We start from the raw sequence: 59,749 nt of genomic DNA, 5'->3' as shown, positions 1-59,749 counted from the left end.
TTTCAAAACGTCTATAAATTATTAGAAATTTGAAGATCTCCACTCTTAAAATTTTGTGATCAATAGATTATTTTTTTTTGTCATAATAAGTTACAAATGATCATAAAATTGTATTAATATGAACTTTTATTTAATATTATAAGAAGACACACATGATTTTAAAACCATATGAGTAAAAAATATCATTTAATAATAAAACATATATATATATATAGATTAAACTATATACCATAAGATTACATAAATATTTTAATATTAAAACTTTCAATGAATTTTCAAAAACATTTATAAATTATAAACTTATTAAAGATTTCACGTTGAAAATTTTGTTATCGATGATTTAAATATTCAGTTATAAAACGATATGAATGATCATAGAACTGTATGATTATAAATTCTCATTTAATAAATGACTATATAAAATATAGTATTCTTAAAAAAATAGGCTGGTCCATCTTAACTTACATTATATTTTTTATTAAACTAACTATCGAATATTCGAATTGATAAATAATCTACCAAATTTTGTTTTTGCACTTTCCTTAATTAGAAGCTACGAAATTACCTAATATGATTAACGTATATATGAAAATTAATTATTATGAATAATAAATATTTGATAACAATTTTGGTATCTTAGTTCTTTTTTTAAATTTTATATTATTAAAAGATATTAAAAAATCACATTAAATATATAATAAAAACATTTATATTTTTTCTTATATGTTATATTTTGAATTTTTCAAAACGTCTATATATTATTAGAAATTTGAAGATTCTCACTCTGAAAATTTTGTGATCAATAGATTTTTTTTTTGTTATAATAAGTTACAAATGATCATAAAATATAACGCATATGAATTTTTATTTAGTAAATATTCAAACTAAATAATATATATATATATATACTAATGATTTAAAGCAACAAGATTGACTGATCAATTTAGTTGTCGAGTTGAAATCTTTCAAAAGTATGTGAAAGATTAAAGTCAAAGTAAATATGGATTTAGAATAGTAGTTATATTTTACTAACCAAAATACCGAAAAAAACCGAACCGAACCGAAACCAATCCGATATCTGGATTGAACACCCCTAATCCAAATGAAGCCAAACTATTGTTTCATTCTCCAAAATATAATAAAAATAATAACTTAATTCCGCGCAAGGCGCGGGTCTTATCCTAGTATATCTATATACTGTTTGAGTAAAATTTACCTTCCAACACCTAGGTCCGGTCCGTAATGTCTGGGCTCCTAAAGTAACTGATAAGGATTTTTAAAGGATCCAAGATTCAAATCAATGTAGTATTTTAGATGTCAATCCATTTCTAAGTGTTTCAATTCAAAGAGAATACATGTTCAAACTTAATCTAAGTACATTCAGTGTAATGTAGTGATTTGATTAAACTAACAAGACTCAAACACAGTTAACTAGAAACTTTCAAGCAAATGGATAAAAGATGAATCATAGGTATATGAATTTGATTTCAGATGACTAAGATTTAATCTAAAATGACAAGATTTCAATCAACACATTTTCCTAAATCTAGATAACAATTCTAAGTAAGTTTTTTGTCAAGACAAATGCTCATGTACTCTCATTGATCAAACATCAAATGCCTTTAGTTTGTGTCAATCAAACAATCATTAAGAGCAGATAATTCAACTTTCTAAACTCCTCTAACATCAAATGCCTTTGGTATGGTAAGCTAAGAGCATGTTGAGTTGGCTGAGACATTTCATCGAACACCTTCCGGACAATGAAATGTCTAGATTTCTAATCTAAAATGGTCAACTCTAGATTAGCATTAAGATCACTCAATCAAGCAAGGAAACATATTAATCTACTCTAAACATTCTAGATCATCACTTAATCATCTTAATCATCCTAACCCATGAATCCAAAGATGACTACTCACTCATTATCATGGTAGACACTAAATCATTAGTTGATCTAAGTCTAAACATGATTAATGATCAAAGCAATCAAACAAAAACAAAAGACAATGATCAAGATTAGATCTTTCACTCCAAAAATGGTTTTTGATTTGATAGATAATAAGATAATTGCTAAGATTAGGATTACAAGTATTTATAGTAGCTTTAAAACTCATGGGTAAAATGGTAAAAAGCTTTAATTCGGACAACGGCCGCAACCTCCTCTCGGCCGCAACCTCATTCCGCGATCGTCGATCTTCCACCGCGGCCAACTCTTCCTGTGAACGTCACCCGCGAAATGGCCTGGTCGGATGGGCGTGACAGGGCCGCGGCTTGCCTTAGCCCGCGAAAGCCACCCGCGATCTACCACATCACTTCGCGGCCTTTACTTCCCGCGATGAGAACCAGCGAAACGCCCTGGTGATATTCGTCGACACACGGCCGCGACCAGCTCTCCTCTGTGAAGGTCCCTGCGAAATGCGCTGTCTGTTTCGTCGACACACGGCCGCGGCTAGCATCCTCTCACGACCATTTGCTTGCGGTGACACCGCTTCACACCATGACCTCGTCTCAAGCTTTACTCATCGGCGTTAAGTCTCCATCTTCTGTTGGGTTCGAGCTCGAGCTCGTGCTCCACCGTCGTCTCTCCTACATCACCATAGTTTCACCGGACCAAGCTCCCAAGTCGAGCCCCTCCACCAATGTCGCACTCTTCTTCCTCGTCGTTCAAACCCGAGATTGAATCGAAGCCATTCACTGGATTCTCTCTTCCAGGCCGTCTACTCCGTGGCCGTGCTCGTCGTCGCCGTCAAGCTCCGGCGAGAAGAACAATCGATCTCTCCAATGGTGGGTTTTAGGGATTTTGCACTTCTGGTCCTCATAGTTTTGGTTCTTTTCGCATTGGCCCCAAGTCTTTTGAATTTGCACAAAGGACGTCACGAATTGACCCATAATCTTTTGATTGAACATTTCAGACCCCTATATTTGCATAATGGTCCCCCGCCTCTTGATAATTCTCAGTCCGGCCACAAACTTTGTGAATTGCACGATTAACCTCACGATTTCACCCCAAACTTCTCAAATGTGCAATCCAAACTCTAGAATATGCAAATGAACACTCCAATGCAATATACACATCTAAATGCATCGTAAAATGACTTTTATGAACTCAAATGAGATAGTAAAAACTTATAAAAACATGAGATATCAACTCCCCCAAACTAGACCTTTACATGTCCACAAGTAAATTTTCAAGATCAAAAGGGAGAGAAGTTTGAAAATGAGAACTCATAACCAAAAGAACACTTTCTAACCTTCAACTTAATATCCTAAGCAAAACATAGCAAATAGCATGAGCAACTCTCTTAGTGCACTCTAGTTTCTCAAGGCCTATTAAGACTATTTTATCTCTACACAAGTTGTGATGCCATTCAACCAACAAGTTCTTTAGCCAACCCTCACATTCATTCAAACACACACACAAGTGAATTTTTGCAAATGGATATTTGATCTCAATCATTTGGCTTGGTGAGAGAAGATGGTCTAATGTGAAGAAAAATGGGTTTCAAATGCATTTTTTTATAGTGACTCACACTCAAGAATATGAGCAAGATCATTGTGCAAAATTTATCTAAGAAAATGAGCAATTCATGCATACAATGACTTGTTCTCATCATTATACCCCTTTTCTAAATGATTTCAAGTTCTACCCTTCTTTTCATCATCCCAAAATTCAAAGATACACCCACTTTCATCTCTCACCCAATGAACACTTTCTTTTCTCTTCTTTGATTCAACCAACTAGGGACAATCTTTTTGATTTTTACTTAGCCCAACTCTTTTCTTTTTCTTTTCCCCACTCATTTATTTTTATTTTATTTTTATTTCTAAAGGGGTTCTATTGATACTCTAGAGCTTTTTATTTTCTAACTTTCTTTGTCCCTAGGGGTTTCTTTCTTTGAGAACTCTTTTTGATTCATTTTCTTTCACTCAATCTCTTTCATTCCCAAGATCAAAAGAATTTAAACTCTCAAACCCAACAACCATCCTAGAGGCTAGCCTACATAAAGTCCTAATGCTAGCCAAAGATGAGAACAACCCATTATCGCTCCTAATACTCTCAATATTTTGCGCATGATATGCTATCAATAAAAGACCTCACTCAAGCAAATTAATGTTGGTTTCAAAGAATGGTGAGAGTTAATGGGTATGAGAGTGTCATTTGGGTTAACAAAGATTGGTACAAAGAGAGAAAGATAACCCAAATGTGTATAATATCCATGATCAAGTATGCAAATGCCCATATGCAAGAGAAAGTAAGTTCATTAAGCCTTAGTTCATTTGGAGTTGGTTTCAAGAACAATGTCAATCATCAATCAAGCAACATGTTTCAAGAAGAGTTTTCAAGGCTCGAAGCGTACAAGCTTTTTCAAGAGATGCTTAAGCTACTTGATATGTTTAGCTAGGATGCCAAATTGAGTTCTAGACATGTGTTCTTTACAAGGTTTCTCCCAATGCATGAATGCAATTTAAATGCTTCTAGACTCAATCTTAAAGATGCAAATGATGCAACTAAATGTTTCTTTTGTGATTTTCGAAATTTTTCAATTTTTGTGGATTTTCTATGCAAATAATTATTCACAATGCAATGCATGAGACTTAATGACAAGTAGACAAAACAAAACACAATGTGAGATAGTAGACTCTCCCCCCAAACTTACTTCACACAGTCCCTTGTGTGAGAATAAGCTCAAAGAAGAGATCTAAGGGAAAGACATAAACATGATAACTAATTATTTACAAAGGTAGAATGCACTTACTTGAAGTTGGCTGTCATGAGAGAAGGGAAATGAGGAGGTAGGACTTGTTGTCACCTTGGAATTTTCTACATGACCTTTGAGAATTTTTGAGAATTTCCTCAAACTTGTCCCTAAGCTTATTCAAACACACTAAAGCAAGAAAAAAATATATAGAAATATATACAAAGGATACCATGGGACTTCCTCCCAAGTGAGCTTGTTTTAAGTCTCTAGCTTGACTTTCCTTCCGATTGGCTAGTGAAGAGGAGGATCTTTCCCACCTTCAAGGGTGATGGTGAGGACTTGAGAGAGAAGCTCTTGAAGCTTGACTGGATCATCTTGGAGCTGAGGAGTTATGATGGCCCTTGCACTTGAGAATGGTGTAGACTCTTCCTTGCACTTGATCTTGTACTCAATCACTCCATCTTTGATCTTCATTGGATAAAGAGTGAGAATGTGTGAAGATTTCTTAATAGGAGTGGGATGAGGTTCTTTGATCATCTTCTTCTTGTCATGAGTAGCCTTTGTGGCTCTACCCACCTCCTCCATTTTAGCACTTGCCAAGTGCTCATCACACATCTCATGAGATGACTCTCCATCAAGAATTTGTTTTTCACTAGCCATCACTTCATCTTTGATCTTCTCAATGGGAGGTTCTCCACAAGTGATGGTTTCACAATACTCCACATTCATCAAAGGAGACTTAATTGGGTAGGAGATAGCTTTGTTCAAATTTAGAAGTGTGACCTTTTCGTTGGCAAAGTCAATGCAAGCTCCTACAGTTGTGAGAAATAGTGTGCCAAGGATCAATGGGACTCTTTTCTCAGTTGCCATCTTCAAAACAGTGAGGTCAATAGGAATGGTGCAAGCTCCAATCTTCAAAGGAAAATCCTTGATGAGACCAATTGGGGTTGTAGAAGAGGAGTCCCCAAACATTAGTAAAGATGTGTTTGGCTCCATGTTTTCAATCCCAAGACTCTTCACCATCTCTATTGAGATCACATTCACACTTGCACCAGAATCAACAAGAGCATCATCAAGTGTGAACTTACCAAGAGAGCAAGACAATGTGAACTTCCCTTGGATTTCTAGTTTGGAAGGGACTTTGGTGTGACTGGTGGATCAAGCTGCATAGTAGAGATGTCTAGGAGCTCTCCTACTTCTTCTTTGTGAGCTAGAATGTCCTTGATGAGCATCATTTGGACATGAGCATCATGCATATTCGATATCTGTGGAAGCTTGACTCCTACATCTCCCATGTCTTTTCTGAACTTGGAGATCACCTTCTTTTGAGCCTTAGTGAGGAACCTTTGTGGAAATAGGAGCTTGTCATAAGGTGATTGCTCAACCACATGAGCTTCTCCTAGCCGAACCTCCTTCAATTGCGTGACAGCTTTCCCAATAACCGGTTTCTCAGCCTTGTGTCTAACTGGTTGCAAAACCTTTCCCTCAACATTCTTTACGGTTTGTATCTCAACCCTTTCCACAATCTTGTGTTCAACCTTCTCCACAATTTGTGCTTCAGCCTTGGCAACAACTTTTGTTCCATACATGAGTCTTTCAAGCTCATTTACTTCTTTCCTATGATCACTCAACTCCATCTCAGAAGTAGTAGAGAGGATAGCATTGCAATACTCTTTAGGGTGTTGCTCTGATTTCCCTTGTAGAGATCCCATTGGGCGCTTGGAGGTTGAAGTCATAGAGGTAAACTGATTCTCCAAAGCCTTGAAGTTAGAAGCAAGGCTTGAGAATTTGTTGTTGAGATCATTGTAGCTTCCATCAACTTTAGTGTGAAGGTTCTTCAACTCATATCCAATGTGCTTCTCACTTCTAGTTTGAGACTCCAAGATCTGTTTCAACATTGCATCAATGCTACTTTCTTATGGAGCAGGAGTAGAAGATCCGGCTTGGTCTTATGTAGACTGATTTCCTTTGGAGGAGAAACCTTGAGAGTAGTTTTGGCTAGCTTGGTAACTTCATTGTTGGTTGTTGTTGAAAGGCTTTTGCTGGTAGTTGTTTTGGCATTGAAAGTGAAGCTCCTTCTTGTACCATGTCCCATTAGCATTAACGAAACATAGCTCTTCTTGACCTTCTAGACCATCAACTTCATTAACGACAACCATTTCCTCTTGTTTATGATCACCAACAAAGTTTACTTTCTTTTTTTTGGCTCTATCTGAAAGAAGCAAGTCCATCTTATCTTGTAGAGCCTTCAGCTCTCTCTTTGTGTCTTGATAATCTCTTTCACTGCCTCTGTTGCTCTTATCAAGCTCATCACTGTAGGCTGAGTCACTCTGAACCATGTTTTCTATAAGCTCCTCAGCATCTACTTCATTTCTCCCCAAGAAGAAACCATTGCTAGCAGTATCAAGCCGGCTTCTATACTTAAGCAAAATACCTCTGTAGAAAGTACTAAGAAAGCTCTCTTTGGTGAAGCCATGGTGTGGACATTGGTTTAAGTAGCCTCTGAACCTCTCATATGCTTCTCCAAAGCCTTCAAGATTCTTTTGTTGAAACCCAGAGATCTCATTCCTAAGCTTGGTAGTCCTTGAAGAACTTGTTGAGGAAAGCTTTCTTGCATTCATCCCAAGTGGTGATAGAGTCACTTGGGATGTTCTTCTCCCATGTGTGAGATTTGTCTCCTAAGGAGAATGTAAACAATCTCAGCTTGAAAGCATCTTCAGAGACACCATTGGTCTTGGACAAACCATAATGCTTGTCAAACATGTCCAAATGATCAAGTGGATCCTCCAAAGCAAGACCATGGTACTTGTTATTCTCTATCATGTTGATCAAACTGGATTTGATCTCAAAGTTGTTGTTCTCCACAGCTGGTGCTCTAATGCCCATCCTATTCCCATGGATATGAGGCTGATCATAGGTGCCAATAGCTCTAGCGTGGCGCTGATTCTCCTCCATCTCAAGCTCAACTCTGTCCAAATGAGCTTTCCTTTCTTCTTCTCTTCTTTGCAATCTCCCTTTCAAAAGCTCTAATGTCTTCAACTCCTCAAGTTCATGTACCTGACATTCAAAAGAGCTAGAAGAGAGAATCAGTAACTAGATATAAGAAAATAAGACTTAGTCTCAAGAAAAGACCAAATCTCAATGTCAAAATCAACTTAGAATTGACAACGGCGCCAAATTTGATATGGACTTTTCAAGGGTCCAAGATTCAAATCAATGTAGTATTTTAGATGTCAATCCATTTCTAAGTGTTTCAATTCAAAGAGAATACATGTTCAAACTTAATCTAAGTGCATTCAGTGTAATGTAGTGATTTGATTAAACTAACAAAACTCTAACACAATTAACTAGCAACTTTCAAGCAAATGGATAAATGAGGAATCATGGGTATAAGAATTTGATTTCAGATGACTAAGATTTAATCTAAAATGGCAAGGTTTCAATCAACACATTTCCCTAAGTCAATATAACAATTCAAGACAAATGCTCATATACTCTCATTGATCAAACATCAAATGCCTTTGGTTTGTGTCAATCAAGCAATCATTAAGAGCAGATCATTCAACTTTCTAAACTCCCCTAACATCAAATGCCTTTGGTAGAGTAAGCTAAGAGCATGTTGAGTTGGCTCAGACATTTCATCGAACACCTTCCGGGCAATGAAATGTCTAGATTTCTAATCTAAAATGGCCAACTCTAGATTAGAATTAAGATCACTCAATCAAGCAAGGAAACATATTAATCTACTCTAAACATTCTAGATCATCACTTAATCATCCTAACCCATGAATCCAAAGATAACAACTCACTCGTTATCATGGTAGACACTAAATCATTAGTTGATCTAATTCTAAACATGATTAATGATCAAAGCAATCAAACAAACACAAAAGACAATGATCAAGATTAGATCTTTCACTCCAAAAATGGTTTTTGATTTGATAGATAATAAGATAATTCCTAAGATTAGGATTACAAGTATTTATAATAGCTTAAAAACTCAGGGGTAAAATGGTAAAAAGCTTTAATTCGGACAACGGCCGCAACCTCCTCTCGGCCGCGACCACAGCCCGCGATCGTCGATCTTCCACCGCGGCCAACTCTTCCTGCGAACGTCACCCGCGAAATGGCCTGGTCGGATTGGCGTGACAGGGCCGCGGCTTGCCCTAGCCCGCGAAAGCCACCCGCGATCTACCACATCACTTCGCGGCCTTTACTTCCCGCGATGAGAACCTGCGAAACGCCCTGGTGATATTCGTCGACACACGGCCGCGACCAGCTCTCCTCTGCGAAGGGTCCCTGCGAAATGCGCTGTCTGTTTCGTCGACACACGGCCGCGGCTAGCATCCTCTCACGACCGTTTGCTTGCGGTGACACCGCTTCACACCACGACCTCGTCTAAAGCTTTACTCATCGGCGTTATGTCTCCATCTTCTGTTCGAGCTCGAGCTCGAGCTCGTGCTCCACCGTCGTCTCTCCTCCATCACCATAGTTTCACCAGACCAAGAGATTAAATCGAAGCCATTCACTGGATTCTCTCTTCCAGGCCGTCTACTCCGTGGCCGTGCTCAGCTCCACCATGGCCGTGCTCGTCGTCGCCGTCAAGCTCCGGCGAGAAGAACAATCGATCTCTCCAATGGTGGGTTTTGAGGATTTTGCACATCTGGTCCTCATAGTTTTGGTTCCTTTCGCATTGGCCCCAAGTCTTTTGAATTTACACAAAGGACGTCACGAATTGACCCAGAATCTTTTGATTGAACATTTCAGACCCCTTATATTTGCATAATGGTCCCCCGCCTCTTGATAATTCTCAGTCCGACCACAAACTTTATGAATTGCACGATTAACCTCACGATTCCACCCCAAACTTCTCAAGTGTGCAATCCAAACCCTAGAATATGCAAATGAACACTCCAATGCAATATACACATCTAAATGCATCCTAAAATGATTTGTATGAACTCAAATGAGATAGTAAAAACTTATAAAAACATGAGATATCAGTAACAAAGAAACTTGTCCATTTACACAAAACAAATTAATATAATGTACATGAAAATTTTGAACTCAGAACGAGAAAGATTGCGAAGTTAGTTTAGAACCAATAAACCACATTTGGGTTTTCTGCACTAACTGCCCCTAAATCTCTCTTTATTTTGTGGCGCCTAAAGCTGGTGCTTTACTAGCTTTAACCTAGATTCGGCACTGCTAACGCCCACTATTATCTTCTACTCCCTCCAGTCATAAATATAAGATATTTTAGGTTAAATACACATATTAAAAATATTACTTTTTTATTAAAAATATCATAAAATCTATAAATTAAAATCACTCTATTAATTATGAAATAGATTATAAAATATGATTAGTTGAATATTTTTTAATAAAGTTAGAATTTACCTAAAAATACGAAAATATTTTGTATATTGAAACATCAAAGTTTCTTAAAAACATCTTATATACATACTCAAACAATCACTGTGATGTACATTGTGAAAAAGCAAAAAAAAAACTTGATTTTTCAAGAGACACTACAAGAAAACATCAAGGATTCTGAGGGAAAAAATCGTCGGAATTTCGTCGGAATATCGTTATTCCGACGAAATTCCGACGAAACACGTCGTCGGAAATAATTCCTCGGAATTTCTTTTTTCCTCGGAAATTCCTCGGAATTTTCCGACGGAATTCCGAGGAAATAAATTTCCGAGGAAATTCCGAGGATCCCTTGTTTGTCGGAAAAGTCCTCGGAATATACCGAGGGAGAACTTCGTCGGTATAATTCCTCGGAAGTTCATCGATCGATGCGTGTTCGGACATATATACATCGATCGATAGGAGTATACCGACGGACTTTTTCCTCGGTTTATTCCGAGGAACTGTTCCCTCGGTATATTCCGAGGGATCCGTTCCTCGGAATTTTCCGAGGGAGTTGTCCCTCGGAAAATTCCGAGGGAAATGTCCCTCGCTATATTTTTTTAAAAAAACGGATCGATCGATGCGTTTTTGTTCAAAAACGCATCGATCGATCTAGTGAAAAATATAATTAATTTCCTCGGAATGTAAAAAATATTAATTTTTTTGAAAAAATAAAATTTCTGAAATTTAAATTCGAAAATATGAAATTAAAAGTAAAATTGAAATCATATTAATTAATATTCAAAGTTTCACAAATAAAAATAAAACATTCCGAGATTGGGGGAAAAAAAAACTACGGGTCTGGCACGTCCGGGAACACCTCGTTCGGGTACATCCTCTGCATCATCTCCATCATTTGCTGGTTCAGCCTCCTCTGTGCCTCATAGCCCGCCTGTTGAGCCGCCATCTGGGTCTCCAACAAAGATATACGATCATCTTTGTCCTTCAACTGAGCCGTAAGTACTTCTGGATCAACAAAGGGCGGTGGTGCAGAAGAAGGAGGAACCGACCGGGTGCGACGACCCAAACCGACCAAACGTCCCTTCTTCTTTGGAACCGACTGAATAGAAAAAAGCCAAATTTAGAAATTTAAACCAAGAAATAAATGAATTGAACTTTAAAAAAAAAGAACTTACGGATTCAACGATTTCGTTGATTCGAAACCGGGACAAGTTGGTCGAAGCCGTCGAAGCGTCATCCTCGGTTTGAAGCTGAGACACTTCGTCTACCACCTGAGTTTGGACCAGGTCGACCACGTCCCTCACAAGACCGTCATCAATCTGGCCGGTCTTCTTGTTGGTATACGCCCTCCTCATTAGGGCGAGATCATCAACCGGCTCGCCATCATTTTCTTCCGCCTTGAAAAAAACATAAAATTAAAGAAACATTAGAAATTAGAAGAAATGCACAATAAATTTAAATTCTGAAACTCAAATAATTGAAGAAAAAGCGGTTGAACTTACCATGCGATCTCCGAGAGTGGCAATAGATTGAGCACCCAAGTTATGCTTGTAGATGCCCTTCCCTTTACGGTCGCTCCTGCGGTTGGTGGAGTTGGTGGAAGAAGTTTCTTTCGTCTCCTCCTTATCCCAATGCGCACACAACTCCTTCCAGACCGTGTCGTTCATCGACTTTGGGACCTTTTAATTAAAAAAAAAGAAAAAGTTTAATAAATTAAAAAATAGTTTAATAAATTAAATCGAACCTTATTGATTTCCCACTTCTTCTTCCACTCGTGGATCTGCTTCCCATAGTTGTCCATTACTTTATGGACGAAGTGGTGATAGATAAAGAGCGTCTCATCGGAATTCCAGTTGAACTCTTGCTGAAAAAAAAACACAATTAGTAGAAAATTTATATTAAAGATTAAAAATATAAGTAAAAAATTAGAATACTTACCGCAAACTGACGAAACCACAGAACCTGCTTGTCGGTTGGGAAGTGAGTGAAAGTCGGATGTCCACTGTCGAGGGCCGAGTACATCATACGGTTGATCCATGCGCTGATCCCGTTCCCGGATCGGTTGAACCTTATTAAAAGAACAAACGGTTAATAATGAATCCAAATTTAAAGAAAAAAAAATGTTTAATTACCATGTTTGACCCCGTCCATGTGGATACGGAGTGAGATACGGAAGATGGTCACGACCGGGCTGTTGAACCAACTCCGCAACCCTCATCACTCCCGGAGGACCCGGAGGAACAGGAGCGGATGCAGCAGCGGGAGCGAGAGGAGCATGAGCGGGTGCAGCAGAGGGAGATGTATGGTTGGAGCTGTGGGGCGAAGGGGAATCCTGAAAATGGCTGGAATCCCGAGACTGGCTCCCCGTACCACCACGACCACGACGCTGTCGAGGCCGGGTCTGATCATCATGAGACCTGTAAATTAAAAAAATATATTTAATAAATACAGAAATATATAAATTAATTTTTTTATTAAAAAAAATCCCAAATAATTTAATCACAGAAAAAAGATTTATATATATTAAATTTTTTTAATAAATATATAAAAATAGTTCTAATAAACAAAAAATAGTTTTAATAAATAAAAATTGTTTAATAATTACAAAAAAATAGTTTTAATAATATATATATATGAAAATATTTTTAAATCCCAAATAATAGTATTTAATCACAAAAAAAGTATTATAGATATTTAAAATGTTTTGTAAAATCCAAAAAATCGAATTTATATAGAAATTTTTTTTGTAAAATCCAAAAAAACGAATTTATATAGAAAAATCGTTTTGTAAAATACAAAAATCGATTTTATATACAAAAATCGATTTTATAAATACAAAAAATAAAAAAATTATAAAAAAATTCTAAATCAATTCAACAAAACAAATTATTCAACCAAATCACAATTCTAAACCTATTATACAACCAAATCACAATCCTAACCAATCACCCTAACAAAAATCTATCAAAACTACACAAAAACCTAACAAATAGAACCTAAGAGAGTGGGATAGGGTCCTTACATGATTTGTGTAAGAGAAGAGGGAGATCGCCGGAGATATCGTCGGATTTCAGGGGGAAATCGCCGGAGAGAAAGAGAGGAGTCGCGCAGAGGAAGAAGAGAGAAATGGGGAAGAAGAAGGGGCTCGTGGTTATAAAACCTAGGGTCCGACGGACATTATCCGTCGGAATTCCGTCGGAATTCTAATTTCAATTTTCGCGAAATATTTGCCCGGTAAAATGAAAATATTCCGAGGAAATTCCGACAGATAGTAAAATATCCGTCGGAATTTCCTCGGAATATTCCGAGGAAATACCGAGGAACTAGTGTTTGGGGTTTCAAAACATCAATTTTTTTTGCCGTATTTCATTTCTTATACAATTGTAATGCATACCATTGAGGATTCTTTGTATACATGAGCATAAACCATGAAATAACAAATTTCAAAACTAATTGAAAGTATTCCCTTTACCGTTCATTAAAAGGTATAAGTGTTTCTCTTATGTTGCGAGATTTCGTTCATACAATCGGAAAAGTGTTAATTATACGGTAAGGAACAAATTTTTGACTTCATAATGAACGTAAGACACTTAATAAGGGTTATATAGGTGTTATTCAAACGGCAAAACGTTGTTTTCGGTTTAAAAACCCTATTTCCTCGGAATTTCCTCGGATTATTCCGAGGGAACTCCGAGGAAACCCTCTTCTTCCTCGGAATTTCCTCGGAATATTCCGAGGAAATTCCGACGAACTAGTGTTTGGGGTTTCAAAACGTAATTTTTTTTAAAAAAACGCATCGATCGATGCGTTTTTGAACAAAAACAAATCGATCGATTACTAAGATGGACCGGGCCGTAAGATTGTGATCGATCGATGAGAGTATCCCATCGATCGATCGAGAATCTGAATTGTTCCTCGGAATTCCCTCGGAAAATCTTGTATGTTTTTTTAAAAACGCATCGATCGATGCTTTTTTGAACAAAAACAAATCGATCGATTACTAAGATGGACCGGGCCGTAAGATTGTGATCGATCGATGAGAGTATCCCATCGATCGATCGACAATCTGAATTGTTCCTCGGAATTTCCTCGGAAAATCTTGTATGTTTTTTTAAAAACGCATCGATCGATGCGTTTTTGAACAAAAACAAATCGATCGATTACTAAGATGGACCGGGCCGTAAGATTGTGATCGATCGATGAGAGTATCCCATCGATCGATCGAGAATCTGAATTGTTCCTCGGAATGCCCTCGGAAAATCTTGTATGTTTTTTTAAAAACGCATCGATCGATGCGTTTTTGAACAAAAACAATCGATCGATTACTAAGATGGACCGGGCCGTAAGATTGTGATCGATCGATGAGAGTATCCCATCGATCGATCGACAATCTGAATTGTTCCTCGGAATTTCCTCGGAAAATCTTGTATGTTTTTTTAAAAACGCATCGATCGATGCGTTATAGAACAAAAACGCATCGATCGATTACCAAGATGGCCCGGGCCGTAAGAATGTGATCGATCGATGCGTTATAGAACAAAAACGCATCGATCGATGCGTGTTCGGAAAACAGAATTATAAGGCAAAACCCGACCTTTTTTGGATCTAAACCTTAGAACTCTCATCCCCTCCGATTTCCCCTATAATTCGCCCCCCCCCTTTCTCTCTCTATAATCATCCGATTTGAACAATTTTGGGCTCTATTCCACTTGATTTTTCGAGCTCTACCTGATTCCTACACTCGTCTTCACCCTAAGACAGGTATACTCCGCGAATCTCCACATTCTGAAATCGTGTTCTTGAGCAATTTTTTGGGTTTTGTGAATTTCTTATTTCCGTGTTGATTCCTTGATCAAATATGCATGAAACAGATGTTTAAACATGGAATAGAACACAATTGTCTGTGATCAACGAGTTTGGAACATGATTTGAGATGATTTAGGGATTGAGAATTTTTTTCAATTTGGTTTTTTTTTATCACAACTCGATTTCGCTTTTCATTTTCATGTTGCTTTGAGTTCTTAATTGATTATAACCATGTTGAGAGCAATGATTCTATTTTGTAGAGAATGAAGCGCACGAAAACATCAGCAAAGAAAAACACACAAGAAGAGGGTTCGTCTCAGCTGGAGAAGCAAAGGCCAAAGAAGTGGGATAAGTCTGATACCACCCACTACAACAACATGAAGAAGGTAGCCGTTCCGGCTACACAACTAGCATGTCCTGAGACGATGACAATATTGGGAATCAAAGCAGACATTGAAGGACTGTTCCAGAACATGGGTCTAGGCCAACTATGCAACCTCAACGAACCCACTTATCCGGAGTTGGTACGCCAGTTCATAGCATCCGCATACGTCACCCGTCCCGATGATAGCCATCAGGAAGGTTTTCTGGCATTCGTAGTGCAGAAAGTATACTATGAGGTATCTTTCACAGACCTCTGCGGACTATTTGGATTGAGTGCAGGGGAGAGGACATCTGGTCTTTATTGGACTTCAGAGCTGTTGAACTTCTGGGAAACGATTGGCACAGGGGTTTATAGATCTTCTCAGGCAAAGGAGTCACTTATCCGGAGCCCAGTACTGAGATATGCCACACGCCTCATTGGCTCATTGCTATACGGGACAACCACAGCCGCATCAGTCACGCAATGGGAGTTGTGCCTCCTGTACCAAGGTGTGAGGCATTTGCTACCGGCATTTGGAAACTCTACATTCCCACCTGCTACTGCCTTCAACATGGGAGCGGTGCTGGCCGCAAACTTAGCAGGATACAAGGGGAAAGTAACCAAATCCAAGAGCAATGCATGTGGATTTGGTGCAGTGATTACTCGGATCCTTAGACATGTGGGTGTAGACTGCGAGAACCAGCAGGTAGCACTGGACAGATCGAACAACATTGCTTGGAACTACCTGGATGTCATTTCTCTAGTAAGTAAGGAGTTCATAGCTGGTCCCCACTCGAGGATCCATCGGGATGGTCCTTACGTCTACGTATTCCAGGACCGAGCGAAGAAAACACTCTACTGCCACCTGCCTCAGATCGGCCTGACTGCTCTACTTTCAGAGGCTGCAGTTGAGTTCCTACCCCCTGCTACCGCACTAGTAGACAAGCCATCCTTCTTCACGCCAAAATCAGACCAAAGGCAAGGGCGTGGTTGATGAAGAAGGACAAGATGAGGCTGCACAAGCCATTCCAGATGATTCACAACCCCATCAGACTCCAGCCAGTACAAGCTGCAAGAGCTTCCACCGAACGCCACTTCGCGCCAGCAACAACATTGGAGAGATCAGAGCATAAAGACAAACAACGACATGCTACACAAGATCTGGGCTGCCATTTCACGTATCAGGCCGTGTCGTTGCCAAAAGGATGATGTAGTTCATCGGGACAACTCTCCATCCAGCTCTGGTTCGGGTTCGAGTGGTACACACAGGTAAGAAAGAGGTCCAAGAGACCCAACGATGCAGGAACATCTGGAGCAGGAGACGAGGAGTAGGAGCTATCACCGGCTATTTTATTTTCTTTTCTATTCTAACGTTTTATGGTCTTATTTTCTGTTAATTTTGAACTGAGTTTTTTTTTAGGTTTCTTAATTATGAGTTCGTATTTCTTTTACATGGTTTCTTCGTTTTATTTGGTTGTGTTTTGAGTAGCTTTTAATTCGTATTCAGCTTTGCCTTGATAGATAAACCAAATAACTATTATCCGAGGAAAGAGGTTATATCAAGTGTTCCTCGGAATTTCCTCGGTATTTCTTAAAAAAAAAAAATAATAAGTTCAATGGTAGTCTGTTTCCGAGTCATCATCACCAGATGAATCTGAATCTGGATCTTGGTGAAACTCTCCAATCACTGGTTCATCCTCTACGTGAACGACGGCTTCCTCTCCAAAGTCGGTTAAATCGACTACAAGGCCAACTCCAGCTAAATCTTCTGCTGCACTACAGTTGCCGGATGTGCTTGGTTGTAGTGGGTCTTCCAGCTCAGAACTTCCCTGAACTCGGCCTCTCGGGTTGAGTCTTGTAACAGTAACCCATGGATCATCTCTGTTCCTTACCCGGGGGTACTTGATATAACAAACCTGTAACATTTAGAAAAATTATAAATTAATACACATGATGATGAATCATTCTGAATAATTAACATTTAATTACCTGATCGGCCTGGGAAGCAAGAATGAAAGGATCATAATATTGCAGCTTTCGCCTCGAATTTACTGATGTAACACCAAATGCATCTGTTCTCACACCTCGATCTGGGGTGTTGTCGTGCCAATCACAATAGAAAACAGTACAGCGCAATCCAACCATGCCCAAATACTTGATTTCCAAAATCTCATGTATGTGTCCGTAGTATACATCATCTCCTGATGCAGAACAAACGCCAGCATCATAAGTCGTACTCGAACGTCTCCTCTTCTGAGTTGTGAATGCATATCCTCGAGTACAAAATCTCGGATATGACTTCACAACAAAGTTTGGTCCAACGACCATCTCACGTATCCAATCGTCAAATGTTTCACCTCTGGCCAAACCAGCAGACACCTATTAATAGCACATATATATATATTATATCAATAAATGTGAATTAGTATAAATATGTGATAAAATATATTTTAATTTGTTTAAAGCACTCACATAAGTAAACATCCATCCAGTAAATTCTCTCTGCTTCATTTCTTCTAGTTCGTCCTCTGTGGCGTATCTATACTCGAACCGCTTTTCTGCCATGAAAATCCTGTATATGATGACAATAATGTAATTAATTAAGATTTAAATTTCAACTTGTTAAAATAAAAATTTGTAAGCTCATTTATTTACCTCTCATATTGAAGAACGTCTTCGCAGTTGGTGAGCAAATATGTTTGCAAATGACTGCGCTCCTGCTCAGTAAGTCGACGGTCCTTTGGTTTTCCGCTAAGTCGTCCAACGTCTGTGAAAATGTCTGGAACCGTAACATGATATGTTGCCCGTTCGCCTCTATCATCATGCCGAGCAGGTCTTCTGTTTTTGGTCTGAACTTCTGCTGGAAAGTAGTACTCGGCAAAGTTTGAAGTTTCTTCATTGATCATCTGTGCGACTATAGAACCTTCCACCCTACTTAAATTTTTCACCATCTTCTTCAAATGGAACATATACCGCTCATACAGATACATCCATCTATACTGCACAGGACCACCAAGTTCCAATTCTCTTGCCAGGTGAATAACAAGATGCTCCATAACATCAAAAAATGAGGGAGGAAATATCTTCTCAAGGTTGCACTGAATCACGGCTATGTTAGTCTTCAAATTTTCAATACCTTCAAGAGTCACTGATCTCGTGCATAAATCGCGGAAGAAACCACTTATCCCTGCAATTGCTTCATGAACATTTCGTGGTAATAGTTCCTTGAAGGCGAACGGAAGGAGGCGCTGCATCATTACATGGCAATCGTGGCTTTTCAAGCCAGTAAACTTTCCTTCCTTTCTGTCGATACAGTTACGCAAATTTGATGCGTAACCGTCTGGAAATTCCACATCGTTTGAAATCCAATCAAAGAACGCATCTTTTCCCGCTGCATCAAGTCGGTATATGGGAAAAGGAGCCCTACCATTCTCATCAACATGAAGTTCTGAACGAGCACATATATCGACTAAATCCAGTCTTGACTTCAAATTATCCTTTGTTTTACCTTGAACATTAAGGATCGTGTTCATGAGATTGTCAAAAAAGTTCTTCTCAATATGCATGACATCTAAATTATGCCTTAGCAGATGATCCTCCCAGTATGGCAGATCCCAGAAAATACTTTTTTTGTGCCAGTTATGTAGTTCTCCAACAGCATCTACCGGAAAACGCTCATGTCCACCGACTTCTGGCGTCCTTTCTGCACCAAAATCTCTTAGTTGTATCTTCAAATCTTTCCCACAAATTTCCGGAGGTGGACTGTCAAACACCCTCTTGTTCTTCGTAAACAAATTCCTACTCCTACGATATGGATGATCAGGTGGTAGGAATCTCCTGTGACAGTCAAACCAACACGTTTTCCTTCCGTGCTTTAGTTGGAAAGCATCAGTGTTATCTTGACAATATGGACATGATAGCCTTCCATGCGTTGTCCATCCAGACAACATACCATATGCTGGAAAATCACTTATTGTCCACATTAGTACTGCCCGCATTTGAAAGTTTTCTTTACACGAAACATCGTATGTTTCAGCACCTTGAGCCCATAGTTGTTGCAACTCATATATTAGTGGCTGAAGAAACACATCAAGTGATCTCTTAGGATGCTCTGGTCCGGGAACGAGAATCGAGAGAAACAAAAACTCTCGTCGCAAGCACAAGTTTGGGGGGAGGTTGTATGGTGTAAGAATGACGGGCCATAGAGAATACTGTCTTCCACTCTTGCCAAACGGACTGAAACCATCAGTACATAATCCAAGGTAGACATTTCTTCTCTCATACGCAAAGTCGGGATACTTTGATTGGAAATGCTTCCACGCTTTTGCATCTGAAGGATGTCTGATCTCACCATCTGTTGAGTGCTCCGCATGCCATCTCATTGGTTGCGCTGTGCGTTCAGACAGATACAACCTCTGCAACCTTTCCGTCAAAGGTAAATACCACATCCTTTTATATGGCACTGGAACTCTTCCACTCGTATCTTTATAACGAGGCTTTCCACAAAATTTGCATGTAACCCGCTGTTCATCCGCCCTCCAATAAATCATGCAGTTGTCGCTGCATACATCTATTACCTGATACGATAAACCAAGACCAGCTACGAGTTTCTGAACCTCGTAGTATGAACCAGGAGCTACATTATCCTCGGGTAGAATACCTTTTACAAAATCAGCAATCGCATCCACACAGTCTTCAGCCAAATTATAATCTGTTTTAATGCCCATCAATCTTGTAGCAGATGATAAAGCTGAATGACCATCTCTGCAACCTTCGTACAATGGTTGCTTTCCAGCATCCAACATATCATAAAATCTCCTAGCTTCTGCATTGGGTAAATCTTCCCCTCTAAAATGATCATTTACCATCTGCTCAGTACCTACACCATAATCTACATCCGTTCTAATTGGTTCTTCTAATCTAACCGCTGGCTGAGGTTCACTAGTACTACCATGTTCATAATCAGTTTCCCCATGATGATACCAAATTTTGTAACTTCGTGTAAACCCACTCAAATATAGATGAGTCCAAACATCCCACTCTTTAATAACCTTTCTATTTTTACAATTAGAGCAAGGACATCTTAACATACCTGTTTTTGCTTCCGGTTGTCGGTGAACTAACCCCATGAATTCGGTTATACCTCGTTGGTATTCTTCCGTAAGCAATCTCGTGTTCGGATCCAAATGAGGTCGATCGATCCAAGAACGAAAATAATTTGAAGAAGACATATTTTTTATGAATCAAATTCGTGTGTAAATAGAGTAAGAGGGAGGATGAAGATATGAAGTGAATGAAGAGGAAGAGGAGTGCTTGTATTTATAGTTTAAATCCTGCCGACATACCGAGGAACTTCCGACGGAATCCCCGACGGACAAAACTAGTTCGTCGGAATTTCCTCGGAATTTTGTAAAATCCCCCAACGGCTCTCCAACGGCTATAATATTTCCTCGGAATTCATCGGTTTTTTCCGAGGAAACCCAATTTTGTGTTTCCTCGGAATTTCCTCGGAAATTCCTCGGTATATTCCGAGGATTTCATTTTCCGTCGGAATGTCCGTCAGAATATCGCTGTTTTCTTGTAGTGAGATGGGACACTTTGCTTCGTATAATACTCGATATAGTGAATGTAGTCGTAGATAAGTAACGAGATTATGCTATTGAAACCCAGAGTGACTCAAGAAGATACTACGGTGTGGGGATTTGAAGAAGTGGTGTGTACTCAACCAAGAGTGGCTACAAACTTCTCCACTCTATAATTAAGACTCAGCATCCACAAGCAAGTTCTTTGTCTGCAGGAGAAGAAACTATGGCAGAATATCTGGAAGGTTAAATTAAGCACCAAAAATTAAGCACTTTCTATGGAGAGCTCTCTCTGGTGCTTTAGCTGTCAAAGAAAGACTTCAGACCCGAGGCTTCAACTGGATACCAACTGTCAACAATGTGGACGTGCGGTAGAGAGTATTTGTCATGTTCTCTTCACCTGCGAAAAAGCACAAGAGGTATGGAAGATCACGAACCTCCAGCTACCTACAGAAGGCTTTTCCAGCTCATCAGTCTTCCTTAACCTTCTGCATCTAGTATCTGTGTTCTGAAACTCTGCAGTGGAAGAAAGCTCAAGAATGGTGTTTCCTTGGGTCTTGTGGCATTTGTGGAAGGCAAGAAATGAGTTGGGTTTTGAGAACCGTGTGGAAGATCCCCTCTCAATTGCAAGAAGAGCCTTTGAGGAAGCTGTTGGATCAATTAAATTCCTTTGGGCTTTAATTAAAAGGTGAATGTAAATGACATGGGCTTTAGATATAATAAACCCAAGGAAATATCAATTAAATGAATAAGAGGTCATGGGGAAGTATCCCACATCGGCCAAGAGAAGAAAATTGCAGTGATATAAATATGTCTTCTCACTATGAGAGCTTAAACAGCTTGGAGAGAGAGGAAGACTCCCCACGCGCGCGCCGCCGTCGCCATCCGGCCGGCTCGGCTCGGCGTGGGCGTGGGCTTGGGCTTGGGCTTGGGTCTTGGGTCTTGGTGGAGGGCCTCCGGCCCAATAAGATTCTTTTTGGACCAAGTTAAGCTCAACGTTTTTGCCATTTCATTTCTAAAAAACAGTATGACATTTGTGTATAAACGATATATAATTTGTTTAAAAACGACACGAAGTTTATCTGTTCGAAATGGATCAGAACCGAGTCAACAAGAGAGAAACTTGCAGAGAAAGTTGCTCAACGTTCCACTACGAGATCCTTGAGAGATTTTCGGAAAACGTTGGCAACAGTTTTGAAAAACCGCTCCTCGTCTCCTCTTTATATATCGACTCTCTTCTCTCTTCATTTCTTAATTTTTTTCCGTATCAAAAACCAACAGCAAAAATCCCTTAGCGTAAGTCTATAATTCGAGAGTGTTTCGTAGATTTATAGTTCGATAGGGCGATTCACGAGTGAAGCGTGATCGTCTGCCATGGTTGTATCCTGGGACTCGATATTCGTACAGTACCGTCTCACTAACGGAGCGAATATTTAGAGTTAAGGAAAGAGATTATATCTTGACTCCATGTTCATTTGCGAATACGATTTCTTATCGTTCTTGAATTCGCTCTTTACGATCGTTTATTTCCTTAACATATCGCTTTTATTATTTCGTTTATTCAGTCGGGTTATCCGGCTTCTACAATCTTAACTCTAAATTCGCTTTCTATTTAAAGCGTTTAATCGGATTAAAAAATGGTTCAACAAAGATTTGTTAACAGTTTTTAGAACGCTGTTTGCGATTTTCTCTGTAGCATTTCCGCGGAACGTTATGTTTATTGATATACGATGCATATAAACCTTTTCTGGTTTCATTCAAAACGATGTTTCCGATTTGCTCTTTGCTTATCCGCGAAACGTTTCTTTGTTCTTTTGTAATCGTGTTTGCGAATTGCTTTATAGCTCTTCCGCGAAACGTTTCCTATGTATTTCATAACGATTTGCGGATTGCTTTCTAGCATTATCGCGAAAAGTTTTTTGATATACGATTCTTAAAACAAAGTATATGAATCATTTTCATAACCGCTTCCTTAAGCGAGATTATGAAACATTCTAAGTCTATACAAAACGGTTTCTGCAAACGCTTCTCTAAGCGAGTTTGCGAAACGATTTTTCCAGACTAATATCGATATGATTTGGTTCAAACACCAAAAATGACCATCATTTTTAAACTATTATTTTTCTTTAAAATAATATATTATTTGTTGAATGGAGTACTGATTCGCCTTCATGGTTTTCTCTACAGGAAAAACAATGACGAACGATAACAACACCCCCATTGACACCACAAATGTCAATCAGACTCCACTCAACGTTGCAGCAACTGATGCCACCTTGAAAAATGTTGGAAACATCACAGCGTCAACAACAAGCACTATCCTCCCTGCGGGAAATGCTGCTGATGAAACCACTCGCCGTAGCCTATTTTGTGCTGGTCTTTATCAGACGGGTTCAGTTTCAGCAACTGCAAGTGGTCCGGTGGCAGTTCAAACTCCTCCGGCTGTCCCTAGTGTGTTCACTCAAGGACTGATGCCAGACAAGTTTGATGGCAAAGGCTTCAAAACGTGGCAGAAGAAGATGATGTTCTTCCTGACAACGATGAAGCTGGACAAGTTCACCCAGGAGGACAAGCCCCTTATGCCTTACTGGATTGATGATGTTCACAGTCTCGCAACTGTTGACATATGGGTGCATTCCGACTTCATCTGCAAAGGTTACATTTTGGGTCGTCTCATTGACCCATTGTACCGGGTCTACTGTGAGATCCCCACGGCGAAAGAGCTATGGAGATCACTGGACAAGAAGTACAGAGGTGAGGACGCTGGCTGTCAGAAGTATGTGGTCTCAAAATTCCACGACTTCAAAATGGTGGATTCAAAACCCATCATGGATCAGGTGGAAGCGCTTCAGCTCATTTGCCATGAAATCGCTGCTGAAAGAATGTCCATCTGCGAGACATTCACAACTCTCAGCTTCATTGAATAGCTTCCTCCAAGCTATGCGTATTTCAAGAACTACTTGAAGCACAAGAAGAAGAATATGGGGCTCGAGGAGCTCATCATGAGGCTTCAGATGGAATCCAGAAACCGAACTGCTGACAAGGTCACTGCTAAGGAGCACAGTGTCAACATGGCTGAGCACAAAGGCAAAGGAAAGGCACACGCTAATTCTCCTGCCAAGCCTTCTAAAACTGCTGCAGCCTTGAAGGCTTCTGGAAAAAACTTCAAGAACAAAGGTATTGAGATCAATGCAAATGTGGAGAAGTTCAAGGGAAAATGTCACTACTGCCACAAAGTGGGGCACAAGACTGTTGAGTGTCGCAAAAAGATCAAGGATGAGAAGGCTCAGGCAAATCTCACTGAGGAGGATCTCGTTGCTGTGGTGACTGAGGCCAACATGGTTGAAAGCAACAACCCCAAGGAATGGTGGTATGACACTGGTGCAACCACCCACATTTGCACCGATAGGGCGATGTTCAGCACCTATCAGAAAAGCGAGACTCATGAGAAGCTCAGGATGGGAAACACTGCAGTCTCCAAGATTGAAGGACACGGCAATGTGATTTTGAAGATGACATCTGGACGTGAGGTCACTCTGACGAATGTGAAGCATGTGCCTGACATGAGGAAGAACCTGGTCTCGGGAACCTTGCTCAGCAAGAATGGATTCGCCATAAGTTTTGAGGTGGACAAGCTCGTGATTAGGAAGAATGGGATGTATTTGGGAAAGGGGTATGTTAAGGGTGGACTTGTCAAGTTGAATGTAATGACAGTCCTTCCAAAAGTTGTAGCTCCAAAAGTTTCAATGAATAAGAAAGAGTCAGTTGCTTATTTGGTTGAGTCTTTTAATATATGGCATGAAAGATTAGGCCATGTAAACTACAAATCTATACAAAGATTAATGAATTTAAATCTAATTCCTAAATGCAAAACAAGTAAACAAAAATGTGAAGTATGCGTACAAGCTAAGCTCACAAAAACGCCATCACCTCGTGTTGAAAGAACTAATAAACCTCTAGATTTAATTCACACCGATTTATGTGATTTAAAATACATACAAACTAGAGGTGGGAAAAAATATTTTGTGACCTTCATAGATGACTGCACAAAATATTGTTATGTATATTTATCACATAGCAAAGACGAAACCTTAGAAAAATTTAAAGAAATTAAACTCGAGGTCGAAAATCAGCTTAAAACAACTATTAAAGTAGTTAGAAGCGACAGAGGAGGCGAGTATGATGGTCCATTCAATGCATTATGTAAAGAACATGGAATAATCCATCAAACTAGAGCTCCTTACTCACCAGAATCTAATGGAGTTTCTGAACGCAAGAATCGAACTCTAAAAGAGATAATGAATGCAATGTTGCAGGAATCTGGGTTACCCCAGAACATATGGGGGGAAGCGTTGCTTACCACTAATTATATCCTCAACAAAATTCCACACAAAGTAACTGGCAAAACTCCATATGAATTATGGAAAGGTAATTTACCTTCGTATAAATACCTCAAAGTGTGGGGGTGCTTAGCAAAAGTTGCGGTACCGCCACCAAAAATGGTCACTATTGGACCTAAAACAGTGGATTGCATCTTCATCAGATATGCACATAACAGTAATGCTTATCGATTTCTGGTACATAAATCTGCAATATCAGACATTCATGAAAATACAGTCATGGAATCAAGAAATGCATCTTTCTTCGAAAATATTTTTCCATATAAGGAAAAACAAGGTTCAAAACGAACTCAAGAAGAAAGAGACAATGTCAAAAACTCAGAAACTGAGACAAACGTCGAGATTTCTACAAATGATATTTCAGAAAATGAAGAAAAAGATGAACCTCGAAGAAGCAAAAGAGCTCGAAAGGAAAAATCTTTTGGTGAAGATTTCCTAATGGCATTTTTAGTAGAAAATGTTCCAAAAACTTTGGCAGAAGCCATGGCTTCACCTGAAGCTCTATTTTGGAACGAAGCTGTCAGGAGTGAATGTGATTCTATCATGCAAAATTATACATGGTACATAACAGATTTACCACCTGGTTGCAAAGCATTAGGAAATAAATGGATAATGACACGAAAACCTGGTGGAAAATACAAATCTAGGCTTGTAGTTCAAGGATTCCGACAAAAGGAAGGTTTGGACTATTTTGATACATATTCTCCAGTAACGAGAATAACATCAATAAGACTGATGATAGCAATCGCAGCCTTAAGAGACCTAGAAATCCATCAAATGGATGTAAAAACCGCTTTTCTAAATGGTGATTTAGAAGAGGAAATTTACATGAAACAACCTGAAGGTTTTGTCGTTCCCGGACAGAAAGACAAAGTATGCCAACTTGTAAAGTCACTTTATGGACTTAAGAAGGCTCCTAAACAATGGCATCAAAAATTTGACAATACAATGATGTCAAATGGTTTCAAAATAAATGAATGTGACAAATGCATATACTACAAAACTACAAAAAATGCGTATGTTTTGCTATGTCTATATGTAGATGATATGCTCATTATTGGAAGCAATAAAGACTTGGGATTGGTAGATGTAATTCTCGGGGTTAAAGTTATAAGAAACTCAAACGGAATTATCTTAACCCAATCTCATTATGCTAAAACTATATTAGAGAGATTTAAAAATTACTCTAAAAGTACGGTAAAAACTCCTTTAGATCCCCAAATGCACTTGACAAAGAATTCAGGTGAAGCGGTGTCACAAAACGAGTATGCATGTGTGATCAGAAGTCTCATGTACTTGACTAATTGTACGAGACCAGATCTAGCGCATGCAGTAAATGTACTTAGTCGATATACAAGTAATCCAGGTCATACACACTCGAAAGCTATAACGAGAGTACTTAATTACTTGCGCTACACCAAAGATTTTGGGCTTCACTATGGTAAAGAACCAGCAGTTTTAAAATGATACAGTGATGCTAACTGGATATCAGATTCTAAAAAATCAAAATCCACAAGTGGATATGTCTTTACACTAGGAGGAGTAGCAATATCATGGAAATCTACCAAACAAACAGTGTTAGCCAGATCTACCATGGAATCTGAGTTCATAGCCTTAGACAAAGCAGCAGAAGAAGCTGAATGGCTTAGAAATTTTTCGGAAGATATTCCTATGTGGGAGAAACCTGTGCCAGCTATACGCATACACTGTGATAGTCAATCAGCTATAGCTCGGGCTCAGAATAATCTCGACAATGGTAAATCTCGTCACATCAGAAGACGACATAAAACCATTAGACAACTTATCTCAACTGGTGTAATCACAATAGACTACATCAAATCGGCTGACAACCTAGCGGATCCATTTACTAAAGGTTTGCCACGAGATGTTGTTGCTAAATCATCAAAAGGAATGGGTTTAAAGCCTATAACGAATGAGGATGCTTGACTGCAACCCTACCTATCATGACTGGAGATCCCATGACGTAGGTTCAAAGGGAAAACAAAATCAAACATAATCTAACCAAAGCACTTGAGACAAAGTAGTCTCTTCCCAGCTCCTAAGATGATAAAAGTGCTAAAGAATGTGAGAAGGATAAGCATAAGCTTTTAATGATTCCATAGCTTCTAAAGCGGAGTATTACTCAATACTTTTCATGGTCAATCACCTAATGAGTGTGAAATGGGGCCGTTTCTAGGAGAATGAATGCAAGGCTATATTCTTTAAGTTCACTCATGAAAACCAGGAATAGTTCAGGGCCAAAATGAACACAATAGAGAACTAAGTTCTACGAGAAAATGAAGCTGCGTTATGTCTGTTGTCTCGGTCTAAAAACTTGATTTAATCAAAAGTCACAAAAATAGCACTTAATGTTTTATCAAAAGTCACAAACTTAGGGTTTAGAGTTAAAGAGTGGAGTTTAGGATTTAGAGTTTAGGGTTTAAGGTTTAGAGTTTAGGGTTTAGGGTTTAGAGTTTAGGGTTTAGGGTTTAGGGTTTAGGGTTTAAAGTTTAGGGTTTAAGGTTTAGAGTTTAGGGTTTAGGGTTTAGGGTTTAAGATTTAGAGTTTAGGGTTTAGGGTTTAGAGTTTAAGGTTTAGGGTTTAGAGTTGAGAAATGAGGTTTTGGGGATAAGATTTCAAATTTTGAAAAATAAAAAAATTAAAATTTTCAAAGGATAAACTTAGAAATGTGCTATTTTGGTCGTTTTAGTTTTTGAGTGCTATTTTTGTGATATAAACTTAGAAAGGTGCTATTTTGGAGATTTGCCCTTTTTTTATTTGTATCTGTTATGAAATTAGGTTTTTTTGCAAGATTGACTCAAAACTCAAAGTCAAATCTAAAACTAACCCATGTTTTTTTTGGATTTTTCTTTTGTTCTATTTACCCCACAAGTTCATAATATTCACGAAAATGCCATTAAATTTTTTTTATTTTTTTTTTCCGAAAATGACATTTTTACTCTCTCACCCTCATTATCTTCAAGTAATTACAAGATTGCCATTGTCATCAATACCCCAACCACCATGAACAACCAATTTGAAGCTCTTAATGCACCTAAAATCGATTTACACTCTCTTTCTCACTTGTTATGAACTAAAAACAACACCTCTTTCACTTTGCCTCCATATTCATCCAAAAAACTCAAGCTTTTGATTCAAATTTTTTAATGGTTGATAGAGCCATTCAAGCATACTATTCTTGGTGGGTTACTTTTGTTTGAGATTTTGGGTGGTTGGAGAAGACTCTGTGTGCTAAGGAAGTCATCTCACTAGTTTAAGGTATGAAATTGAAATTTTTTCAAGATCTATTCGTGTAGAAGACTTACCCGTAAGTCTTCTGGTCAAACGGACGACTTACTTTTAAGTCGTCATCTTTGTTTGTTAAAAAAAAAATCTAGAGAATATCCTAGACGACTTACTGATAAGTCGTCTAGGATAAATGAGTTAGTTTTGCATTTGACCGAATTGTGTCAGGTATTTGACTTTTTCTGGACGACTTACCAGTAAGTCGTCACCGGGAAAACAAAAATTTCAATATTTTATTAAATCTGGACGACTTATCTGTAAGTCGTCTCAGGTTACTTTTGCAATTGGAAAATAAAACTTAAATATTTAACTTTTCCCAGACGACTTAAGCAGAAGTCGTCAAGTAAGACGACTTACTTGAAAGTCGTCCAGGATAAGCAAAGTCGTCCAGGATAAGCAAAGTTGTCCAGATTTATTTCCTAGATTATGGTCAAACCTTGCTTATCTCAGACGACTTTCTCGTACGTCGTCTGCCTGGACGACTTTCAAGTAAGTCGTCTGGGTAAAGTTAAATATTTAAGTTTCTTTTTCGAATTGCAAACTAACCTGAGAAGACTTACAACTAAGTCGTCTAGCTTTAATAAAATATTAAAATTTTTGTTTTCCCGGAGACGACTTACTGGTAAGTCATCCAGAAAAAGTCAAATATCTGACACAATTCGGTCAAATGCAAAACTAACTCGTTTATCCTAGACGACTTACTGGTAAGTCGTCTAGTTTTTTTTTTAACAAACAAAGCTGGACGACTTACTTGTAATTCGTCCTATTTAAAATTCAATTGCAAAAATGACCTGTTTGGACGACTTACTGGTAAGTCTTCCAGACGACTTACTGGTATGTCGTCTGCGTCAATGTTTAGTAAACATTCATTTTCTCTATGTTTACTAATGTGTTTTATTTTGAATTTTTGTAGATGATGCGTCAGTTACATGCAGTGTATGGAGAATGGTTGCTGAAAGATTGTCGTTGGGATTTTGTGGTTGATAATGTCAAAGGTACGAGAATCATTTTTTTGGGGAAAGGTTCGACACATGCTGAACTTCTTGCATTGGCTCAAGAAGATTATAACCTGGACATGAGCACATAATCTGTGGAGATAACCTACTCATTACCAGCAGAAATGATGCAGGCTCCAGACACCCCTCCTAATTTTGTTACAAGTGATAGACAAGTTCGAAACGTGCTCGAGATAACCAAAATGCATGGAGTACGGCTTTGTGTATCAAGTCGTAGCAAGGTGGAAACGGTTTCAGAGTTCAGGGAAGAAGATGATGAAGCTGATGAATGTTGTAAAGATGATGATGATGATTTGGTTGACGATGAAAATCATGATGGGGAGGAGAATGGGGAGGAGGACGATGGGGAGGAGGATGCCGGTATCTCTATTGTTGCTAAAGCGGACGAGAATGGTGAGGATTACAGTGTTTATGGAAAGTTGAAGATGAGGATGAGGAAGATGATGATATGTATTTTGAAGATATCAAAAAAATTGAAGGACGAAGATCGAATGGTAACAGTATCTATGTCAACCAGAGTTTTGTTAGCAAGGATGCACTGCTTTCAGAGCTGCGGTTGACAGCAGTGAGGTTTAGGTTCTCCTTCAGAATATACAAGTCAACGAAAACTCTCCTTGTGACAACATGTCCGGTTAGTGGTTGTCAATGGAAGGTCAGAGCGAATGTGAAACATGGGACAAACACGTTTTGGGTAACAAAGTATGTAGAAAAACATACATGCTCAGTGGGAGACCGACTCGCTCAGCGGAGACACTGTACTCCGAAGTATGTTGGTAGGCTTTTCATTGATCGTGTTGGAATCATTGATGGGTTGAATCCGCAACATATCACTGATGCAATGAAGAACATGTTTGGCATGACGCTTGATTACACCACTTCATACAGAGCACTTTTACATGCACAAACATTGGTGAGAGGATCAGCAGAAGATGGGTATACGCGTCTGCCATCATATCTCGAGCAAATCTCCTTAGCAAATCCCGATTCTATCACGGCTATAGAACTTGATTCTATCAATAGATTTAAGTATCTATTTCTCTCTTTTGGAGCTTCTATCAAAGGTTTTAAGTAATAGAAGGGTCATTGTGGTGGATGGGACTCACCTAAATGGGAACTATGGAGGTGTTATGTTAGTTGCAGCCGCACAAGATGAGAATTTTCAGATATTTCCATTGGCTTTTGGGATCGTAGATGCTGAAGATGAACCTTCTTGGGAATGGTTTTTCACAAAATTGAGTAGTTATGTATCTGATGAGCAGCCTCTGGTGATAGTCTCTGACCGGCACGCGGCCATTAAAGTGCGTGTGATAAGGTGTCTCCTTGGGCAACTCGAGGTATATGTTATTATCACCTTCAAGATAACAATGTCAAAAAGTATAAAGGGAAATATCTCTTGTACTTGGTGAAAGGTGCTGCTTATGCTCATACGGTTTCAGATTTTGACCGGTACATGGCTGAGATACGGAGTGCAAACCCGGACCTTGCAACGTATTTGGAGAATGCCGACGTCAGCCTGTGGTCAAGGGTTTATTGTCAGGGGGAGAGGTACAACATAAAGACAAGCAACATCGCTGAATCTATTAATTCCGCTCTGAAGCGAGCTAGAGGATTTTCGGTTCAGTTCCTGTTAGAGTTCATAAGGGAGAAGCTAGGAAAGTGGTTTTGGAAAAGGAGAGAAGATGCTTTGAGTCTCCCAACTCAACATAGTCGAGGTGTTGAATACTTGCTTGCTGCTCGATCGGAGATAGCTGCTGGAACATCTGTTGTTTTGCATATCTCCACACTTGTATGTCCAGTGTACTCAAAGGATTTTCTGTTTGCAGGATACTCAGAGAATATATATCCTTGTGTTGGACAACAAGTTGAGGAACGCACATGCTTTCCTCCGGATGTAAAGCGTGGTCCGGGAAGACAGAAGAAATCAAGATGGCAATCTTGGTTGGAGCTATCCAGGATGAGAGGACGCAAACCCCGGAAGCAACACAGGGTTTATAGATGCTCAAAATGCAAGGAAACTGGCCATACGAAACCACAATGTAAGTCGTCCGATGATTAGTCTTCCAGAAGTCCTTCCATTAAGTCGTCCAGTTAGTCGTCCAGGGTTTTTTCTTCCAGAAGACCTTCAAGTTAGTCGTCCAGTGATTAGTCTTCCAGAAGACCTTCAATTAAGTCGTCCAGAAGGTCGTCCAGTTAGTCGTCCAGGGTTTTTTCTTCCAGAAGACCTTCAAGTTAGTCGTCCAGTGTTCAGTCTATATACTAAAAATTTGTGTTATGAACTTATCTGTGTCAACTTCTTTGTCAAATTGCACTACCAAACAAATTTGAGATGGTCTTGCCCTTTATATTATTCGAAATATAGTTACAAAAGGTCACTTCTCAGAAGACTTTCCAGACTACTTATAGTTAAGTCGTCCGACATTCCAGACGACTTAACTGTAAGCCTTCTGCGCAGAATATAGTTACAAAATAGGGATCAAGTTCAAATACACACATCAGCCTAATCTATCATACAAAATAATCTAACGTGGCATGTTAATCACCCGTCATACGCACCCAGGTTGTTATCCATGTCCTTGTTTTCGAACTCATGTGCGTCAGGAAGCTCTTGAAATATATCCACCGCCATCTTATCCCTCATACTCTTCCCGTTGGCCATAGCAAAGTCTTTTTTACTAAACTCTATCCCAAGAGCATGACATCCAATGTACTTTAGAGTGTACACGCCACAATCACCAGCTCGGGCCGGAGGTATATTGGCCGGTCTCTCATATGTGAATGGCTCCAGGCTGTATTGGGCATGTTGTTCGTCTGAGGAAGCGCACTCAACAAGCAGATAAGGGACCATGTAGAGAAAAGGCTCTGTTACCACAACGAGTTCTTCTGGGGAGATACTGGAACAAATGCTGTCAAAGACGACTATGTGCCTCTTAGGGATCGATATCCACATAGCAATCCAATGAGTGTCGGCGAAGTTCACTGGCGCATAGATATCATCAATATCCGTCCCCCAAACCTTGTTTGATTGGCAAAATGATGGCATAATGCCTGCATAATAATTCCACGCCCCACCAGGGAGTCTTCTTCCTAAACCGTTCTGATCGGGCTCTGAGTCCTTAAAATCCTTGAAGTTGAATCTCCATTGCTGAGCAAAGAGATGATCAAGGAAGCACATTATATCGCTCCTGAAATGTTGTGGGTTAGCGTCGTACCTCTTCCTCAGCACATTAATCCAAACATCAATATGCTGCATATAAAATAGAGTACAAGTCAGAAGATATCAGACGACTTACTGGTAAGTCTTCTACGTAGACGACTTACCAGACGACTTACAAGTAATTCGTAGACGAATTAAGTCGTCTGATAAGCCGTCTACGTAGACGACTTATCAGTAAGTCATCTAAGTCATAGCAGAAGACTTACACAGTCCTCCAACCACTCTAAGGAGGTTCGGAGGATTTGATACCACCAAGTTCTATTTTTACGTGGTTTTTTATCGAGAGCTGTTCTATAATGACTGCAAACACAAAATGTTGAAAAGCAATCAGTTTTTGTAGACTAAAGCAAGCTATTATAGGAAAAGCAAACACTTACGGACAAGTTTTCAACCAATCAGCGAGCTCCTTCAACTTCTTCTTGTCAATTGGTGCAAAAGGATTATAGCCTGGATAAAGCTTTCTATTTGAAATGATCACTCTAGCCGTGCTGTTTGCCGTATAAGGAGATTGCTGTGAGGCAGAAGGTTTCCTTGTTCGATCACTCTTTGCACGGAAAAGTGCCAAAGCAGCATCCTTCTTTTCCTGATATCTAGCATCCTCCTTCTGTAAATCCGAAACAGTGGGTTGATTTTTGTCCAATAGAACAAGGCTCGGTTCTGGAGTTTTATCTTTCGAGGAACTAGCATCTGCGGGCACAGCTGCGGGCACATCTGGACCTTTATCCTCCGCCAAGCTCTTCCTTCCCGCGTTCGTCCCATTAACACTTTCACTCTGCAATATACAAGATGGGTTTATACAATAATAACCAAAGATTCATTTCAAACAATAATAACCAATGAGTGTCTTCAAACATGAAACAAAATACATATATAAAATCTATACACTATAAACAAAGCACACATGTTCTGACATACAAAAAACAAAGCAAATGCAACTTTTCAGTTCTTATTCTTAAGACTTTGTCTAGTCAATCTCTTGTTGGGAGAGAATTCGTTACTAACCCCGGGTTCGAGCGTCGGTTTAGGTGGAGAGGTAGTGTTTTGAGATGATGTCCCTTTCCGTTTTGTGGAGATACCAACCTTCTTCTCCACAGCTTCCACCCTTTCCGACAGATACTTGATCTCCTTAAGGCACGTCTCAAACCCTGCCCTCATGGCATCAGCTATGTCCTTGAACATGGTTTTAATATCCTCTTTGGCCAACCCACCAACAGTCGTAGTCACCTCTTCACTAGCCTCTGCAGCTACCTCTTCACTAGCCTCTGAAGCTGCCTCTTTACGAGCTTTCTTCCGAGGTCTTGGACTGTCTTCCTTCACTACCTTTTTCTTCGCTGGACTCACAACCGCCGGCTTTGTATTGACCCAAGTACCGGTGACTTCCCATCAATCCATGGTCCACTTCCACGGTTTCTTCACAAACATGAGTTTAATTATGTTCTCCGCGAGCGTGTCCTCAACATTAAACTCCCATTTTGGAAACATTTCACCAATGTCCTTCTGAACAAAGTTGATCACCCTAGTCTGCAGTAAATAGAAGATATGAACTTAGATATTTGACGGATTAAGAAAGATGGAAAGAAAAGACTTCACAGACGACTTATAATTAAGTCGTCTGGAAAGTCTTCCAGAAGACTTATAATTAAGTAGTCTAGATAGTCTTCCTAGACGACTTAATTATAAGGCTTCTACTAAGTCATCCAGCTGGAAGACTTTCCAGACGACTTAATTATAAGTCTTCTTCTAAGTCGTCTAATTGGAAGACTTATCAGACGACTTAATTATAAGTTTTCTGCGAAGTCGTCAAGATTGAAGTAAATACCTGACTGAGGATAGCCTCTTTAAACTGTCTGCGTCCTTTGCAATCCTTGTAAGCTTGTATCGGTGGAGACGGATTGTTTGGGAGAGGATTACCAAAAGTAGCAACCAATTCCGGAAGAGTTGTGTACACCCAGACCTGGAGAGCTTTCGCAAACCCATTAATAGTGTAACAACCCGAAATATCTCTGCCCTTCACAGAGTCCATCAACACCTTAAACGCGACTCTCCCCCATGGACAATTCTCAAACCGTTTTAGCTCCATCACTAGCCTTGCCAGACTAACCCGTGTAGGGGTTGAATATTTTCTCCCTTCAATGTATCCAGTGAAGATGGCAAGGTAAGCGAGCCACTTGCGATCATCCCGAGACTACCCTTCGCATCTCTCAAGTGCTGCTATTATCTCCTGAGCAGATGGCCCAACTTCGACATGAACTCCCAGCATCTCCCAAAAAGAAGTCAACTCCTTTGTAACAACAGAGTGAGGTCTCTCAAGGTCCTCGATGCACTCGCAGTTTAGACCAGTGAGGTTTTCAAACTCTAACAGTGAAAACCTCACAGGTTCTGGACCAACGAGACTCCACAGCTCATACTTCTTCTTTATGTCCAGCTGGAAACCGAGCATGTAGTGAACCAGCCTTGTAGCCCAATCAAATCCTAGCTCTTGGAACCTGATGAAAACTCCCAACTTCGACTCCTTCAGCTCTTCATATTTGTCATCATGAAGAGCTTTCTTTAAAGCAGCATGCAACGTCCAACAAGTATGATACGAAATGCTATGCACTGCGGGGGGCTCTTCCCCTAATGTATATCTCATACGGGGGAGTTCTGGCATCTCCATTTTTTTTGCCTGCAAAACAATCAAAGACAACCATCTCAAACAATTAAAGACTTATAATTAAGTCTTCTGGCAAGTTTTCCAGCTGAAAGACTTATATTTAAGTCGTCTGGAAAGTCTTGGAAGACTTTCCAGACGACTTAATTATAAGTCTTCCAAGACTTCCAGTTTTATGTTCATCTTTTCTTCAATCAATCACTCGACAGTTAAGAGATATAACTTACCGGCAGCGGAGTTCAACGAGACGCCTCTAAGAGAATGCGCGCTAGGGTTTCCTCTCGGATCTTAAATAGAGAAAGCGGCTGTGAGAACGGTGGTGAGAACGACGGTGATAACGGCGGAGAGATAACCGGCGGTGAGAACGATGAGAACGATGAGAACGATGGATTAGAGAGAATTGACGGAAATCGCCTTCGAAATCGCCTTTGAGAGAAACGGCTTTAGGGTTTTCTGATTTTCGATAAACAGTGAAAAAAACACCTTATATATGGCAGGTAAATAATCCGGTTAGGTTTAAAAGTACATTGTAAAATTAAAGGTTTGGTCCGGTTTGGACGACTTACTAGTAAGTCGTCTGTTGAATACTATACATCAGACGACTTACTAGTAAGTCGTCCCAGACCCTAAATTTAACCCCTAAACTAAATTGACTAAATTAACTAACTAACCACGTTATAGACCCGTAGTTATACTTAAATAATGTTTACTATACACAGAAATAAACACACTTAGGTAAATTTTAAAGTTTTCAAAAAAACATTTATGCATTCCAAAATCTAACCCTAAGAACACATACAATACTACAACATATGTTGGCAAAACCTAAACCAAAGAATATCATGACTCACTACTTTCACTCATCTATGTTGAAAACAATTAACTTTTGTTATATCTTAATTTATATCTCTTAAGACATATGTTAATTACATGATTTCAATTTTTCACTTATCAAAATATTTTTTACAAAATTTTTAAATTATTTCTAAGTAGAACTAGTCCAGACGACTTTACAGTAGTCGTCTGGGCAGACGACTTACGGGGGTTAGAAACGTAAAAAAATTTCGGTTTTTTTGTTTGTTCACAAGGGGTTGGTTGTAATTTCAATAGCCTTTTAGGTTACTTTTGCATTTAATTTAAGTTTGGGTTTACTTTTGTGTTTGAAATCAAGTTGTGAGTCATATTTGTCAATTTTCCCATGAAATTATTCAACCAATAAACCAAAAATAAGTAATATCATGACAATTGTTACTGAAAACATATGTAATCATAACACTTACTTAGCTTAATTTTTATTTCCCTCCTGAGAAACTCCCTCTGCCTGGAGATAACTCAACTTCTGGTGGAAAGATATAAGCGGGAACCAATGGCTATCCCCATGACAGCAAGCAACCGTCAGCGACTTGAGAATATACTTCACTGACTATATTGATTCATTCTTCGGTATCTCCAACAGATCCTCATCTGCAAATACCATTAGCACAATAGCGATTAGCTGAGCTATGTTATGAACTCAAGATTGACAAAGATTGTGAACTAATCTTTATAGGTTGGTTCCAGTTCTTTATGATCCCTTGAAGATGCCCTCTTCCAACAACTGCCACGATCGAGCTGTGCTCACTTGCAACTCTGGACAACATACATGCCATGTACCTGAGTTACATAAATGCAACATTTTGCAAAAAGATCATCATGATGGTGCTTAGGCCTTTAGGAGAGACATAGAAAGAGAGGAATACAATACTAACTTATCTCGCTCATGCACAAGTGTATCCATGAGAGATGGAAACTCCTTGCTCATTTCTTGAATCACCAATGTCAGTATATCCACATCGTTCATAGGTCTTAGCTAAAAGAACAAAAAATTGAATCAACACTAACTCAATATTTATACTCGCATAAGCTTTGTAGCAAAGAATTTTTACCGTCTTCTTATGTTCCTTAGGGCTAGGTAGAAAGAAAGCTTGAAACACTAAGGGTGTGACTGGTAACCATCGAAGAACATTAGGAATGATTAGGAAAAGAATGAATGGGAATAAAATTTTGGGAATGATGAGGAATGAGGGTTCAAAATTAACAAAGAACAAATTTGCATTATAATTCTCTACAAAAAAGGGAATGAGAAAGAATGAAGAGGAAAAAATATTCCTCATGAATGGTAACATTTTTGAAGAACGTTAAGGAATGTAGTGTTCCTCTTCATTCCCTTGATTACCATTCAAACGCTAAGCCGTACAAAAACTTAATTTTGTGCCATAGAGGCATCATAGACCACGTTCTCTTCAACGTGATCTGCTTCAACAAATGAATATCTCAAGTGGAAAACTGATATACCATTGCATAACGTTCCTTGAGAGAAATGTATAAGACTATGAACACAAATTCTTGAATAAGCAAATTCACCTGTACTGGACGATCGCCTAGAATCACCTTGCCCCCATATTGTGTGCCTCTTCATATGCCACACAAAACTCGGCACCAGGCAAAACATAAAGCTTGCCTGCGACCTAATATAAGCGAAAGGATGCTAACTAATGGTATGAAACCTATGAATGACGAAACAATTATGATTTTGAATGGAAATCAATTATGGCAGAATTAAAACAAATACATTGAAGCATAGGGAAGGTGAAGAGAAAATGTATGTGAGGCGAAGAGATGAGGCTCTGTAAAGCGGAAATGGCTAGGTTGAGGTTTGGAAGAGAAGATAACATGGAAGCCCTAAGCGTGCGATGCTCAAAACGCAGAGTTTTGACTATTTTATCAAACCAAACAGTGAAGAAAAAAATCAAACCAAACCCATAACCAATTCGGACAAAGCAAACCAGACATTAAGTGAGGTCCACAAGAAGTTATGAAATGCATACATGAATAGCCTTAGGAAAGGAATAAATGTCTCATTATATATATATACTAGAGTAAATCCGCCCTACGGACGGGCGTGTAAATAAATTATTAGTACAAATTTATTTTAAAATTTTGATTTATTTTAACTAAAAGTAGCATTGAGATTTATAATTTTTTACAACAATTTTTTTTATGTATTTTACTATTCATTTTATAAATTATAAAAACACATTTAACATAGTGTCAATATAATCCTACATTTATATATTCTTCACATATTTTAACAAAACAGTGATTACTATTCCCTCTTTTTTTATGTAGGTAGTTTTAGATGAATGCACAAATACTAAAAAACATTATTAATTTTTCCAGAAGTAGCATTTGATATTTAAATTAGGTGTAGTTAAATCAATTATAAATAAGTATATATTATTTGATTGGTCATACTATACCCAATAAAGGTAAAAGTTATTTAAAATTATGAAAGTTACTTATATTTTGAAACAAATAAATTTTACTTAAACTACTTACAATAAAAAACAGAGAGAGTATTATCCTATTTAATATGTACAATATATATTAATCTTAGATCTCGAAGTTTAAGAAATAATCGAATAACCATACATGATGCATCTTGTGATTTCGCATGAATTTGTTAGCAGAAGCTAGTTTAAATTAAAAATGGTTTACAAATTTTATAAAATACAAATCTTGAGCCAAGTGTTTTCTATTCAGGTTGGATGTTTATAACGTTAACGAAGTATTTGGCCATATATATGCCGGGTACGTTCTGTATCTGAGTGTGCGTGCATAGCTGTCGGTTTAATACTACGTCGTTACATATAAGTGTTGTCACGATATCAAACATAAATAGGAGGACTCTCCTTTACAACTGCTAAGTGTTAGATTTGCAGTGCTCTCAACATTTTTGGAGAATAGAGAAAAAACATAATAAAAATTTTGAAATCGACAAAAAGAGTAATCTAGTCTAAGAGTTGGATTAATCAGAAAACTGTTGTTAACATTAAGTTTTTACGTAGCCGAATTAGAGAAAAGACTATCTTTTGGTTTGCTCTTGATCTTTTAGGGAGAATGAAAAGAGATAAAATGTAAATGCACATGTGAATTATAAAGTCCACGGCATGCTTGAGTGCCTTTTCATGTTTTTTTAGGATAAACTACACGAAAGTTGTTTATTCTGATCCTCTGCATTCTGATCCTCTGCATAAAAGTTGTGCAGCTTCATCTTATCCTTCTCACAAAAGTTGTATGCTTCGTTGACTTTGTAAACTTGCTCACATACTTGACATTCTTGTAGAACTTATTTTTATTTTCTGGAAAGAGAAAAGCTAAGAGGTCATCGAAAAAAGAAACAAAACTCCTTCAATCTTTACTTCAAGCTTAGTCTGATTCTTATCATAAGGAGCTCCAAAATAGTTTTATTCTCATGCTTTAACACTATTGACATACCCAGTGACTAATTGGATATGCTCTACTTTCTTCTAATCATCTTACATACTACATATACCTATTATATAAATACAGATTACTAACTACACAGTGTACATACTACATACACCTATTATATACATACAGATTACTAACTACACAGTGTACATACTACATACACACTGTTGCAATCATATTAGCAGCTTAAAGCAAGGGTTCCTCCCAATCCTCGCATCAGAAAAGAGTAGCTAACAGCTAACTCTATCACGGTAAAATCATAATTTTAAATTGGTTAAGGGAGAAGAGTCTCTTACTGATGACATCATTTCTGTGAATGTCATACTGTTGAAAAAGCCGTCTGCCGAGTGTGCTTTGTTCATAAGCTAGGCAGGTGTCACCTTTGTTCTTTCCCTTCTCAACAGTGTAAATCTTGATGTTATAGGGCCGCTGATCTTTGTAACCCCGCTTTTGCTTGATTTTTCCAACCTATTATAGATTCAACAAAAAGTGCACTCCCCATCAGCAAACCAATAAACAAATACAGAAACATGAATCTACTCCAAGGTAAAACTTATTCCCAGATGTAAAGACACAAAAGGAGTAAAAAAAGACCAGTGTAATTACTTGACCAATGCCTCCAAAGAGATCCTTGAGTTCATCGGTTGCCACATCTGGAGGTAAATTATTGATATATATTCTGGCATTATCACAATTCTCGTCGCACTGCTTGACTTTTTCAGCAGGTGCATCTCCATAGCTAGGTTCCTGGCGTCGAGGAGCACTATCACCATCGTAGCTACCACCCCGACCACCAGTGCTCGGTGCATCACCACCATAACCCCCTGTGGGACCACCATAAGAAGGGGGACCACCAGCATAGCTTGAAGGCAGGGGAACTGCTTCCATTCCATACCCCATGGGCGGAGGGTAACTGCCAGAACCATCATAGGATGGAATAGGCGCCAAAGGAGGTGGAGAACCCTGACCATAAGAAACATTACCCCTACTATCACTACCATAAGAGCCACCACCACCACCACCGCTCCTACTGCCACCATCATATCTACTACTCTCATAGCTCCTACCACTATCAAGACTACTATCACGACCACCACCACGATCGCTGGCACCTCGGCCACCTCCTCGGTCACCAGTGCTAGAAGGAGTAGGTGCCCCACACTTGTTACATTCAACTCTCCTTGCAAAGTTCACGTTCCCAATCCCACAACTATATATACAAAACAGTTTAAGGTTAAACAACTCCAAAACATACTATTCCACAGAGAATCCAATTTTAAATCATTACATATGCAGAAAGAATGGATTAAAAGAAAGAAGTAATTACCTTGGGGTAGGGCAACACTAATCACCATCTCTGCCGCCACCATCTCTGCCACCACCACCTCTCCCACCACCGCCGCCACCTACTCTTACACCGCGACCACCTCCTTGATAACCACCACCGCCTGAATCAAATCAAATCATTAGCAGATTTAAAGAAAGTAATGATTCAACAGAAGAAACCAAGCTAGAGATCTAAAGAATCATAAAGACGTATCCTTTCAGATCTAGAACAATCTAAATCCCATACCTTGATTTCCTCTACCGCCGCCACCGTAACCACCGCGTCCGCCGTATCCACAGGAGGATTAACAACGAATCATCGAGTCTTGGGCAATCTCAAAACCGCCATTGTTGGCAGACAGAATCCGAGTCTTAGAGCATCATTATCGGGCGATCTTATGGGGGTTTTTAATTTAATTAGAAATTTTAAAAAATGAAAAAGGCAATTATCATTGGAGACATATCTTAATTAGGCCATACAAGCAACGTCTCTTGTATGCCACGTGTAGCTTTGATAGAGTTTTGGGAGGAGAATACGAGGAAGGCAAAATCACTTTGCGAAGAACAAAATCATCGACAACGGCGATTCCTCCTCGGGAGCTTCCTTGCTACATCACGAGCTTCCTCACGATCGTCATCCTCGGCGTGGGACTCAACGCGAAGTCCTGGATGGTTTATCAACCGCAACCGCTACCGTCTTCTGACTCTTCCCCGTCGCCGTCTGATCGTTTTCCGGGAATCACATCACCGGAGACGCCATCGAACAATCAGAACCTCGAGATTGAGGACATGTTTGCCAGCTAGAGAGCTTCAAGCCATCGACCGGTTTGGTTTGTGTGTTTCATTAATGTAACTCGCTGTTAGTTTGTGAGTCTTCTTCTGTGTTAAAAAGGCAATGACATCTTGTCTGATGATTGATACTATTATTGTAATTCGTTGTGAGTTTGGAGTCTTCTTGTGTGTAAAAAAAACAATGGCTTCTTGTCTGGTGATTGATATTTGATAATTTAATAAATTGTCTGTTTCTTCTTCTTGGTTTGGTCTGTGCTATTGAATACTATTATTGTAACTGTTGTTAGTTCATAGTTTTATTGAGTGCAGGAAAGGCAAGGGCTTCTTGTTTGGTGATTTATAATTTGGAAGTTGTCTGTTTCTTTCTGCTAGAGAATATCATTTTAGTACAATTGCTTATCTTTCTAATTCCCAATTCCATCTCCATCCCCATCGTCTGCCTCTCCGTCATGTCTCTCGGGGCCGTCATCACCACCGCGGAGGCGCATGAGCTTCTGTGGATACGATGAAGGAGAGTCGGAGATACGGTGCGGCCGGGATGTTGGCAGGTTTATCTCATTTCCCTCTTCATCGGAGCCTGCACCATCAGAGGATTGTGGCAGGTTTATCTCATTTCTAATCAACTTAGCAAATCTGGTTCTGTGACACTGCTATTTCTATTTTGCAAAAGCACTAACATATCTTCCCTTTTTAGTCTATGTAAAGCGTACTAGGAAGCTATGTGGAGCCTCATTCAAACACCTGAACTAGCAAAGTTCAATGTGAGTGATTATCCTGTCATGATTGCCTCTTGTTCCATTTCTTTTTATGTTTAGTTAGATTTTAGGGAGAATTTGGAAAAAGAGACACTTTCAACTTTGATTTGTCTCAATAAGATTTTTTGGGAAATTAGGATTTTATTTCTTGTTAATACCATAATGCCCTTGTAATTAACCAAATAATATGAATTTTAAATATAAATTATAATTTTCGTAATTGATTTAATATTAATTAAAAAAGTAAAAAAAAAAGTAAAAACAAGGGAAAAAGAAAAATACGGTTAAAGCGTTTAGGGTAAATAACCCTTTTTTTATCTCGTCTTCTCCGTCGTTTCACTCCTTCCATGGCGATTTTGGGGTTAAGAGTTCTTCATCATGGTTCTGTGAATCCTTTCCTCTCTAACCTCGTTCTCTAACCTCGTTTTCGTCAATTTCCTCTTCGTTCTCAAACACTACATCCAACGAAATCGAAGTCTTCTTCCTCAACGAGTTTCGTCCGACGGTTCTTTGCAAAATCGAAGTGTTCTTCCGTCAATTTCATCAAAATCTCACGTTTCTTCACACTAAGTATGTGATTTCTTCTATTGATTCTCTTAATAGATCCCTTCTCTAAATCCTAGATTTGATTAAGACCGATTTGTCATCTTTCTTAAACTAAGTTAGTTCCCTTATTTTTATGGGTTTATTAATCATCTTAAAACCGATTTTCCATGCATGTTACTGTTTTTTATTTGTAAAGAGTATTGATTTAGGTTTTTGGAAAGGGGAAATTTTTGTGTCTCGGAATATTGTACTAGTTGTCGTTCGATTATAATGTTACACAATTAGATTCGTTGATGTATGTATGTAATGGTTTTTGTTCTGTGAAAGTATATTTTGGTTCTTATCTTTTGTTTCTGCTCTCATTTCAATCTTTTATCTTTGATTGTAGGTATGTCTGGGGAGTTACCAAAGCGGCTTATTAAGGAGGGTGAGGAGACCCAAGTGACTCAGATCAATAAAAACTGCAGAATGGTATGTTATATGGAAAGGTTGGAGGAATGGCTGCCAAAGGAGTTGAAAAAAGTGAAGAAAGATCGGGTTTTTGCTCCAATTTTTAAGTTGTACAAGAATGGTTTGGGTTACTCGGCGAGAGTGATACACAGCTTCTTGTGTAGGGAGCTGGTGACTTACAAAAACTATGAGCTCTGGTTTGCGTTTGTGAGGAGACCACTTCGATTTTCTTTGCTAGAGTACCACGCAGTTACCGGCCTTCAGTGCGATACTAGTCTATCACGTAAGGAGTTGGTTGACTTCGAGGATGATGGTGGTTTCTGGAGCACAGTGGTGAGGAGAAAAGAGGGAGTAACTATCTTGGACCTTTGGAAGAATCACCATGAAGATGTTAAGAAGTGGTGTAATGCTGATCGAATAAGACTGGTGAATCTATGCATCATTATGACTATGGTTTGCGCGAGAGAAGAGAAGGCTAATATCCCTTCAAGTATATCAAGTTGGTCATGGGTCTTGAGAATGTTTGAAAGTATCCCTGGGGAGTTGCTTCTTTTGACCTTCTCTGCAAGTCAATAGCTAAAACACGGGACAAACTGAAGGAAAAGACTACTATTTACGTGTTAGATGGCTTCTTCTACGCCTTGCAGATTTGGGCAATGGAAGCGGTACCAAAGATTGGAAAGCTCTGTGGAAAAAAATTGGACAAGGGTTTTATGAACGGTCCTAGATGCGTAAATTGGATGGGAGCTGCAAAGATTTCATACGGGGAGTTCAATCGGTTGGAGAACATCTTTACATCCGAGGTAAATATTCTAATTTAAGGTGATTGCATCCAGTTTTAATGAGTGTTTAAATCTAACCTTGTTTACGTTTTATGTGTAGGATGACATCTATCCATACATCTCGTGGAGTGGGAATTATGAAGTGTTGTGAATGCTGCTTTTCGCAGAGCTGATGAGGTGGAGGATGATAGAATCAAGGTTCTCATGAAGATGATACATACTAAGCATGATTTCAGTGACCACATTTGGGAGTTCGAAGAGACACCAGATTTTTCTTGGGGGCTTCATGACAAACAAGGAGAGGATGATGAAGTAGCTGAGAATGATGAAGAAGCTCCCAAGAATGATGAAGAAGATGGGAGTGATGAAGACTTTCGAACTCCAAGAGGATCATCGAACAGAGTCTCCGGAGCTAGAAAGGGAAAGAAGAGGCTCCCGGATCGTGGAATGGAAAAAAGGAAGCAAAAGATTCTCTCTTCTAGACCACAACAGGCGCCTTTTAATGAAGATATGAAGAGCTTTATGGCGCAGTTGTTTGAGCATAATTTTTCTGCAATGGAAGAGAGGCTACAGAAACAGATGGGTGAAAGATTTGAGAAAATGCAGTCTGAGCTTAAAGGTTCACTTAAGGATGCAAGCGTTGAAGTTGACGATATAGAGCCATCGACGAGCAAGCCATCACCTAGCAAGCCATTGCCTATCAAGCCATCGCCGAGCAAGCCATCGTCGAGCAAGCCACCACCGAGCATTCCATCTCCAAGGAGGTCCAAACGTGGTAAAGAACCCCTAGTCTTCACCACTCTCGTCAATGTTGTTTTGACTTGTTTAGTTTGCATGTATGTTTGTGATAATTTCATCTATGTATCGGCGTGAAATGTTGTGTGTTTAATGAGGTCTCATTTTGGAAGTGTGGTTTGTTATGTGAACTTTGTATAAGATATGCATGGAATGGATGTTATTGTATCAGTTTTTTATGTGTTGCTTGTGTATTGTTGAATTAACAGGATGTGAATTTGAGTCAAGCAGATGATATGGACGAAGACATAGGTACCCAAGGCCTTGAAGGGCTTTCCCAGTCTTCGTATGTGCCCGGCTTTGATCCATCGCAGACCAATAAGGAAAACGAAGCACGTGATTGGTGGACTCCAATGACTACTATCTGAAAACTACCAAAAGTTGAACCAATGGAAGACACCGCAGCTCCATCACCGACTAAGTGGGAGAGATGGTGTAAAGGACCAAGCAAGAAACTTGAGCTTAGTGATTCACAAATGGCTGACGATGGTTCTCCGTAGTCCTTATTGTATTACTTCAACGAAGAATCATGGAATAGATTCACGCAATGGGCTTTGAATCCAACACCTTTAAGGATTGGTCATACAACCTTTAATTTGACTGTTGCTCAGAGGATATTAACTCCTGGGAAGTGGCTGGGAAATGAGGTATATATTTCTAATACAATTTCAATGGTCGTAGGTTCTTAACATATCTTTGATTGTCACATTGGTCCTTGTCAATATTCAGGAAATGGATGCGATGATGTATATGTGGAGAGAGAACACAACTTTGAGGCGTTGGAATATAAAACGTGTTGCTTTCATGAGCACCCTTTTCTGCCTCCAGCTCGACAATGCATACCGTAAATTTTATCCTAACAAAAAAGCCTACGAATTGCCGGATCTTTTTCTCGCTTACGGGAGAGGAGAGCTTCCGTCTCATGGCCGAACTGATAAAGTCTGGGGTGTTGATATTGATCGTCTCTACTGTCCTCTGTTTGTAAATGGTAAGAATCCTTGCTTCTCTTATACACGTCTCCACAGTTATGTATCTCTATTTACAAATTTAGTAATGTCATACGTAGGTAATCATTGGATTTCTGTCTGTGTCAACATCATTGAAAAGAAAGTGGAAGCCTTTGATTGCCGACGGGGAAGGAATAGGCAATACGTAGAGAAGTTTGCTGCTATGATTCCTAGGATAGTGAAGGCCGTTGCGCCACCTGAAAGCAAGAAGCAACTACTCTTCTCACCATATTCTATCGTAGATATACATATGAAGTCCAGATTGAACAAGTCTTGTGCCGATTGTGGGGTATACGCACTGAACCACTTGGAATGTCTGCTGCTTGGTCTCGACCTCAGTTTAGTAGATGATGAGACACTACAAGAAAACACATGCTTAACCACGAAAATTAACGAGGAAAAACAATCCTCGTAAATTTGCGTCGAGTTTACGACGAATTTACGTGAAAAACTAAAGTCATCGTTATTTCCTCGTAACGTAACGACAAAACTGTTTCGTCGTAAAGTGGATGTAATTTTACGAGTATTTTACGAGGAAAAACTATTTCCTCGTAAATACGACGTAAACTTTGCGTGGTATTTACGAGGTAATAGTTTACGTGTATTTAGCGAGGAAATATTTGAATCCACCAACTTTATAGGTGTTACACGTTTTTTTTGCCCACCTAATTAATTTTCGTCGTAAACTCATAGCAAAATTACAACTACCAGATTCGAATTTTCCTATAAATATGGATGTTTGAACATCATTTTAAACACACCAACAACAAAAAACGTGAAAGAAAAAAAATGGCTGGCTCCGGGACTATTTACGAGTTGCGGAAGTGGATGTATATGCATAGAGATGCTAACGGGAGAGTGACGAAAGAATACCTTGCGGGTCTGGAGACATTTATGCATCAAGCAGATTCAACACCGCTCGCCCAAGAAAGTGGTAAGATGTTCTGTCCTTGTCGGAAATGCAACAATTCGAAACTGGCAAATCGTGAAAATGTTTGGAAGCATTTAATAAATAGAGGTTTCACGGCAAATTACTATATCTGGTTTCAACATGGAGAAGGTTTTAATTATGATCAGAATGAAGCTAGTAGTAGTAATAGCAATTTTCAGGAAAAAGAACCGGTTGATCATCATTTGCATAATGAACATAGTTACCATCAGGAGGAGATGGTAGATTATGATAGGGTTCATGATATGGTAGCTGATGCATTCGTAGCTCATGATGAAGATGAAGAACCTAATATAGATGCAAAAAAGTTTTACGAAATGTTAAACGCGGCGAATCAACCACTTTACAGTGGTTGTAGAGAAGGTCTCTCTAAATTGTCGTTAGCTGCTAGAATGATGAATATTAAAACTGATCACAATCTACCTGAAAGTTGCATGAACGAATGGGCGGACTTGTTTAAAGAGTACTTGCCGGAAGACAATGTGTCTGCTGATTCTTATTATGAGATTCAGAAACTGGTTTATAGTCTTGGGTTGCCTTCGGAGATGATAGATGTTTGCATCGACAACTGCATGATCTATTGGGGAGATGATGAGAAGCTAGAAGAATGTCGATTCTGCAAGAAGCCACGATTCAAGCCGCAAGGACGGGGACGTAATAGGGTACCGTACCAAAGGATGTGGTACCTACCAATTACAGACAGATTGAAAAGATTGTATCAATCAGAGCAGACTGCTGGAAAGATGAGATGGCATGCCGAGCATACTCAGACGGATGGTGAGATGACTCATCCATCAGATGCAAGAGCCTGGAAACATTTCAACAAAGTACATCCAGATTTCGCTAGCAATATCCGGAATGTGTATCTCGGATTATGCACAGATGGATTTAGTCCGTTCGGAATGTCAGGGAGACAATATTCATTGTGGCCAGTCTTTCTTACTCCATACAACCTGCCACCGGAGATGTGCATGCAACGGGAGTTACTATTCTTGACCATATTAATACCTGGTCCGAACCATCCAAAAAGGTCCCTGGATGTTTTCCTACAACCACTGATAAAAGAGTTGAAGGATTTGTGGTCAACAGGGGTGAGGACGTATGACTGTTCAACGAAGACGAATTTTACGATGCGAGCGATGCTTTTGTGGACCATAAGTGATTTTCCTGCCTATGGGATGTTGTCTGGATGGACTACACATGGGAGATTAGCTTGTCCATATTGTAATGGAACGACAGATGCGTTTCAACTGAAGAATGGTAGGAAGACAAGTTGGTTTGATTGTCACCGTCGATTTCTTCCCATTGGCCATCCTTACCAAAGAAACAAGAATTTGTTTAGGCACAAAAGGGTTGTGAGAGACACTCCTCCTCCATATCTAACTGGAGAACAAATTGAAGCGCAAATCGACTACTACGGAGCTAACGAAACAGTTCGTTGGGGTGGTAATTGGCATGTCCCTCGTAATATGCCAGATTCTTACGGTGTTCATCACAACTGGCACAAGAAGAGTATATTTTGGGAGTTGCCATATTGGAAGGATCTTCTTCTGCGCCACAACCTCGATGTGATGCATATAGAGAAGAATTTCTTTGAGAACATCATGAATACAATATTGAATGTCCCAGGGAAGACAAAAGACAAAAGACAACATAAAATCGAGGTTGGACTTGCCGGATATTTGCTCAAGAAGCGAGTTACATATTAAAAGCAATGGACAAGTTTCCGTTCCGATATTCAGATTATCTTCAGAAAAAAAGTCGGTGTTGTTCAACTGGGTGGCATCAGAAGTGAAGTTCCCCGATGGGTATGTTTCGAATCTCTCTAGATGTGTTGAAAAGGGTCAAAAGTTCTCCGGGATGAAGAGTCATGATTGTCATGTATTTATGCAACGACTACTGCCCTTTGCATTTGCGGAGCTACTTCCAACAAACGTACATGAAGCACTTGCAGGTACGTAGTGTATTATATCACAATAATTTACAAAATAATATATGACTAACAATGTGTTTAATTTTTTTTTGAATATAAAAGGCATTGGAGCATTTTTCAGGGATCTGAGCACACGCACTCTTAAAGAAGAAGTTGTGGAACAGCTTCAGGAGAACATTCCCATCTTATTGTGCAACTTGGAGAAGATATTTCCTCCCGGATTTTTTGACGTCATGGAGCATCTAGCTGTCCACCTCCCATATGAGGCATTGCTTCGTGGACCTGTACATTACGGATGGATGTATCAGTATGAGCGAGCCATGAAATATTTGAAGGGAAAAGCAAAGAACCTCGCCAAAGTTGAAGGTTCTATAATTGCTGGAAGTTTGACGGAAGAAGTTTCTCACTTCACATCGTACTACTTTGCGTCAAAAGTACGTACACGGAGAAGAGCTCCAAGAAGATATGATGATGGTGGTGTTGCGCCAACATATGCAGTTGCTGGTGTTCCAGACATCTTTAGCCAGATTGGGCGACTCGGTGGGAAGTCTAAAGAGGTTTGGTGGTCGAGTGAACAAGACGCTCATAGTGCACACACCTATATTCTACTCAATTGCGAAGATCCATTGATTCGTTATTTTGAAAGGTAACATATATTGACACTTCGAAACACATATAAGTATAATTAATTGTATAATTGCGAGAGATTCATTCCTATAAAATGTGATTTTACAGCCTATTTGTTTCTCAAGTCGAAGAAACATTTCCTGGTATATCCACAAGTGACGTAGACAAAAGGAAAGATCAACACTTCATTAAGTGGTTGCGGAATCAGGTATTAACTAAAAAAATTTCATACATTATCTGTATTTCATTAACATTCTCTTTATTTTTGCAGGTTGATTATGACGACGACGATGCAGATTATCCTAAGTGGTTACACGAAGTAATTCAATCTCCACTTGTAAAGGTCACCACATCACAGATGTATTTCACACGAGGCTATACTTTTCATACATATGACTATGGTAGACAACGGGCGACCAGTAACTATGGAATATGTGTGAAAGGGGAAACAGATTTCTACGGGATCTTGACGGAGATTATTGAAGTCGAATTTCCAGGGATACTGAAGCTGAAATGCGTCCTCTTCAAATGTGAATGGTTCGACCCCGTCGTCAACAGAGGTGTTCGGTCTAACAAATTCGGTGTAGTTGATGTCAACGGTGGACGAAGGTACAACAAATTCGAGCCTTTCATCTTAGCTTCACAAGCAGACCAAGTTAGCTTCCTTCCATACCCTCGGATGAGAGATTCAGGTATAAATTGGTTAGCAGTAATCAAAGTTACACCTCGAGGACGAATCATCAGTGGAGAAGAACCACCATTGCAAGAAGAACAGATAAATGAAGTTGAGGAACCTGAACAAGAAATTGATGATATCCTTCTCATTGATCCGCATAATCACGAGTACGAAGATCTTACCGATGATGCCACAGACGAAGCTGTTGAAGACGAGTTTAATGAAAATGATGATGTTTCTAGTGATGACGAGAATGTCGATGTATCCGATTGATGTATTTGTTTTATGAATAAGATGAGGGAGTTTGTTTTATGAATAAGATAATGTGGGGTTTGTTTTATGAATAAGGTAATGTGGGAGTTTGTTTTATGAATAAGCAAATGTGGGAATTGTGGTTTGGAATGGAAATAAAGATGGGGTTTGAAATATATGAAGTAGAAAATAAGGAATATGGGGTTTGGGGTTTCGGGTTTCGGGTTTTGGATTCTAGGGATTTAAACATAACACTCGTTAATTCCACGTAAGCTTAAATCGTCGTAAAGTCCTCGTATTCCAACGAGTAAATAACGACGAAGGACTCGTTAATTCCACGTAGGACTAAATCGTCGTAAATACCACGTAGGATGAATTCGTCGTAAAAACCACGTAGGATGAAATCGTCGTAAATATAACGTAATACAACGAGGAAATAACGACGAAACCTAAAAATAAATATGGGGTTTGGAATATATGAAGTAGAAAATAAGGAATATGGGGTTTGGGGTTTAGGGTTTCGGGTTTCGGGTTTCGGGTTTGGGGTTTGGGGTTTCAGGTTTTGGGGTTCCGGGTTTTGGATTTCGGGTTTCGGGTTTCGGGTTTTTGGTTTCGGGTTTGGGGTTTCGGGTTTAGGTGTTCGGGGTTTGGGGTTTCGGGTTTTGGATTTCGGGTTTCGGGTTTCGGGTTTCGGGTTTCGGGTTTCGGGTTTTGGGTTTCGGGTTTCGGGTTTCGGGTTTCGGGTTTCGGGTTCTAGGGATTTAACCATAACACTCGTTAAAAATAACGACGAAACTTAAAATTAAATATGGGGTTTGGAATATATGAAGTAGAAAATTAAAGATGGGGGTTTGGGTTTCGGGTTTCGGGTTTGGGGGTTGGGGTTTGGGGTTTCGGGTATGGGGTTTCGGGTTTCGGGTTTGGGTTTCGGGTTTCGGGTTTCGGGTTTCGGATTTCAGATTCTAGGGATTTAAACATAACACTCGTTAATTCCACGTAAGCACAAATCGTCGTAAAGTCCTCGTAGGATGAAATCGTCGTAACTACCACGTAAAATGATTTAAACAAAACACTCGTTAATTCCACGTAAGCAGAAATCGTCGTAAAGACCACGTAAACGGATTTATACATAAACCCGTTAATTCCACGTAAGTACAAATCGTCGTAAATATCTCGTAGTGTACAAACTTGAAAAAAAAGAAAAGGAGAGAAATACCAGATTAACATGTGGCAAGACTTCCAGCAATTATAATACGTAAGTCTCGCCCACATGAATTCTAATATCTTCTCCTTTTCCTATTTTTTTCAAATATTTATAATTTGAATAGGATTTTTTTGAGGATTGTGATTTGAGATAAGGTGTGATTTGGGAGTTTGTGTGTGGTTTGAGAGTGAGAGTTGTGGGTATATTTATAGGAAAGCAAGCCTCGTTAATTCTTCGTAAGGTAAATCGTCGTTAATACCTCGTATAAAAAAACACGGGCCTTTGTGATTCCTCGCAATTTCCTCGTAAAAAAAAAGACGGGCCTTTGTAACTGCTCGCTATTTCGTCGTAAACTTACGAGGAATTTGCGACGATATGTAATCTTATATATACACCCGAGCGCTCACTCTTTCTTTCCTCTCTACTTCCTCTCTACTTCCTCTCCATTTCGTAGCAATGGTTAGCCTCTCTGATTCCTCTCTAATTTGGTTAGTTTATGATAGATTAGGTGGTTAGTATAGGGAATTTAGATAGGTTTGCGGATTTTATGTTGTTTAGTGTTGATTATGTGGATAATGTTGGGAAATATATTGTTGATGTTAATTTTAAAAATTTCATTTTTTTTCCAGGTTCGAAAAGGAAGACTTACTGCCCATTACAGAGAGATCTTCGGTGAGCCGGGTAGTCGTTTAGACCCGGCCTCTTCTTCCGCTCCCAGTTCTTCGGGCCAGGAGACTGTCCCCGAGACTCAGTACACTCAGAGAGTCTCTGGGTCTACTTCTACTGCACCATCGGCTCCTCATGTGCCTCCTCCGATGCCTCCTCCTGTGCCTCCTCCGATGGCACCTCCGATGGCCGCCGATATTCATCCTGATTTGATGGTGCCTCCGAGTGCTCCTTACTCGCAGTACACTGTAGAGGACATTCTCAGTCTGCCAGGCAGAGAAGGTTTACCAGTCATCGACCCAGACCGACCGGACGAAACTTTGTGGTATGTTGCATTAATTTTTTTTTAATTCGTTTAAATTTCTTTTATAACATTAAAAAATAATTTATATTTTAAATTTGTATTTTCCAGGTGGGGGGTTGACGGATGTCTTGCATCGGACGTAACCGACACGATCAAGGGTTACTTCTCCATGCCACATCCAAACTGGAGTAAGACGCCTCACTACGTCAGAAAGACGTGGTTCAAAATTTACGCTGTAAGTTTCTATTAATTAATTATATATACTTTAATTTTTTCATGATTTATATATATACTTTCTAAAAAACTAATTGTTAATTTATTTTTCCAACAGCAAAAATATACTTGGGCCTTGGGGATCACTGAGAGGGTGAGGAAGAAGTTTAACGCGAAGGCGAAAGTTCGCTTGTTGGACACGGTCTCCAACTGGAAGGGTGACTGGATCGTGAAGGGGTATGAGCGTGGCAAACCCGCTGAGCTCACCACGGATGTGTGGGATGGCCTCATCCGTTATTGGCGCCTTCCTGATTCCATTAGAATCGCCCAGGCTTGCTCTAACTCCCGTAACACGGTCGATGAGCACGGGAACGGGCCGATGCTTCACACTACGGGCCAAAAACCCCACGCCGGTGTCCGTTTGGAAATGGTAATTAAATATTTTATTAAATAATTTTTTTAATATATATATTAATTTATTCTAACTTTCTTAACTGTTTTTTAGGCCAAAGAGACGGGACATCTCCCTTCTCTTATGGAACTTTACGAGAGGACCCACAAGAACAAGGCGGGCGTATTTGTAGATGGCAAGTCCGAGCAAATCTACAACGACGTAGTTGCTCGGGTTGAAGACCGCCAGACTCAGCTGACCCAGCAGTCTACCGACGGATTACCCGTCACCTTATCCACACTTGACGTGGATAAGATTTACGAGGAGGTAAATTTTCAAAAAAATTAATTTTTTATTATTCATTTAATTTAACTTTAAATTTTTACTTACAATATTTATTTTTTGTTTTTAAGGTTGTCCCTAAAAAAAAGGGACGGACGTTGGGTATTGGTTCCGTCAACGATGTTCCGAGAGCGACATCGTCTTATGGTCAGCGACGGGATGATGAAGTCACTGAGCTGCGTAGAGAGTCCGCTCAGCTGCGTAACGAGTTGACCGCGACAAAATCTCGTATGGGTGGAGTCGAGGGTTTCTTGGACGTTATTGCGGCCACAAATCCGGAATGGGAGTCCATGTTGAGGAACATGCGACAACAACATCCCATTCAAGGCGAGTCATCCGACGTACATAACGAGGCGGATGTTACGAGGAGGAGTGATGAATTCTACCGGGCGATGAACGACCCTTAGTTTTTTTTTTGGTTGTTGTATTATATAAATTCAAAACTTATTTATATATAAAATATTTTCATTTTGATTTATTTTTATTTTAAATTTTAATTTATTATTAAATTAAATAATTTTAATTATTTTTTAATTATATTTTTAAATTCTGTAAAAATAATAAAAACGAAGTAAATTCGTAGCTAATGTACGACCTCTTTACGTGGAAACCTTACGAGGAAATGACGAGAAACAATTAACGACTATTTTACGAGGAAACATTTGCGAGGAAATAACGAGGAAAAGTTTACGAGTATTTTACGAGGAAATCGTTTCGTGGTTGTTACGTGTATTTTGCGAGGAAACTCTTTCAAAGTATTTACGTGTAGGTTACGAGGAACTCATTTCGAGGTATTTACGAGGAATTGTAGCGACGTCTTTGCGTGGAATATTGACGTGGTCTTTACGACGAATCGCCCTACTTCGTCTTTACGAAGAAATATATTCCTCGCTAAGTTACGACGAATTGGCGAGGAAATATGTGTTACGACGGACGAGTAACGAGCAAACGCGCTTCCTCGCTATTTCATCGTAAAGCCTCTTTTACGACGAAATAACGAGGAAAACCGCCCTCGTTAAGGTGATGTTTCCTTGTAGTGAGATCATGCAGGGTTGCCGCCAGAAGATTGCTCTGGATATATGGGAGGCTGCACAAGATCCCATGTTAATTCAGCTTATGGCAGAACATGTGCCTTCAGAGTATGAGACTTCTGATGTCTTTGACATCGAAGAAGACTGATTATGTGTGTTTGTCTTTGTTTTTCTAGGATTTGTGTGACAAAACTCTTGATTGGTTTTCTAGGAATTATCTGACAAAACACTTGGTTTATCAATTTGTGGTTTGCTTTTGCATGAAAGAGTTGCTTTAATCAAATTGAGAAATAACAAACCCTCACTAAACCCTAATCGAACCCTACCTAAACCCTAAATGAAACCTCACTAAACCCTAAACGAACCCTAAATAAACCCTAAACGAAACCTCACTAAACCATAAACGAACCCTGACGAAAGCCTTCATAAAAGATCCTTATACTCTAAACTCTTATCATTGGTGATGACAATGTATTGAGATTCACCAATTATGTACAATTTTATTCTTTTTTTGCTTCATGTATTTACAGTAATTTAGAGGATTAGGGGTGATAAGCACCAACGTTTAGCAGTAGGTTTGCGTGGCTTATTTGGCACATTTTATCGATCTACTTTAGGTAGAATACATGTAATCTAATTATTGAAACGACGTCGTTTTTGTTTATGTTTTGACCTACTCTCCTTTGTTCCTCATTCTTTCACGACGGAGAGAAACCCAGGGGAGAAAACTTGCCGACCAAATCAATCATGTCTTCGGTTAATTCTTCGTCCGGATCAAGAGATGGAATCACCAAACAACGCGGAATTCCCACAAGATGTAATTGCGGTGAGGCAACGGCTCTTTTCACTTCAAAAACAGTTAAAAATCCGGGAAGATTATTTCATTCTTGTCCGATGGGATCTGAGAAGGTTAGTCGTGTAATCATATAACCTTTCCTTTGTTTCACTCTAACCGTTTGTTTGATGATAATGATGAAGGACAAAACCCACTTGTTCAAATGGACTGATCGGCCAGTTGTTGAGGAAATTGAAGACTTCCAGGAACTGGTTGACTCAGTGACAATTCCCAGTTTCAAAAATCATTGACAGCTTGTGAGACCATGCTGAAACGCCAGGAGAGTAGAATTGAAGAAATGGAAGATGTGATTGGACGATGTGAAGAGAAGACCATCGAATGCATTAGGGAATTAAGGTTCATAAAAGCTCTGTTTGTGTTTTGGTTGGTGATGTTCTGCATGTACCTTACCTATGCATGATGGTCATTGTGTAACTCAATCTGTTGTTTTTTGTTTCTCAAATAAGTGTAAGAATATGTTTTTTGTTCTTGGTACCTACCATCTCCTACTGTTTTCACGTTCACTTTTGCTTCAGTTTTATGTTATGAAGAAGTTACAAAGCGTTTATCCAAAAAGTTTTGAAAAAAACCAAACTGTCAAATACCAAGTTCGATTTGTCTCAAGAATACCAATAGAGTAATAAGCAAATAAAGACAACAGAGAACACACAGAACATACTAAATAGGTAAATCACATGTTCCTCTCTTGTGTCCTTTGGTACCACAGCGGCTGCACTTGTGCTTTTTGTTCTTTTTTGATCCTTGAGAAGATCTGATCTTGTCTTCTACTGTTTCATACCTTCTCTTTACTGGTCTACCGGAACTCTTTCTTTCCTCTGGTGGTAGGACCTTCGCAAGCTTAACCTCAGCTGGGACATTCCACTCAACTTCTGGAACTGCTATTGGATTAATGGATTCGGCATAGGCAGTTCTCCACGTTGCAGTGGTGTAGACGCCATCAGTAAATCTGTGTACTTCCATACGTGTGTCGAAAAAACGGAGACAGAGTAATGTCTATATGCTGCCAAAACACCCAAATAAAATTAGGCACCAAGATCATCTAAGTATACTTCCATACCTCGTGAATAAATTGCAGAAATGGCGTGTCTGCATGGTATTTTTCCTAACTCGTACTTCCCACATGTGCAAGTTCTTCTTTCCAAATCAACATGACAATCATATTTGTCTCCTTTAACAAGTGATCTGTAGTTATCAACCTTGTAAACCTGAAACCATTTTGCCTTCACAATTCTCCTATCAATCTTTTTCTCCACCTCAACAGTTAAAGGATCAATATGCTTCGAGCTTAACATGCGACGCCCATAGAACTATCGGGTCAACATTTCTCTTATACTATCCAGCAAAGGAATAACTGGATATTGTCTAGGTGATCTCAGAACTGAATTTATGGACTCTGCAGGGTTATTGGTCCTACTGTCATACCTGGCTCCAGGGAAGATAGAACGAGCTCATTTTGTCACATCAGCCTCCTGTAGATATCTTCCAAGCGCAGGACACATTTCAACAATTTCAGTGAAACGTTCCTAAAATTCAGAGAACCTATATGCCCGCGAAGCCTTCTCGACCAAGGTGGACAACCCCTTTGTCTTGAAATTTTTTACCACATTGGTCAACAAGTGGTGAATGCAAATTCTATGTCTTGAACGAGGGTAAACAGTCCCAAGCGCTTTAGCTATTGACGCAGCCCTATCTGATACAAAAGCTAAATCTTTACTATCAGCAATAACCACTTTCAACTGTCTTAAGAACCACTCCCATCAATCCTCAGTCTCAGAATAACCAACTCCAAAAGCAATCGGATACAAATTGGAGTTACCATCTACAGCTGTAGCAACAAGTAGCACTCCTTTGTATTTATTTTTCAGAAAAGTTCCATCAACAACAATCACCCTACGCATTGCATTGTAGAATCCTCGAACTGATTGCCCAAATGACATAAATAGATACATGAATCTCCCATCCTCAGTTGTTTCATAGTGCGTGTGGGTACCAGGATTAGCTTCTTTAATCATATGAAAATATTTTGGTATTTTAGCATAACTTTCATCTGGTATACCTCGAGCCGCTGCAATTGCATACTCACGAGCTTCCCAAGCTTGCCAATAAGTACTCTCGCAACTATGCTCCAGTCTCATGAACTGAATGATGTCATTTGCTTTTGGGCCATCATTGGCATCATCAAATCGATGTTGTATCAGCTTCCCAATTGTTCTTGCCGATGCCGTTTTTCTGAATTTGCTTTTCTTCGAAGGAACACATGAATGTATTCCCACCCACTTGTTGATCATGAAGTATGTAGACCCATCCAAACATTCTGCACGCAGAGTCTAGTTGCACAGTTTATCCTTACATCGAATATACCACCACTTTCTCGTTGATTTGAGAACAATGTAATCATAATTATTCTTCATTGCCCAAATTTCCATTGTTGCCTTCAGAACACGTTTACTTCTGAAAATTTGATCCTTCTTCACGAAATCTATGCTTCCAGATTGGCCGTTGTTTTCACGCTCTCCGTTGTTTTCACTCCTTAAACCAGCATCACTGAAACCATCTTTAGTGACATGATTCTTCGTTTTATGAGTCGACTCTTTTGACGATATGGCAAAGTCTCCTTGATTTGTTTCAGGAACTTTTTCATCCTCAAAATTGCTTGAGTCAAACGGCTCCTTATTCAAATCGATATTGACTCGTTCCTTTTCTTTTGCACCAGTAGCAGACAACGTGACACACAAGGTTGTAGACGAACTCTTCTTCGTGTAGCTCACAAAATTAGATACTTGTCGATCATTGCTGATAATAATGGGAGGATTCCCTCTTTGATTCACCATCTCATAACTGAACTCCGCATTAACGAGCATATGGTCGACCCCATAATCCTCACACACGATGATCTTGAGCTGCTTCAACAAAGTAGTAGTTTCTAATGTTACCATTTGACCACCCCTTGTTTTGTCTGCCAAGAAACTCCACTGATCACCGCAACTTGAGATCCATTCACCATATTTAACATTGATTAGAACCATGTTGTATTGATAGATAGAAGAGATGGTTATGTCGATGAACAAGAGAGAGAAACAAAGAACGAATGAGAGAAAGATCGTGGGGTGGGAGGAGAAAAACGTGGGAGAGAAGATACTATGAGAGATTTAGGGTATATTTGGTTTAGATTTAGGAAATATATTTATTGAAATATGGAAGTTTCCATATTTTTCGTGATTTACCTATAATATGTAATATATGTATATCAGAGCGCTGAAGAGAGGGTGGGAGGTTTATTCTTCCTTACGCATTTGATAACGTAAAAGGCAGAAAAGGTTATGACACATAAAAAAAAAGGTATTTCACAGAGTCGAGGTTAGAACTTATAAAAAAACCTATAAGTAGAGTAAAAATATCTTATTAGAATATTACCTGACGAAATCTAGCTATCATAGAATATTGAAGAAAGTTTTATTTGTATCATGTACCCAGGATAAATCTGTGTGTAATACTTACTATCCGATTTCTAGACTAAGTAGATGGCTAGAATGAATATTATATCTCTCCTAGAACATAAAAAATACAAGATTCCACTATTGTTAAAAATAAAATTTAAACATATAAATAGTCATACTAATGTTTCCAATGATTTACATATTTTTTTTATATTTTTAAAACTTAGTTTACTATTTTTTTCATTACAGAAAGTAAAACCTGTCCAAAATGACCAAATTTATCAAAAGTCCTATTTTAACAAACAAAATTTGAAAGTGTCTCTTTTTCCCAATTTTCCCTAGATTTTATTGGTGTCTTATTTGGTTTTAGGGTGAACAAAGAAGACTTGCTCTGTATGCGGCTCTGTTTCTCCCCTTGAATATCGTATCTAACAAATTTGAGCTTTTTTTTTCAGATCCCTGTTGTCAACCATATATTCAAATTCTCCTTGAAGCGGAAGACCAGTGATGCTGAAACGGTGAGCTCTGATTATTAATGTTCAATATTTTAGGCCTTTAATCGCAGTAACATGGCGATTTGTGTGCTTTGTATGGTAATAACGGGGAAAACCATCTAACATGGTAATATTAAAGACTTCACCTATGTTTTGCATTAGTTTGTTGGTGTGGTCTTGTTCAAGATTAGTG

General features: G+C 39.2%; 2 protein-coding genes, 1 non-coding gene and 1 pseudogene across 3 annotated transcripts; 2 read left to right on the top strand and 2 right to left on the bottom strand.

Annotated features, from left to right (window-relative positions):
- The first annotated feature begins 7,169 nt into the window (after positions 1 to 7,169).
- LOC125593495 lies at positions 7,170 to 7,276 on the top strand. The gene has a single exon (XR_007329399.1). It is a non-coding gene; the product is annotated as a small nucleolar RNA R71 (small nucleolar RNA).
- A 24,592-nt stretch (positions 7,277 to 31,868) lies between these two features.
- On the bottom strand, positions 31,869 to 35,424 carry LOC106364801. The gene is made up of 5 exons (XM_022709940.2): positions 34,584 to 35,424; positions 33,767 to 34,285; positions 33,142 to 33,536; positions 32,971 to 33,064; positions 31,869 to 32,794 (listed from the first exon to the last, which is right to left on the bottom strand). Exons 2-5 carry the CDS (start codon positions 33,941 to 33,943, stop codon positions 32,087 to 32,089), a joined length of 1,374 nt encoding a protein of 457 aa, XP_022565661.2. The 5' UTR covers positions 33,944 to 34,285; positions 34,584 to 35,424; the 3' UTR covers positions 31,869 to 32,086.
- Positions 35,425 to 39,245: 3,821 nt separating this feature from the next.
- LOC106363385 lies at positions 39,246 to 41,353 on the bottom strand (annotated as a pseudogene).
- Positions 41,354 to 42,351: 998 nt separating this feature from the next.
- On the top strand, positions 42,352 to 45,542 carry LOC111209513. Its single transcript, XM_022709453.1, has 7 exons — positions 42,352 to 42,448; positions 43,536 to 43,618; positions 43,706 to 44,050; positions 44,128 to 44,400; positions 44,480 to 44,502; positions 44,547 to 45,189; positions 45,384 to 45,542. The coding sequence occupies exons 1-7, from the start codon at positions 42,352 to 42,354 to the stop codon at positions 45,540 to 45,542; spliced, it is 1,623 nt and encodes a 540-aa protein (XP_022565174.1).
- The last annotated feature ends 14,207 nt before the right edge of the window (positions 45,543 to 59,749 follow it).

Source organism: Brassica napus, chromosome C9 (assembly GCF_020379485.1).
Source record: "Brassica napus cultivar Da-Ae chromosome C9, Da-Ae, whole genome shotgun sequence".
Lineage (NCBI taxonomy): Eukaryota > Viridiplantae > Streptophyta > Magnoliopsida > Brassicales > Brassicaceae > Brassica > Brassica napus.
The sequence above is the reverse complement of the archived record's forward strand: the minus strand, read 5'-3'. Positions and strand labels throughout refer to the sequence as shown.

Coding starts and splice junctions, on each gene's coding strand:
- LOC106364801 (XM_022709940.2), bottom strand. CDS start 33,943: ATGTTCAAGGACATAGCTGATGCCATGAGGGCAGGGTTTGAGACGTGC. Junction 33,065..33,141: donor GATTGGTTGAAAACTTGTCC/GTAAGTGTTTGC, acceptor TTGTGTTTGCAG/TCATTATAGAACAGCTCTCG. Junction 32,795..32,970: donor TAGAGTGGTTGGAGGACTGT/GTAAGTCTTCTG, acceptor TTTTATATGCAG/CATATTGATGTTTGGATTAA.
- LOC111209513 (XM_022709453.1), top strand. CDS start 42,352: ATGAAGGAGAGTCGGAGATACGGTGCGGCCGGGATGTTGGCAGGTTTA. Junction 44,051..44,127: donor TATGCATCATTATGACTATG/GTTTGCGCGAGA, acceptor AATGTTTGAAAG/TATCCCTGGGGAGTTGCTTC. Junction 44,401..44,479: donor AGAACATCTTTACATCCGAG/GTAAATATTCTA, acceptor TTTTATGTGTAG/GATGACATCTATCCATACAT.